Below are 72089 nucleotides of genomic sequence, written 5' to 3' on the forward strand. Positions count from 1 at the left end.
GAAAGCACAGGCGACATGGTAGTGTAGACGACGCGAACGCGTGGAGAGGAAAAAGCGCAAGCGACGCGATCGCGTGACATGTGCGATCTGCATAATCTGCAGAATCCACTGGGGGCAATTTTGGACCTTATTCCGGCCCAGTTTTCGGCCCGGAACAGCAGACTAGAGTCAGAGAATATGCAGAAACAACGGATTCATTCATTCAGTAGTTTTAGATCTAGTTTTTCACTCTCTTAGGTTTTTCTCTCTAGTTTTAGGATTTTAATTTTCAATTGATCTTAGCATTGGAACATTGAGAAGAGTTATTTCCTCATCAAGACACTATCATTCTAGTTTGTTCTCTTAACTTGGTTTTAATCTTCCATGTTCTTTGTTATGTTCAATTTTGTCATTCAGATACTTTTATGATTATTTAATGCAAGGATTATTTCTTTTTAATTCAATTTCAATATCAATAATCATGTCTTCTTTTAATTTCCTTTCATGTGCCATGGATTCTTTATTTACAATGCGTGAGTAATTCCCATATTTGATGGGAGTCGATTAAAAGGAACTCTTGAGTTGGAAGGATTGAAAGAAAATTTGTAATTGGGTTAAATGTTGGATTGCTATCTTGTCACCGACGCCAATCCCTTTGAACTAAGTGGGTTGCAACTTGTGAACAGATCTGGCATTCCCACTTGTTTGACTTTCCTTTATCTAGTAAAGGATAACCAAACAGAACAACCATTAATTATAAATTAATCTTACAATCACACCATCAATGATAGAGATTCCAACCAATCAATTCCCAGTCAAGGCTTTTATTTATATTATTTAAATTCCTCAATTTAATTCCCAATTTACCTAGCTCAACTTCTTGGAACATCTGATTAATAAAACAGCACACTTTTCTGCAACTCGTTGGGAGACGACCTGGGACTTAAAACTCCCAGTAATTTTAATTTAAACTCTCTGTGACATATTTCTAAATTGATAGGCAAATTTTCGGTGAGTTAAGAACTATACTCGCAACGTAACCATTTTAATAAATTTTTAATTCACCAGCTTCTGCTTCCCATCAATTTTTGGCGCCGTTGCCGGGGAGTTGCAATAGAGTGCTAATTTTATTAATTAGAATTTATTTATTTGCATTTTATTTAATTTTGCTACTATGAGCTGCATGTTTCTTCTGTCAAATGACACGTTCACTTCCTGATCCACGCTTGCTAATATTCGATCCTGAAATTGAAAGGACAATTTCACGAATAAAGCGAGAACAGCGTAGGTTAGTGATGAGCGGATATTTTATACGCTTTTTGAGGTTAATTTCATATAATTTTTAGTATGTTTTAGTTAGTTTTTAGTTTATTTTCATTAGTTTTTAGGAAAAATTCATATTTCTGGACTTTACTATGAGTTGTGTGTTTTTCTGTAATTTCAGGTATTTTTCTGGCTGAAATTGAGGGAGCTGAGCAAAAATCTGATTCAGGCTGAAAAAGGACTGCTGATGCTGTTGGATTCTGACCTCTCTGCACTCAAAGTGGATTTTCTGGAGCTACAGAACTCGAAATGGCGCGCTTCCAATTGCGTTGGAAAGTAGACATCCAAGGCTTTCCAGCAATATATAATAGTCCATACTTTTCTCAAGGATAGACGACGTAAACTGGCGTTCAACGCCAGTTCTCTGCCCAATTCTGGCGTCCAGCGCCAGAAAAGGATTAAAAGTTGGAGTTCAACGCCAGAAATGGATCCAAACCTGGCGTTGAATGCCCAAAACAGCCTTATACACGTGAAATGTTTAAATCTCAGCCCCAGCACACACCAAGTGGGCCCCAGAAGTGGATCGCTGCACCATCTGTCATAGTCTACTCACTTTTTGTAAACCTAGGCTACTAGTTTAGTATTTAAACAACTTTTAGAGACTTATTTTGTATCTCATGACATTTCAGATTTAAAACTTTGTACTCTTTGACGGCATCAGTCTCTAAACTCCATTGTTGGGGGTGAGGAGCTCTGCTGTGTCTCAATGAATTAATGCAAGTATTTCTGTTTTCTATTCAAACATGCGTGTTCCTATCTAAGATATCCATTCACGCCTAACTATGGAGAAGGTGATGATCAGTGACATTCATCACCTTCCTCAATCCATGAACGTGTGTCTGACAACCACCTCCGTTCTACATCAGATTGAATGAATATCTCTTAGATTCCTTAATCAGAATCTCCGTGGTATAAGCTAGATTGATGGCGGCATTCATGAGAATCCGGAAAGTCTAAACCTTGTCTGTGGTATTCTGAGTAGGATTCAGGGATTGAATGACTGTGACGAGCTTCAAACTCGCGAGTGCTGGGCGTAGTGACAGACGCAAAAGGAGGGTGAATCCTATTCCAGCATGATCGGGAACCTCAGATGATTAGCCGTGCTGTGACAGAGCATTTGGACCATTTTCACAAGAGGAGGGGATGTAACCATTGACAACGGTGATGCCCCAACACACAGCTTGCCATAGAAGGACGTGCGTGCGTGAATCAGAGAACAGAGAAAAGCAGAGATTCAGAAGACAAAGCATCTCCAAAACTCCAACATATTCTCCTTTACTGCATAACAAGTAACTTTTAACCCATGCTCTCTTGTTCATTCGCAATTCAACTGATAAATATAATTAACTTCCTGACTAAGAATTGCAAGGTAACCATAGATTGCTTCAAACCAACAATCTCCGTGGGATTCGACCCTTACTCACGTAAGGTATAACTTGGACGACCCAGTGCACTTGCTGGTTAGTGGTACGAGTTGTGAAAAGTGTGATTCACAATTCGTGCACCAAGTTTTTGGCGCCGTTGCCGGGGATTGTTCGTGTTTGGACAACTGACGGCTTATTTTGTTACTTAGATTAGGAAAAATTTCTCTTTTTAGTTTAGAGTCTCTTATTGTTGTCGTGTTAGAATTTTAGAATCCTTATTTTCCTTTTCTTAAAATCTTTTTCAAAAGAAAAAAATAATTTTTATATTAAATCTTGTGCCAAACTTTAAGTTTGGTGTTTTCTTATTGATTTTTCTGTGTTTTTCGAAAATTTTAGTTTGGGTTTCTAAAAATTTTAAGTTTGGTGTTCTTCCTTCATGTGCTTGTGTTCTTGTGAGTCTTCAAAGTGTTCTTGAGTTTTCCTTGTGTCGTGATCTTAAAATTTTAAGTTTGGTGTTCCTTGGTGTTTTCCCTCCAAAATTTTCGAAAATAAGGAGCATTAGATCTAAAAATTTTAAGTCTTGTGCTATTTTATTGTTTTTCTCTTTCCTCACTAAATTCAAAAATATCTTTTCTCTCTAATTTTAAAACAAATTTTCGAAAATCATTTTTTAAAAAAAACATTTCAGATTTTTTTTAATTTAAAATCTTTTCCAAATCATATCTTTTTCAAAACTTCCTTACCACTTTCTCTCCTCTCATTTTTTCGAAAATCTTCACCTATTTTTATTTATTTTATTTTAAATTATTTTATTTTCTAAATAAATAAATAAATAAATAAATAAATAAAAATAAAAATATTTTTTTCATCATCTCCCTTTCTCCATCATGGATCTAAGTGGAAATGAATAGTCCAGGAGGACTCTGGGGTCATATGCTAACCCCTCTACTACTTCATATGGGAGTAGTATCTGCATACCCTCTATTGGAGTCAGTAGCTTTGAGTTGAATCCTCAGCTCATTATCATGGTGCAGCAAAATTGCCAGTATTCTGGTCTTCCACAGGAAGAACCTACAGAGTTTCTGGCACAGTTTTTACAAATTGCTGACACAGTACATGATAAGAAAATAGATCAGGATGTCTACAGACTATTACGGTTCCCATTTGCTGTGAAAGATCAAGCTAAGAGGTGGTTAAATAACCAACCTAAGGCCAGCATAAGGACATGGAAACAGCTGACAGAAAAATTTCTGAATCAATATTTTTCCCCAAAACGGATGACACAGCTAAGGCTGGACATCCAAGGCTTTAAACAAGGAGATAATGAATCTCTTTATGATGCCTGGGAGAGATACAGAGAGATGCTCCGAAAAGGTCCCTCTGAAATGTTTTCAGAGTGGGTTCAGTTAGACATCTTCTATTATGGGCTTGCAGAAAGAGCTTAGATGTCTCTAGATTACTCAGCTGGTGGATCTATCCACATGAGAAAGACAATTGAAGAGGCTCAAGAGCTCATTGATACAGTTGCCAGGAATCAGCATCTGTACCTAAGCAGTGACCCTTCCATGAAAGAAGAGGTTAAAATAGTAACTGCTGAACTCAGTCCTGTGAAACAACCTGCTGAATTCAATCAGCAATTGGATTTTCTAACAAAGCAATTAGCTGAATTCAAGGATAAACTACAAGAGACAAGGATGGCTAATATAATTGTGGAAGAACAATTGAAGCAAACCAAGCAGCAGCTGTCAAGACAAATAACAGAAGAATGCAAGCAGTTCAATTAAGAAGTGGGAAAACATAACATACCCCACTTCAAGGCAGCAAAGAGCTAAGGAATGAGCAAACCACCCAAAATTCACCTGAGGACAGTAAGAGCCCAGGGAAAAGTAATTCTGGCGTTAAAACGCCAGAAATTTGGTGGAAGGCTGGCGCTGAACGCCCAGACCCTGCCCAAGACTGGCGTTCAACGCCAGTAACAAGCAAGGACTGGCGTTCAACGGCAGAAACAAGCAAGGATCTGGCATTGAACGCCCAAAATGGGCAAGATCTGGCGCTGAACCTACAGCAACTAATGTTGAAGAATATAAAGCCAAGATACCTTATCCTCAAAAACTCCGGAAAGAGGAGCAGGATAAGCAATTTGCTTGCTTTGCGGATTATCTCAGGACTCTTGAAATAAAGATTCCATTTGCAGAAGCACTTGAGCAAATACCTTCTTATGCCAAGTTCATGAAAGAGATCTTGAGTCATCAAAAGGATTGGAGAGAAACAGAAAGAGTTCTCCTCACTGAAGAATGCAGTGCAGTTATTCTGAAAAGCTTTCCTGAGAAGCTTAAAGACCCTGGGAGTTTTCTGATACCATGCATATTAGAAGGTCAATGCACCAAGAGAGCTTTATGCGATCTTGGGGCAAGCATCAACCTAATACCTGCATCCACTATCAGAAAGCTTGGCTTAACTGAAGAAGTTAAACCAACCCGGATATGTCTCCAACTTGCTGATGGCTCCACTAAATACCCATCAGGCGTGATTGAAGACATGATTGTCAGAGTTGGGCCATTCGCCTTTCCCACTGACTTTGTTGTGCTGGAAATGGAGGAGCATAAGAGTGCTACTCTAATTCTAGGAAGACCCTTCCTAGCAACTGGACGATCCCTCATTGACGTCCAACAGGGGGAAATAACCCTGAGAGTCAATGATGATGAGTTTAAGTTGAACGCTGTCAAAGCCATGCAGCATCCTGACACATCAAAAGACTGCATGAAAGTTGATCTTATTGACTCTTTGGTAGAAGAGATCAACATGGCTGAGAGTCTCGAATCAGAGTTGGAAAACATCTTTAAAGATGTTCAGCCTGATTTAGAGGATTCAGACGACATGAAAGAGCCTCTGAAAATTCTTCTGGAAGAAGAAAAACCTCCTAAACCCGAGCTCAAGCCATTACCACCATCCTTGAAATATGCATTTCTGGGAGAAGGTGACACTTTTCCAGTGATCATAAGCTCTGGCTTAAATTCACAGGAAGAGGAAGCACTTATTCAAGTGCTAAGGACACACAAGACAACTCTTGGGTGGTCCATAGGTGACCTTAAGGGCATAAGCCCAGCTAGATGCATGCACAAAATCTTATTGGAGGATAATGCTAAACCAGTGGTTCAACCACAGAGGCGGCTAAATCCAGCCATGAAAGAAGTGGTGCAGAAAGAGGTCACCAAACTACTAGAGGCTGGGATTATTTATCCTATTTCTGATAGCCCCTGGGTGAGCCCTGTCCAAGTCGTCCCAAAAAAGGGAGGCATGACAGTGATTCATAATGAAAAAAATGAACTGGTTCCTACAAGAACAGTTACAGGGTGGCGCATGTGTATTGACTACAGAAGACTCAATACAGCCACCAGAAAGGATCATTTTCCTTTACCATTCATAGACCAGATGCTAGAAAGACTAGCAGGTCATGATTATTACTGCTTCTTGGACGGCTATTCAGGCTATAACCAGATTGTAGTAGATCCTCAGGATCAAGAGAAAACAGCATTCACATGTCCATCTGGAGTGTCTGCTTATAGAAGGATGCCATTTGGGCTGTTTAATGCGCCTGCAACTTTCCAGAGATGTATGCTCTCTATTTTCTCTGATATGGTGGAAAAATTTCTGGAAGTTTTCATGGATGACTTCTCAGTATATGGAGACTCATTCAGCTCCTGTCTTGATCACCTAAAACTTGTTCTGAAAAGATGCCAAGAGACCAACCTAGTTTTAAACTGGGAAAAATGTCACTTCATGGTGACTGAAGGGATTGTTCTTGGGCATAAAATCTCAAACAAGGGAATAGAGGTGGATCAAGCAAAAATAGAGGTAATTGAAAAATTACCACCACCTGACAATGTTAAGGCAATCAGAAGCTTTCTAGGGCATGCAGGATTCTATAGGAGGTTTATAAAGGATTTTTCAAAAATCGCAAAACCTCTAAGCAATCTGCTAGCTGCTGACACACCATTTGTGTTTGACACAGAGTGCCTGCAGGCGTTTGAAACGCTGAAAGCTAAGCTGGTCACAGCACCAGTCATTTCTGCACCAGACTGGACATTACCATTTGAGCTAATGTGTGATGCCAGTGATCACGCCATTGGTGCAGTGTTGGGACAGAGGCATGACAAGCTTCTGCACGTCATTTATTATGCTAGTCGCGTTCTATATGATGCCCAGAAAAATTACACAACCACAGAAAAAGAATTACTTGCAGTGGTTTACGCCATTGACAAGTTCAGATCATACTTAGTAGGATCAAAAGTGATTGTGTATACTGATCATGCTGCTCTTAAATATCTACTCACAAAGCAAGATTCAAAACCTAGGCTCATCAGATGGGTGTTGCTTCTGCAAGAGTTTGATATAGAAATAAGAGACAGAAAAGGGACAGAGAACCAAGTTGCCGATCATCTATCCCGGATAGAGCCAGTAGAAGGGACGCCCCTCCCCTCTCTTGAGATCTCTGAGACTTTTCCGGATGAGCATTTATTTGCCATTCAGGAAACAGCATGGTTTGCCGATATTGCAAACTATAAAGCTGCAAGGTTCATACCCAAGGAGTACAACAGGATACAAAAGAAGAAATTAATTACTGATGCAAAGGACTACTTGTGGGATGAACCTTATCTCTTTAAGAGATGCGCAGACGAAATAATCCGTAGGTGTGTGCCTAGAGAAGAAGCACAGAGGATCCTGTGGCATTGCCATGGATCTCAATATGGAGGCCATTTCGGAGGTGAGCGAACAGCCACCAAGGTCCTCCAATGTGGCTTCTATTGGCCCACACTCTATAAAGATTCCTGAGAGTTTGTACGTAACTATGACAGTTGCCAAAGAGCTGGTAATTTGCCTCATGGTTACGCCATGCCTCAACAAGGAATCTTGGAAATTGAGTTGTTTGACGTATGGGGAATTGACTTCATGGGACCTTTCCCACCATCATACTCAAACACTTATATTCTGGTGGTAGTTGACTATGTATCAAAATGGGTTGAGGCCATTTCCACACCCACCAATGATACTAAAACAGTGCTGAAGTTCCTCCAGAAACATATCTTTAGCAGGTTTGGTGTCCCTAGAGTACTAATCAGTGATGGGGGCACTCACTTCTGCAATAAACAGCTTTACTCTGCCATGGTTCGGTATGGAATTCTACATAAGGTGGCTACTCCATATCATCCACAAACTAATGGGCAAGCTGAAGTCTCTAACAGAGAATTAAAGAGAATCCTAGAACGGACAGTAAGTACCCGTAGAAAGGATTGGGCACGGAGCTTGGATGATGCTCTGTGGGCTTACAGAACAGCATTCAAGACCCCTATAGGGACCTCTCTATACCAACTTGTGTATGGTAAGACATGTCATCTGCCCGTAGAACTGGAACATAAAGCCTATTGGGCAACCAGATTCCTAAACTTTGATGCCAAATTAGCAGGAGAAAAAAGATTGCTCCAGCTAAATGAGCTAGAGGAGTTTAGATTCACAGTTTTTGAAAATGCCAAGCTTTATAAAGAGAAATAAAAAAAGTGGCATGACAGAAAACTGTCATCTAGAATCTTTGAGCCAGGACAGAAGGTTCTGCTGTTCAACTCTAGACTCAGGCTATTCCCCGGGAAATTGAAATCCCGGTGGAGGGGACCATACGTGATTACAAGTGTATCACCATATGGTTATGTGGAGCTTCAAGATATTGATTCTGATAAGAGGTTCATTGTCAATGGACAGAGAATCAAGCACTATCCTGAAGGCAACGTTGAGCAAGAGTGCTCAAGGCTGAAGCTAGACTAAAAGCTCAGCAAGGTCCAGCTAAAGACAATAAAGAAGCGCTTGCTGGGAGGCAACCCAGCCATGGGGCATCAATCCTCCAAGAATTTTGCCCTATTTCTATTTTTATTTTTATTTGTTTATATAGAGTTCATTGATAACAAGGTAAAGAATCAATTGCATAAGTTCACAGGGTTACAGAAGGAATCTGCACGCAAAACAGAGAAAAAGAGCTCACTGGCAAGAAAATGCCAGTAAGAGCCTATTTTGGGCGTTCAGCGCCCAAAAGGGGCAGCCAGTCGGCGCTGAACGCCAGTAAGGATAGCAACCTGGCGTTCAACGCCAGAAAAGGGCAACAATTGGGCGTTGAACGCCCAGGAGATCAGCATTTGGGCGTTGAACGCCCAAAACAGGCAGTGTTTGGGCGTTCAAACGCCAGGATGATGGGGAGGAGGCAAAATTCATTTTTCTTCATATTTTTCATTCAAATCTTGATTTGAATACTTCAACTCATGATTTCTTGCAGAAACATGTTAAGAACCCTGATTTTTAAAATCCCTAATTTCTAAAAACCCCACCTTAAAAATATCAAATACATCTTAATCCATAAGCGCAAACCCTCTTTGCAAATTCAATCCAACTCTTTTCAAATCCTTTTAAAAACAAATCTATCTTTTCAACTCATCAATATCTTTTTCAAAATCTCCAATTTATCCTTTTCAAAAAAAATTAATTAAAATCTAGATCTATCTTTTCAAAAATCTTCTCTTATCATATCTTCTATCTTATCTTTTCCAAATCAATCTTTTTTATCATATCTTTATCTCTTTTTTCGAAAACCCACCCTCCCTCCCTTTAAATTTGGGTTCGGCCTCCCTCCCCTTCCATCAACAATTGCACCTAGCTCTCCTTCTATCCGCGATCACTAAGATCATGGCTCCTAAAGGAAAACAACCCACTCCAAGAGGCAAGAAAGAGAGCGTTCCAAAACCACTTTGGAATCAAGGGAAGTTCTTATCTAAAGAACATTCAGACCATTATAACAAAATAATGGGTCTGAGATCAGTGATCCCGGAAGTTAGATTCGATCTGAAAGAAGATGAATATCCGGAGATCCAGGAGCGAATTCGAATCAGGAACTGGAAAGTCCTAGCTAATCCTGAAACGAAAGTAGGAAGGAATATGGTCCAGGAGTTCTATGCTAATATGTGGCAGACTGACAAGCAGAAACTATCTGGAACTGCTTTCTATGAATATCGGACCATGGTCAGAGGAAAGATTGTTCACACCATCCCTGACAAGATCAGAGATCCTAAAGCTACCTCAGCTGAAAGATGATCCAGACTCCTTCAACAGAAGAATGATGAGAATAGACAAGGGCCTGGATAAGATTCTAGAGGACATATGTATCCCTGGAGCCAGGTGGACCACCAACACAAAGGGTGTCCCAAATCAACTCAAGAGAGAGGATCTCAAACCAGTCGCCAGAGGATGGCTGGACTTCATTGGGCATTCTCTGTTGCCCATTAGCAACCGTTCTGAAGTCACAGTTAAAAGAGCAGTGATGATCCATTGCATCATGATGGGAAAAGAAGTGGAAGTTCATCAGCTGATCTCAGCTGAATTCTACAAAATTGCTAACAAAAATTCTAAAGAGGCCAGGTTGGCTTATCCAAGCGTGATTTCTCTGCTCTGCAAGGACGCCGGGTAAGGATGGGAATAACTGAGTATATCTCAGTTGAGAAACCAATCACCAAAGCATCAATGGAAAAATAACAAGCCCAGGATGATCCCACCAAGAAGAAAACACAGGAATTTCTCCCAGAAATCCCTCAATCTGAATACTGAGAGTATCTTGAGACGTCTATCACCAAGATACGGGAAGCTATGGAGCAAATAATAAAAGAACAGAAGGAACACAGTCAAATGCTGACCTATATGTTTAAAGAACAAGAGGAGCAAGGGCGTGACTTAAGGGAATTAAAGTGCCAGAAGTTATCTCTTGAAGAATCAAGCACCCCACGGATCAGAGGAACACCCATTTCCCAGAACAAAGGTTGTTAAATTCCAATTTCTGCTTTAACTCTGTGATAGTGTCATTAGAGAAGTTCACCTTAGGAGTCATATAGTAGTAATTAGTATCTATTTTGATTTTATCTCCAATTAAGCCATAGTTTATTTTTCTCATCATCAACAAACATGAATAAAATAGTAGATCTTTTGAATAAGAGGCAATAAAATTTCGAGTTTTAATAAGAGAAATTCTAATTAGTTACATGTGGTGGCAATACTTTCTGTCTTCTGAATGAATGCTTGAACAGTGCATATGTCTTTTGAATTTGTTGTTTAAGACTGTTAGATATGTTGGCTCTTGAAAGAATGGTGAACATGAGACATGTTATTGATAATCTGAAAAATCACAAAAAAATGATTCTTGAAGCAAGAAAAAGCAGCAAAAAAAAAAAAAAGAAAAGCAGAAAAAGCCAATAGCCCTTAAAATCAAAAGGAAAGGGTAATAAAAAGTATCCCAAGGCTTTGAGCATCAGTGGATAGGAGGGCCTAAGGGAATAAAATCCTGGCCTAAGCGGCTAAATCAAGCTGTCCCTAACCATGTGCTTGTGGCGTGAAGGTGTCAAGTGAAAACTTGAGACTGAGCGGTTAAAGTCAAGGTCCAAAGTAGAAAGAAGAGTGTGCTCAAGAACTCTGGACACCTCTAATTGGGGACTTTAGCAAAGCTGAGTCACAATCCAAAGGGTTCACCCAATTATGTGTCTGTGGCATTTATGTATCCGGTGGTAATACTGGAAAACAAAGTGCTTAGGGCCACGGCCAAGACTCATGAAATAGCTGTGTTCAAGAATCATCATACTGAAATAGGAGAATCAATAACACTATCTGAATTCTAAGTTCCTATAGATGCCAATCACTCTGAGCTTCAATGGATAAAGTGAGATGCCAAAACTGTTCGGAAGCAAAAAGCTACTAGTCCCGCTCATCTAATTAGAATCTGAGGTTCACTCAAAACTCTGAGATATTATTGCTTTTCAACCTATTAGTCTTCTATTTTATTTGTCTAGTTGCTTGAGGACAAGCAACAGTTTAAGTTTGGTGTTGTGATGAGCGGATATTTTATACGCTTTTTGGGGTTAATTTCATATAATTTTTAGTATGTTTTAGTTAGTTTTTAGTTTATTTTCATTAGTTTTTAGGAAAAATTCATATTTCTGGACTTTACTATGAGTTGTGTGTTTTTCTGTAATTTCAGGTATTTTTCTGGCTGAAATTGAGGGAGCTGAGCAAAAATCTGATTCAGGCTGAAAAAGGACTGCTGATGCTGTTGGATTCTGACCTCCCTGCACTCAAAGTGGATTTTCTGGAGCTACAGAACTCGAAATGGCGCGCTTCCAATTGCGTTGGAAAGTAGACATCCAAGGCTTTCCAGCAATATATAATAGTCTATACTTTTCTCAAGGATAGACGACGTAAACTGGCGTTCAACGCCAGTTCTCTGCCCAATTCTGGCGTCCAGCGCCAGAAAAGGATTAAAAGTTGGAGTTCAACGCCAGAAATGGATCCAAACCTGGCGTTGAACACCCAAAATAGCCTTATGCACGTGAAATGTTTAAATCTCAGTCCCAGCACACACCAAGTGGGCCCCAGAAGTGGATCGCTGCACCATCTGTGATAGTCTACTCACTTTTTGTAAACCTAGGCTACTAGTTTAGTATTTAAACAACTTTTAGAGACTTATTTTGTATCTCATGACATTTCAGATTTAAAACTTTATACTCTTTGACGGCATGAGTCTCTAAACTCTGTTGTTGGGGGTGAGGAGCTCTGCTGTGTCTCAATGAATTAATGCAAGTATTTCTGTTTTCTATTCAAACATGCGTGTTCCTATCTAAGATATCCATTCGCGCCTAACTATGGAGAAGGTGATGATCAGTGACATTCATCACCTTCCTCAATCCATGAACGTGTGTCTGACAACCACCTCTGTTCTACATCAGATTGAATGAATATCTCTTAGATTCCTTAATCAGAATCTCTGTGGTATAAGCTAGATTGATGGCGGCATTCATGAGAATTCGGAAAGTCTAAACCTTGTCTGTGGTATTCCGAGTAGGATTCAGGGATTGAATGACTGTGAGGAGCTTCAAACTCACGAGTGCTGGGCGTAGTGACAGACGCAAAAGGAGGGTGAATCCTATTCCAGCATGATCGGGAACCTCAGATGATTAGCCGTACTGTGACAGAGCATTTGGACCATTTTCACAAGAGGAGGGGATGTAACCATTGACAACGGTGATGCCCCAACACACAGCTTGCCATAGAAGGACGTGCGTGCGTGAATCAGAGAACAGGGGAAAGCAGAGATTCAGAAGACAAAGCATCTCCAAAACTCCAACATATTCTCCATTACTGCATAACAAGTAACTTTTAACACATGCTCTCTTGTTCATTCGCAATTCAACTGATAAATATAATTAACTTCCTGACTAAGATTCGTGCACCAGTTAGCCTGCTCTGAAGACGTATCTGAAAGTGAATTTGAGGAAGAAACCAGCTCCCGTTCTACTGATTTGGTTGTTTTACGTGCAGAAAACATGGCAGCTAGAAGAGTTACCATTCAGGAGGAAGGAGCTCCTGATTTTACAATGCAACCATTTCAAGCGCATCATCCAGCGGTAGCTATGGATTTTGAAATAAAGACTGCACTGCTAAATTTGATGCCCAAGTTTCATGGCCTACCTGCTCAAGAGCCTATCAAGCACTTGAGAGATTTCCAAGCAGCCTGTTCTACTGTCAGGCGTGATGGCACTGATGAAACTTCAATTCTGCTGAAAGCTTTTCCGTTCTCTCTTGAGGGAAAAGCAAGAGAGTGGTACTACACTCAACCTTTAGCAAATGTATCCAACTGGGATACACTCAGAAAGGAGTTTCTGGAGAAATTCTTTCCATCTGAAGTTACTGATAAACTAAGGAAGGATATCTCTACAATTGTTCAGGATGACAATGAGACTCTCTTTGAATGCTGGGAGCGCTTCAATAATCTTCTGGAAGCATGCCCCCACCACATGATTGACAAGATCGTGCTACTCAGCTATGTCACACAAGGAATGAGGCCCCAGGATAAGACCACATTGGAAAGTGCCAGCAATGGGTCTATGAAGAAGTACAAGACCACTGATGAAGTTTGGCAATTGATCAGTGATTTAGCTGAATCTACTCGGAACCACAGACAGAAGAAAGGCCGTTCAAGGGCCATTGCAGAAGTATCTTCTGGCATAGAGACTGCTGCTCTAAATCAAAGCATCTGTGAGATGACCAACCTGCTGAAGCAGATGCAGTTGAATCAACAAGCTCAGCAAACTCAACCGCAGCAAAACCAACAACTAGTCCCACAAAGAATTTGCGGAATTTGTGCTGATTACAGTCATTACACTGATGAATGCCCGCAGCTCCAACAAGAAGACAACATGGTGGCATCCACTCACAACTTCTATGACCGCCCCAACCAAGGGTACAATCAAAGTGGAAATAATAACCATGGATGGCAGGACAATTCAAACCAGAATTGGAGGGACAACAATAATAGGGGAGGCATAGATAATCAGGGAAATCAGAGGTGGAATAATAACAACAACAAGCAGCAAAATCAACCTTACCGAGCACCTCACTTGAGGCAAAACCAAGGACCACCGAACAATCAGCAGCAAACCTCTCAATTTACTCATTCTTCTGTATCTTCTAATGAAGATTTATTACAAGCTTTTGAGAAAAGACAATTGGCCATAGAAAATACCATCGTGAACAATATTAACGCCAGTCTGAATGGTTTCACCTCTACTCTGCAAGCTTTTATGTCACAGCTTAGTTCAGCACAAAATTCCAGTAACCAACCTTCAAGCACCACTGGAATCCCCTCTCAACCATTACCCAATCCAAAAGGAGGCATTAATGCCATCACCCTGAGATCCGGAACCACACTGCAGGAGAGGAATCAGGAGGAACCAAGCTCACCAGAATACGCCTCAGCTAAAGAGGTGGTGGAAATCGAAGATGTTGAAGAGGAAGAGGATATACAGGACATAGTTGAAGAAGAGATAGCTCAACCACAGGAAGAAGCACAAAAAGGCACAGGCACCAAAGAAAACACTACTCCCATTCCATTTCCACAACTTGCAAGGAAGCCCAGGAAGCAGCTGGAACCTGATCCTAAAATGGTAGAAATATTCAAAAAGGTTGAGGTAACTGTTCCCCTTTTTGATGTTATTCAGCAGGTACCTAAATATGCAAAATTTCTAAAAGACTTATGTATCCATAAAGACAAAATTAATGAATTAGAAACTATTCCTTTAGGTAGTTCTATATCTGCTTTAATGGGAGGATTACCTGAAAATGTAGTGATCCAGGTCCTTGCATAGTTAGTTGTACTATTGGTGGTGTAGTAATTTATGATTGCATGTGTGATTTAGGAGCATGTGTCAGTATAATGCCTTTGTCTATATATGATGTTTTAAGGCTCCCTCCCTTAAAAAGGTCGGCAGCTCGTTTTGTGTTAGCAGATAAAAGCATTATTACAGTGGCTGGAGTTGCTGAAGATGTTTTGGTGAACATTAAAGGGCTCACATTTCCCACTGATTTTTATATCTTGGAGATGCCCCATAATGATTCAGATAATCCATCATCAATCCTACTTGGAAGACCATTCCTGAAGACATCACAATTCAAATTAGATGCTTTTTCAGGAACATACTCCTTTGAAATAGATGGCCGCATAGTAATGTTCAATCTGAATGGAGTCATTGACAACCCCCCAGAAGATCGTTCTATCTTTCAGTGTGATGTCATAGACGAAAGTGTGGCTGAAGTTCAAAAAGAAGAGTTTGAAGAGAGGCACACTGGACAAGGTCCAAGTGTGGGGACCCTCTTAACTGACAATGAGGACACTTCGCCATTTTCGCAAGCCCCAGATAATCCAGAGCCTGCCCATGATCAAAAGTTAGAATTGAAACCTCTCCCTCCACATCTCAAATATGCTTATCTTGAGGATGAGCAGAAGCTTCCGGTTATTATTGCTAGGGAACTGACTTCTCAACAAGAAGAGCAGTTACTTGATGTACTGAGGAAGCATAAGAAGGCAATTGGGTGGAGTTTGGCAGACATAGTGGGAATTAACCCTCAGGTATGCGAGCACAGAATATTTTTAGAAGAAGGAGCAAGACCTGTCCATCAACCACAAAGAAGATTGAATCCTACCATCTTGGAAGTTGTCAAAAAGGAAGTGACCAGATTATTGGAAGCCGGTATCATATACCCCATTTCAGACAGTGAATGGGTAAGCCCAGTACAAGTGGTGCCCAAGAAATCTGGAGTCACTACCGTGAAGAATGAGCATGGAGAGCTCATAGCAACTAGAGCTCAGAATGCTTGGAGAGTCTGCATTGATTACAGACGTCTCAACCAAGCTACCCGTAAGGATCACTACCCACTTCCATTCATTGATCAAATGCTGGATCGCCTGTCAGGTAAATCACATTATTGCTTTTTAGATGGTTACACAGGTTATTTCCAGATCCATATAGCTCCTGAGGATCAGGAAAAGACTATTTTTACATGTCCTTTTGGGACTTATGCTTATAAGAGAATGCCCTTTGGCTTGTGCAATGCACCAGCTACTTTCCAAAGGTGCATGATGAGCCTTTTCTCTGATCTTATTGAGGACTGTATGGAAGTTTTTATGGACGATTTTAGCGTTTATGGTGATTCTTTTAACCTTTGCTTAGATGGATTATCTAGAGTATTAGATAGATGTGTTGATACAAACCTTGTATTGAATTTCGAAAAATGCCACTTTATGGTAAAGCAAGGGATTGTATTAGGACATGTGGTATCTAATAATGGCATTTCTGTAGACCCAGCAAAGGTGAATGTTATTTCTAGTTTACCTTACCCCTCTTCTGTGAGGGAAGTCCGTTCGTTCCTTGGCCATGCAGGTTTCTACAGGAGATTTATTAAGGACTTTAGTAAGGTGGCACTTCCCTTATCCAGATTACTGCAGAAGGACATTGAGTTCGAGTTCAGTGAAGATTGCAAACAAGCATTTGATAAGCTGAAGACTGCTCTAACTCAAGCCCCCAATTGTAAGAGGACCCGACTGGAGCCAGCCGTTTGAAATCATGTGCGATGCTTCCAACCATGCAGTAGGAGCAGCGCTGGCTCAGCGTGAAGGTAAGGATCCTTTTGTTATTGCCTATGCGTCTAAGACTTTAGACACTGCCCAGTCCAATTATACTACTACTGAGAAAGAGCTACTTGCTATTGTTTTCGCTCTGGATAAATTCCGAGCTTATTTACTTGGTACTAGAGTAGTAGTGTATTCGGACCATGCAGCTCTAAAGTATTTATTAGCTAAAAAGGAATCCAAACCAAGACTTATACGTTGGATACTGCTGTTACAAGAATTTGATTTAGAAATAAAGGACAGGAGTGGTAATCAAAATTTAGTAGCGGACCACTTGAGTCGCCTTGAACATATTAAGGATGATTCTACTCCTATAGATGATAATTTTCCTTTTGACAACCTGCAAGCAGTATCTGAGGTAGTCCCTTGGTACGCACCTATTGCTAATTATTTAGTTAGCCACACATTTCCTCCACATTTCTCTAAACATCAAAGAGACAAGCTGAAAAGCGAGTCTAAATATTATATATGGGATGACCCATATTTATGGAGATGTGGCGCTGACCAGATAATTAGACGATGTGTACCTCAATCAGAATTCCAGTCCATTTTAGAGGCCTGTCACTCATCTGAGAGTGGAGGACACTTTGGCCCTTAAAGAACAGCTAGAAAGATCTTAGACTGCAGATTCTGGTTGCCTACTCTTTTTAGAGATGCTGCTGAGTTTTGTAAATCTTGTCACCCATGCCAGAAATTTGGTAACATATCCAGGAGGGATGAGATGCCTCAACAATATATGCTTTTCTGTGAAATTTTTGATGTATGGGGCATTGACTTCATGGGTCCATTTCTAAATTCTAGTGGATATTTTTATATATTGTTAGCTGTGGATTATGTTTCCAAATGGGTGGAAGCAATTCCTACCCGTACTGATGATGCTAACACTATTGTTTCCTTTGTGAGAAGCCATATTATATGCTGCTTTGGATCACCACGAGCGATCGTGAGCGATCAAGGCACCCATTTTTGTAACAGGAGACTAACAGGATTGATGAAGAAGGATGGGATAATCCATAAAGTTGCAACAGCTTACCATCCCTAAACCAATGGGCAAGCCGAGGTGTCAAACAGAGAAATTAAGCGTATCTTGCAGAAGATAGTAAAGTCTCATAGAAAAGACTGGAGCACCAGACTACAAGATGCACTGTGGGCATACAGAACATCATACAAGACACCCGTTGGGATGAGTCCCTTCCGCTTGGTTTATGGAAAAGCTTGCCATCTCCCAGTTGAAATAGAACACAGAGCCTTCTGGGCAGTTAAGGAGTACAACATGGGAATTGAGAGTGCTGGAGCTGAAAGAAAGTTGCAACTGCAGGAACTGGAGAACCTTCGCCTGGAAGATTATGAGAACTCCAGAATATACAAGGAAAAGATGAAAGCTATGCATGATCAAAACATCAAGAAGAGAGAGTTCCAACCTGGAGATTTTGTTCTCCTTTACAAATCTCGACTGAGGCTCATGCCCGGTAAGTTGAGATCAAAATGGGAAGGTCCATACAGAATAGAGAAGGCTGAACCGTACGGAGTTTATCACCTAAGCCATCCTTCAAGCTCTGAACTTATTAAGGTTAATGGACAACGCCTGAAGCTATACCATGGTGAGAAGGTGCAGAAAAATAAGGAGCTTGAGATCTTCCGCCTGGAAGATCCCCACATCGCAGCAGATTGAGCTATAGGAGCGTCCAACTTACGGACGTAAAAGCAAAGTGCTTGGTGGGAGACAACCCACCGCGGTATGATCGTTCTTTTCTTCACTTTTAGTTTTTCTTCTTTAATAACTCTTCTCTTTATTAGTACTTCCGTGCTCTTTCATATGCATGTTTTTATATTTCTTTTAAAAAAATTTTTTTTTCTTTCGCCGCGCGACGTGATCGCACCAGCGACGCGTCCGCGTGGCAGGGGGAGTAATGAAAAATAAAAAATAAACAGAAAGTTGCACAGGAGGAGCGCTGGAGTCGTGCCAATGGCACAAATTACTCCACGCAACCGCGTCGCTTGGACATCATGGTCTCCCACGCGACCGCGTGCCTCACGCGGCCGCGTGCCCTGCATTTTCGACGTAAAAGGGTGCACAATGCTATATTGTGCGAGAGTGGTGCTGGATTGGTGCTGGAAGCACAATCCTTGTCACGCGACCGCGTCGCCGACGCGGCCGCGTCAATTATTCTCTGACGCACACTCACGCGATCGCGTCCCCTTCCCTGACGCGTGCCCACGCGAACGCGTGCCCCAGGCGGCCGCGTCGCATGCTCTGCCCTGCTAAACCTCAATTGCCAAATTATCTTATCTTTCTTTCCTCCAAATCCTAATTTTTTCTTTTCCCTCCTTCTTTCTTCTTCCCCCCTTCCCCCTTCTATCTCACCTTTCACTCTCTATCTCTCTCACCCCCATTAACAAGGTTTTACCTTTTTCTTCCTTCTTCTCTTTTCTATCATTCTTATTATATTATGTATATATTATTATTTTCTTTTTCTTTTCTTTTTCTTTTCAAACTTCTATTTTTCTTTATCATTCTTTTCCCTTTTTACATGGTGTTAGAAAATTTTTGAGTCATTATCCCTCATTATATGCTTGTGACTTGTTACAATTCAATTGACAATTATTACTTTTAAGGGATTGCTTGCATGTTCAATTTCATACTTTTTATATCTTGTTTAACATGCACGCCATGTGTTTGTGAAAATACCCATATAGCATTATGTACTTCTCTATGTTACTATACTATTCAATGCTTGCTTTTCACAACTTTCCCTTATTATATTGTTAATTGAATTCAATTGTCAATACAAACGTGATAGTTTGTTACAAAGTAATGCTTGGTCTACGCTACTCATGTCTTTGCCTGCATGCCAATAAACCTCTTGCATTCCTTTGTCCTACATGCACTTGCTATATTTCCATTAATGAGCTTTTCACATGTAATCCGGACCATGTGTTAATGCCATTTATCTTTATCGTGCATTGACTATCACTTACAATACCCTCTCCCTTGCTCTATCTCTTGGAATTTAATTCCCTTTCTCTTCCCTTCTTTCAGGATGGCCACCAAGAAAGGAAAAGAGAAAGCTACTTCCAAACCACCAGCAAGAAGAGGAACTAAAAGAGCATTAGTGGCAGAGCCTTCTTCAACCACAGTCAAGCCCTCGACAAAAAGAGTTAAGAGGATAATAAAGGTTGATGACAAGGAGAAAGCCTTTCCAGCAAAGGACTCTGCGCGATTTCTCAATCGCTACTGTGAGCAGATGTTCCCTATCCTAGCAGAAAGGAACTATAACAATGAATACCTTCTTATCCTCCCGTCCAATATTGCCACCTTTGTTGAGCCGCAAATTGAGCGAAGACAATGGGGTTTCCTACGGAAACAGCCAAGGCAGGTCAATCTTTCTTGGGTAGTTGAGTTCTACTCCAACTTCTACATACCAACCCTGCAGTCTGTTTATGTCCGGCAGAAATAAGTCTCCATCACAGAAGAGGCCATTCAGCAAGTTCTGAGTCTTCCTCCTATTCCTGCAGGAATGGACGCTTTTCAAGAAGCCACTCTTCAGCGCCAGAGATACCAATTTGACTGGGACTCCGTTCTCGGAGTCATTGCATTACCTGGCAGCCGTTGGATCTACGGATACCACCGTACCCGCCCTAAGGGAATCTTGGCTTCCGCACTTACCTTGGAGGCTCGCGTATGGGCACAGATCATGTCCCATTACGTCTTTCCGAGCACTTATGAGTCCTCTTTCACTGCAGACATGGCTGTTCTACTATGGTGCATCCTTACAGACCAACCTCTGAATCTTTCAAGACACATGCGGAATGCTATGGAGCATGTACAAATCGCAGGCAACCTACCTTTTCCCGCCTTGGTCTCAGATCTTGTCTCAGCAGCCGGAGTCTCCTACAGAGCTGGGGACACCAAAGCCATGCTTCCACGGGATGATCAATATATCCCTCACGGGAAATACCTCAGACTTTCAGCAGCCACTACAAGCCAGCCTACTGAGCCAGTTGAAGATATTCCTTCTTCAACACCACAAGCATCTACAACTGAGAAATTGCTCCACCAGATAATCGAACGGTTGGATCGGCATGAACTGAAAGCTAAGGTGAGAGAGCGCCGTAACGAGCGCCGATTCAAACACCTCAAGGAGCTACTCAAGGGACGCTTCAGAGACTCAGACACCCCGGACTCCACTTCCTTTACTAGCACTGGGAGCCATGATGGTCCCGACTGTGGAGATATTGCTACCAGCCCACCCCTGTTCCTGACAGATGGCACCGAGGACGGTGCAAAGCCTTAAGTGTGGGGAGGTCGGTCAGTACCTGACTTCCGGAGGTAAATTCTCTTCTCTGGCACCAATAATTAGGATATTTTAGTTAGATTTTCTTTCTTTTATAAAATAGAATAAACTGCATAGGTTAGAATAGTTGCATGCATGTTCTACTTGATTGAAAAGACAATAAGATTCTTTTAAAAATCTATCTTTGGAACAAAATTTCACTAATTTTTCAAAATTTTTATGATAAATCTGCTTGAGTTGTATTTGGAACATGATGTTTGAGCTAAAGAACACACAACCTGTGAAAGATTTGAGCCTTTATGTATGGTTACATTATTTAACCATAATCATTTTATTCTTGTGTGTTTACTTCTCTATGATTGTAATCTATATTTTGTTTTATCTTATATGTCCAATATTTATTATATTTACATGCTTGCACATGATTGAGGCCATTATTTGTTTAAACTCACTTATCCAAATCAAGCCTACCCTTCTCAATTACCTTTGTTAATCACTTTGAGCCTTTAAAACCCCATTTGTTCTATATTTTACCACATTACTAACCTTAAGCTGAAAAATAATTGCATATCCCAAATTGAATCTTTGGTTAGCTTAAGATAGAATTGTGTATGCTAGTTAAGTATGGGAAATTGTGGGAACAAAAGTTGTTGAGGGAATGTGTCATGAAAATTTAAAGGGAATTTGGATACCTACTCATGTGAATATATGAGAATGAAAAATCTATGTGCAATAATAAGCTTTATTTATTTAATAAAAAAAATCAATAAATAAGGGGACAAAAATTACCTCAATGTTAAATTTAGAATTCAAATATCAATGTACATATGATAGAATCAAAATACAAAATTGAAACATGAGTATGGGTTGAAAAAAGGGAATTATGGGTAGCTAAGCATGAATTTAAAAGTATATAGAATATATGTATATTAGGTGAGAGCTTAGGTTAATTAAAGATTCAATTTATAAAGCTCACTTAGCCATATGTATATCCTTACCTGCACCTTGGCCCCATTACAACCCTGAAAAGACCTCATGATGTTTGCATTAGTATATTAACTGTTGTTGATTGGTTAAGAGAAAAACAAAAGTTAGAAAACATGACTAGAGAAGAATAGAGTGATTACCCTATACACTAGAGATTAGAGCGTACATACATTATCACTGAGGGTTCAGTGCTTGAATTTTCATGATTCCTGCTTTCATAAGCTATCTTCTTGCACTTTTATCGGTTTTATTGTATGATGATAGAATTAGTGGAATTTGATTTGTAACTGTTTTGAAAGGCTTATTTACTTTTGATCAAGTGGACAATAATCATATAGTTGCATTTATTTATATACGTAGGATTGCATTGCATTTCATGAGTTTCTGCATGTTCATACTTATTTCCTTGTCTCCTTCAATTTAGCATGAGGACATGATAATTTTTAATTGTGGGGAGATTGATAAACCACTATTTTATGGTTTATATTGTGTTTAACTGTGTGGTTTTGTCATGATCCTTGCCCACTTATTCATCAATTTAGCATGCATTTAGATTTCCTTCCTAAATTCAATACATGTTTGAAAATTGCTTCCTAGAGACTTTAATTATTCACTTTTAATTCTCCTTTATTCCATTCGATGCCATGATTTGTGTGTCAAGTGTTTCAGGCCCCATAGGGCATGAATGAGATGGAGATTGGAGAGGAAGCTAGCAAAAATGGAAGGAACACAAGAAATTGAGGAGATAACCAGCGAGAAGTGACGCGGTTGCATGGCTCACGCGACCGCGCGAAGGAGCGCAAATCGCAGCGACGCGGCCGCATGGCTTGCGCGGCCGCGCGGATTGGAAAGCACAGGCGACGCGGTAGCGTGGACGATGCAAACGCGTGGAGAGGAAAAAGCGCTAGCGACGCGTTCGCATGGACGACGCGATCGCGTGACATGTGCGATCTGCATAATCTGTAGAATCCGCTGGGGGCGATTTTGGACCTTATTCTGGCCCAGTTTTCGGCCCGAAACAGCAGACTAGAGTCAGAGAATATGCAGAAACAACGGATTCATTCATTCAGTAGTTTTAGATCTAGTTTTTCACTCTCTTAGGTTTTTCTCTCTAGTTTTAGGATTTTAATTTTCAATTGATCTTAGCATTGGAACATTGAGAAGAGTTATTTCCTCATCAAGACATCATCATTCTAGTTTGTTCTCTTAACTTGGTTTTAATCTTCCATGTTCTTTGTTATGTTCAATTTTGTCATTCAGATACTTTTATGATTATTTAATGCAAGGATTATTTCTTTTTAATTCAATTTCAATATCAATAATCATGTCTTCTTTTAATTTCCTTTCATGTGCCATGGATTCTTTATTTATAATGCGTGAGTAGTTCCCTTACTTGATGGGGAGTTGATTAAAAGGAACTCTTGAGTTGGAAGGATTGAAAGAAAATTTGTAATCGGGTTAAATGTTGGATTGCTATCCTGTCACCGACGCCAATCCCTTTGAACTAAGTGGGTTGCAACTTGTGAACAGATCTCTCATTCCCACTTGTTTGACTTTCCTTTACCTAGTAAAGGATAACCAAACGGAACAACCATTAATTATAAATTAATCTTACAATCACACCATCAATGATAGAGATTCCAACCAATCAATTCCCAGTCAAGGCTTTTATTTATATTATTTAAATTCCTCAATTTAATTCCCAATTTACCTAGCTCAACTTCTTGGAACATCTAATTAATAAAACAGCACACTTTTCTGCAACTCGTTGGGAGACGACCTGGGACTTAAAACTCCCAGTAATTTTAATTTAAACTCTTTGTGACATATTTCTAAATTGATAGACAGATTTTCGGTGAGTTAAGAACTATACTCGCAACGTAACCATTTTAATAAATTTTTAATTCACCAGCTTCTGCTTCCCATCAGCGCCCATTGCTTATTTTTTCATCCGCGCATACGCGTCACTGATGCGTACGCGTCGATTCAAAATTTTCCAATCTCAATTCTGGGCTGGGCATTGCGGACGTTGGAGGCAGCATTTGATGCAACATTGGACCTCCAACGTTAGGTTATGGCGCGTACGCGTACCGTGTTCTTCCGCGCAAATGGGTCAAAATTACTCATTTACGCGTACGCGTGATGGACACTTCCGTGCAGATGTCAAAAATTGCTTTTTCATGCGTACACGTCATGGACGTGCACGCGCCACTCAAAAATCTTTCAGCTCCAGAATTGATCATTTTCTCACAAAGTTGGGGTTAATGTTGGACCCCCAACGCCACCTCCAACGTGAACATCAGCCATGTTACAGATAAGTGCTCTGTTTCTCTTCCAACGTTTGAAGCAACGTTGGTGGTCAAACTTAGCCACCAATGTTGCTTTCCCTTCATCCTTTCCATGCTCCTTCTTCAACCTTCCTCCATGCTTTCCTTCACCTATCATCAACCAATGAATACATCAAAGCTTTGCTAAAATCATGAGAATTCTTATCATTCTTAGCATACAAGTAATCATAGCATAAATCCTCATGAAATTGCATCAAATTACTCATGGTTGAATGAATCTAGGCATACATGAATTTTTACCCAATTTGCTTACTTATAGCTCAAGAAAGTGTATAAAATCTATCAAAAACCAAGAAAAAGGCTAGTGAAACTAGCCTAAGATGCCCTGGCATCACAACACCAAACTTAAATCTTGCTTGTCCCTAAGCAAGTACTGAATTATTATGACGAAAGAATGAAACAGAAGGGAGTATTCACATCAGCAAAGCATTATTTCATAGTTGATGGGGTTTTATGCAGAAAATACAGTAGCTAACTTCTTATTGATCTTTAAGCATAGAATGTCTCCCTCAAGCATCAATTAACACAATGCTATGACCTCTTATTATTTACTTATCCTTGGTAATTACTTTTCTTCATTTTCTTTTCCTGTAAACTTTAGCTCAGTGTCATGTCTGTAGCAATTTCTCAACTTATTTGTGCTCAACACATTATTCACTATAGACACTTGGCTCACATTTCTTCTTAGAACATTGATGCCCAACACCTTTTTGGGTTACTAAATGTCTTGTAACTAGGTTGCTCTTGATAATGGACTTTTGGTTGATAATCCCGGGTTAGTTAACCCAAGTTATCAAGTGTTAAAGCACTCCATAGAACCTAATCATCCAAGCAGATCCTAGTACACAGACACCACAGGCATATGTCCTAAGGTCCAAGCTATTGGTGTCTAGCCTTATTATTGCTTTCTTTTGTTTTTGCTGCCACTTTGGCTTCTCTTTTTTTTTTTATATTTATTTTTCTTTTCTCCAAGGACTTTTATTTGCTATGATTCATAGACAGCATGCTAATTTTTACTTTAGAAAGAGAGCAATCTATCCTTTATTCATTATAAGTGAGCTACTACACAATCAAACATATATACCACCACTTACTTATTTCACTACTTGCTTAAAAAAGAACTATTCCACTTCTCGTTCAAACATTTCTTTTATTTAATTGAAAAGACTTAGGAAACAAGACAAGCATTTAACGAGTGATAGTGAAAGCACACACACTTAGGCTAGCATACTTATTGCAAAGATTAAAACATATGGAATGCAAGATGACTAAAACCATAAGTGAATATCAACTAAGACAAACATGTTCTTTCTTTATGGAATGGAATAACAAAGGAGCAAGTCCACCTTTTATTTTTTATCTTGTTTGTCTTTCTTCTTCTTCTTCTCGCTTGCTTGCTTACTACTTTCTCCCTTTATTTTGCCCTTTAGCTTTTGCCAAAATTCAGCTTTCTTCATTGTCTCCTCTACTCTGTTTTCAAGGCCTATTGCTTTATTTATTTCTCTGGCATTCTTTTCCTTGAAGTATTCATCGTAAATTGAAAAAGCTGGGTCCATGCTATGCAGATGTTCCCCAATGTAGTTGAGCTTGATTTGACTATTTATGTTATAGTCAGCTTGAACTCCATACTTTGCATCCTGAAGAGTCATGAACTCCTGGAAAGCTCTCATGTTATCAACTTGGAGTTGGCCCAGCTGGTTGAAAGATTCTTCAAATTGTGAATCTTGCTCTCTTTGCATGACTAGAGATCTTGACTCATAATCTCTCTATTGACTCATCATTCTCAGCTGAAGCTCCTCTTCTTTTTGTTGAGCTCTCATGTACTGTGAATAGAATTCTTCTTGCTTTTCTTGAACTCTCATGTACTGTTCAGAGAGCCTTTCAATTGTTTCTTGCATTCGCCCTATGTCCATGCTATTTTGTGGTTAGAATTGTTGCTCCTCTTCTTATTCTTCTTGTTGCTCTTCTCCTTCCTGTGGTTTTTCTCTCCTTCTCCTCCTTTGTAGTCTTTGACTTTGCTATGCCTCTATGACATTCGTCATTATTTCGAGGGTTATAGGCATGCCTGGATATAGCCATGTTGGGTGCGCATCCTCTAGTGGCACTCTGGCCTTCATGCATAACCTCACAATGGTGCTTGGGTAATAGAGCCAGGCTTTAGCAGAATTTTTCTCTGCAACCTTTTGGATGTCATTTGCAATGATTTCGTGGACTTTTATCTCCCCACCCACCATTATGCAGTGTAGCATGATAGCCCTTTGTTTGTTGACTTCCGAGGTGTTTACTGTGCCAAGAATTGATCTTTTTATCAGCTTATACCACCCTTTTGCTTCAGGGATGAGATCTCCCTTTTTCAAGTACTTGTGCCTCCCTTGATTATCCCTCTCCCAATCCGCATTCACCACACAGATATCACTAGCGATTTCATCATAATCTGGGTTTCCATTTACTCTTTCATGGTACCCTGGCTCATCAAAATGTGCTGACCTAAGTCCTAAGACCTTCATGATGGTCTTTGGACTAAAGTCCACTTCCACTCTTCGTACATAACTCTTGTAAGTTGGGGCTTCATTCATATTAAGCCTTGGGGTGTTAGCATAAAACTCCCTTATGATATTTGCATTAATCCGGGTGATTGGTGAGGTAAGCTCTTCCCATTTTCTCTTTCTAATTTTGGCTTTCATTTCTAGGCACCCGTCATTAGGTAGCTGGAAGGGGACTTCTGGATATATCTTCTTGTCATTCATCCACCCAAGTTGCATTTGATGGTACCATGATCTAAACTTCCATCGATCATGTTTGTTTTCACCTTCTTCAACCATGGGTTCCTTTCCTCTTCTTCTTTTAGAGCTTGAAGAAGAAGCCATGCTTCCCTTGATGGTTGGCCAAGTTGAGGTTAAGGGTTTATGACGAGAATGGGTGAGTGTGACGTACCCTAGGAGGGAAAGTGTTTGAAGTTAAATTGGTGTTAATGAAGCAAGTGAACAAGGATACTTTGTTGCACAAGGAACACAGCTTCTAGGCTTTGGTTTTAGAGAACAAAAGCGTTGAATATGTGAGTATAAGAAATGTGAGTTTTTGGTTCACATGCACGGTTCAAGTGAAGTTTTTTATAGTAAGCTTTAATGAAGAATGGATGGCTAGGATTCATTGGAACAAATGATGAATTAACGTTGTGCATCCAAGGTTAGATAAAGACAAAAGTTGCCTCTTCAGGAAGCATATCTCTTCGGTCTTCCAAGTGCTTCTTCCAAGGATGTTCAGACTCACCCTTTAAGCCATGTGATCCCTTTTTGTCTTTATGCTAGCCTTTCCTTTCCTTGTCTTGTCCCTTTCATGAAATAGTTCTCTGTGCACCTAGCTATCATAACAAGACAAAATGAGTGAGTACTAATGGTGGTGGTAAAAGAACAATTGATATTTTAAAATTAAAAACTTGGCTATCATTCCTCATGCTTGTTTAACCAACTGTGACTCTTTTTGGTGCCACCCTATATAGTCTTGGAGGACACCAAACTTAGTGTTTGGTCATATGGTTCAAAGTGTTACTTCCTCCAAATGTTGTCATTGAAATCTCAACGAAATTAGTGTCACTTTTTGGTTAAACCATCATGAGAAAAACTTTATTTTGCTATTTCTAAACATGACTAAAAATTATAACCATGGTTGCACTTTCATGACTTTCAAAGTTCAAGAAAATTTGACTCTCATGACTTGTTCTTGCAATATATAGAACACCAAACTTAATGTTTGGCCATAAATTCCAAGAAAGACTTGCCAAACGGGCATTATGATCATTATTTTTGAAAGGTATCCCAGTGTGCCTATAGGCACACCAAACTTAAAATTGGATCATATGCTTCTCAATGTCATGAAAATTGTCAAAGTGGTCTTGAATTCATGCTAGAGCAACACTCATTTATTCATATTGAAGTATTAAAAACAAGGAAAACTAAATCATGGGCTGCCTCCCATGAAGCACTTCTTTAGCGTCACTAGCTTGACGGTTGGTCTTTGTCATGGTGGATTGTAATGCCTTAGGTCTTCTCCCCTTACAGTGAAGCAGTCTCCACTTGATTCCTTAATGATTTCTATATGCTCTAGGGAGAGGACCTTTCTAATGGTGAACACTTGAGGTAATTGAGATGGAATGGTTGGAAAATGGGGTGGGATTGGTGGATGATGGGCTGATATCACTTTCTCTCCAGGGGAAAAACCCTCTGTAGGAATCTTTTTATTTCTCCATCCTCTTGTTAATTTCTTCACAACTCTTCCTTCTTCTTCCAGTGGTACTCCCATGAGTGTTATGTCATGAAGTCCATTGCTAGCTGCTCCTCTCAACTCTTGTGGCTTCGGCTCTTCCTTGAACTCCATTGGTTGCTTCTTCTCTTGAGCTTCTTGTTTATCCATTAAGGAAAGCTCCAGATGCTGCCCTTGTGGTTCATTTCTGTTCTCCTTCAGGGGGCTCTCAATGTGCTCTTCTTTTAATTCCTTGCTCTCTTGCTCAAATTTATGAACGGGTTTGAAGGCTTGGAAAGTGAGCTGCTCATCATGTATTCTCAATATCAATTCTCCTTGTTCTACATCAATGAGAGCTTTTCCAGTAGCTAGAAATAGTCTCCCCAGAATAATGGGATGGAGGTAGCTTTCCTCCATGTCCAGAACAACAAAGTCAGTGGGGAGAAAGTAGTTTTCTACTTGCACCAATACATTTTCAATTAGTCCTTCAGCCTTCTTCTGAGTTTTATCTGCCAATTTGACGATTACATCCGTAGATCTCAGCTCATTGATTTGTAACTTCTTCATAAGAGATAGAGGCATTACATTTATGCTAGCTCCTATGTCGCAGAATTCTCTGTCAATTTTTGTCTCCCTTATGGCCATGGAATATGAAAACTCCCTGGATTTTTTTTCTTCATGAGTATGTCTTTCTTGATGAGGGCACTGCATTCCTTGTTTATTGTCACTATTTGTCCCCATTTTAGGGTTCCTTTCTTGATCAACAGTTCTTTCATGCACCTGATGTATGTTGGCATCTGTTGAAGAATTTTGATGAAGGGGATGTTGACACTGAGTGTTGCAAAAATGTCTAGGAATCTTCAATATGACTTGTCTTCCTCATTTCCCTTGAGTTTCTATGGGAATGGTGCTTGTGGCACAAAGGGCTCGAGGTATTCTTTCTCTTTTTGTTCCCTCCTCTGTTCAGGGCTAGCCATTTCTTCTATCTCCCTTACATCCTTCCTTGATTTTCCTTCATCATGCTCTTAGTGTGTGCAGCATTCTTCCTTCAGCCTTTCTTCACTGCTTAGATTGATTGACTTGCATTCTTCCCACCTTACCTTCTTCATTTCCCCTCATGGATTTTTCTCTGTATCACTTAGGAAACTAGTAGTAGGCCTTGGAAATTGTTGTGAAAGATGTCCTACTTGAAGTTTGAGATTCTTAAGAACCTCCCCTCGACTTTTCATAATACCTCTCTCCTCTTCCCGGAATTTTTTTCAGGTCTTCACACTCTTTGCAAAGGTTTTCAAGCATAGCTTCCATCCTGGCTATTCTGTCCTCATCATATGGTGCTGATTGGTTAGAATTGGGGTATCGAGAGTGATTATTGTGGCTTTGGTATGATGTATGTGAATAAGTATTTTGTGTGGTCTGGTATACTTTTTAGTTGGAGTTTTGGTGAGTGGAGTGGTTGTATTGGGTTGAATTATGAGGTCTGTGATCTTGGCCTTAGTTTTGTTGGTTCCCCCACCCAAAGTTTGGGTGGTTTCTCCAACTTGGATTATAGGTTTTAGAGTATGGATCATTGGTTTTCCTAGGTGAGTTTCCAAGGTAATTAGCTTCCTCCCTGTTGGCTCCTTCTTCTGTCTCCAACTCCTCTTGAGGTGATGGTAGAGTGTGGATAGCTGCAACCTAATTCTTCTCCATATGCTTGGTCAATTCAGCGAGTTGCTTAGTGATCATCTTGTTCTGAGCCAGGATTGCATCCATTTGATTCAATTCCAAGACTCCCCTGTTGTTGGTTCTATCTGAGGCATAAAAATATTCATTGTCAGTCACTGTCTCTATAACATCAATGGCCTCTTCAATGATCTTCTTCTTGTTTAGGAAACCTCCAGATGAGTGATCTACAGCGTTCCTTGATTCACAATTCAGCCCTTCGTAGAAGATGTAAATTTGCACCCACTCATTAAACATGTCAGGGGGGCATTTGTTTGTCAAGTCCTTGAATCTTTCCCAGGCTTCATATAGAGTTTCACCATCCTGCTGTCTGAATGTATGCACTTCAGTTCTTAGCCTGTTTACTCTTTGTGGAAGGTAAAATCTTGTCAAGAATCTGCTCATTACATCTTCCCATGTGGTTAAGCTTTCCTTCGGAAATAACTATAGCCATTTTGATGCCTTGTCTCTGATGAGAAGACTTTTGTGTGGTTTAGAATTTCCTCAAATGAATTCTCGTTGCAAGTATAGTTCTACACCAACAAACAATCCTCCCAATAAAAAATTTGAGTTGTCACAAATAACAAACCCCAAATAAGAATTAACCGAAGTATTTAGACTCCGGGTCGTCTCACAAAGAGTTGCAATGAAATGTATGCTTATTGGGTATGAAGGATGTAAGGGGGGGTTTTGATTGATAAGAGGGACAATAAAATAAATGACAAGAAAAATAAAGAGAGCAACTAAAGAAAGCAATTAATAAAAAGAGACATTCATGGCAATGGATTAAGATCATAGGCTTTCTATCCTAGTCATGCATGATTAATTCATCTTATTTAGTTAACTCACACATCGGGAGAATGTCAAACAAGACTAATTAATCATATCACAAATATAAACAAGAATTTATCTCATTACGTCAACTCCAACAAATAGGGAGAAAGTCTAACGAGACTAGCTAATCTCAATCCAAAAGTCCTAACCAACTTACTAATTAAACTAGCAAAAGATTAGCGTCAATGGAAACAATATTCCATAAGTCCTAATCAACTCACTAATTAAATTAGCAAAAGATTAGCGTCAATGGAAACAATACTAGCTAACAACTCTAGATCACCAACATAAGTTGGGTTTTCATGACTCAAGATTACCTAATCACTCTTTCCAAGCCAAGAATGCTCAAAATCTACTCTAACATCCTTCCAAGCATTTTATCAAATACTTGGAAGGCATAAAAGGAAAGCATAATAAATGGCAAGAATAGTAAAATCTACCAACTACAATTGCAAGAAAAGTAAATCAATAACTCAAATCAACATTAAAGGAACATCAAACATCAAATCTCATTAAAGAAAAATCCAAATCCAACAAGAGTTCATAAACATAAAAGAGGACAAAATAAAGGAAATGAACAAGTAAAACTAAAAGAGCAAAAATGTAATACAAGAAATTAAGAGGGAAAACTAAATCAAAACAAGAATTAAAAGAGAAAATTGAGAGTGATTAACCTAAACTACCCTAAAATCTAGAGAGAGGAGAGAGCCTCTCTCTAGAATTCTACCCTAAAACATGATGAAAACTAAACTATGACTACTTGGTTCATTCCCCCTTCAATCCTTGGGTTCAATAGCATCAGAAATGGGTTGGATTGGGCCCAAAAGGAGCTGCAAAATCGCTGGGGGCGATCTCATTAATGTGGGCACGGACAGCATCGGCGCGTGCGCACAAAGTGTGCGTGCGCGCCCCTGAACGCGAAGCAACATATGGCAAAATTTATATCATTTCGAAGCCCCAGATGTTAGCTTTCCAACGCAACTAGAACCGCTTCATTTGGACCTCTGTAGCTCAAGTTATGGTCGATTGAGTGCAGAGAGGTCGGGCTTGACAGCTTTATGGTTCCTTCATTTCTTCATGAGTTCTCCCACTTTGCATGCTTTTCTCCTCACTTCTTCCATCCAATACTTGCCTTATGAACATGAAATCACTCAACAAATATATCAAGGCATCGAATGGAATTAAAGTGAATTAAAATCATCAATTTTAGGGCCTAAAAAGCATGTTTTCACATTTAAGGACAAATCAAGAGAGAATTGCAAAACCATGCTATTTCATTGAATAAATGTGAAAAAAGTTGATAAAATCCCCCAAAATAAGCACAAGATAAACCACGAAATTGGGGTTTATCAGTCTCTCAAAGAAAATGGAAACAGTAACAATCTATAGGTGTCAGGATGAACACTATTAGATTTAACCGTGTCACATATCCTTTAAAATTTAGTGAGATGCTCATTAGGATCCTCTTGTGCACTTTCACCAAAAGAACAGTTGTTCTGGACAAGAGTTATGAGCTGAGGCTTTAATTCAAAATTGTTAGCATGGATAGTTGGCCTCTGAATGCTGCTACCATAATTTCCTGGATTTGGATTGATGTATGATCCTAAAACTCTTCTCTCTTGTCCAGCAGGGTTAGCTCCACCCCTTCTGGCATGGTTGTTCACCTCTTCTTCATGATGGTTTTCCATATCATCTTCCATGGTTATATCAAAGTATTCCTCCTCTTCTTCTGCACCAACAACCCTCTTTCCTCTTGCTTTCCTTCTTAATCTCAGGAAGGTTCTTTCTGTTTCACTATCAAAGAAAGTTGAAGTTTTCTTTCTCCTACCTGTCATACAATGAATAAGTACAAGAAATAGCAAATGCAGAGTCTAATAAAATAGAGTATAGTTAGCTTGGTTAGAGCAATTCATCAAATAGTTAGTAAGTTAGCAAGTTAGTTTGCTGGAAAGTGAAGCAGTAAGATAAAATTCAAGAAAAACAACTAAAATTGCAGAAACTAAATGTACAACTGGAATTAAAATTCAATTAATGAAAAGAAAAAGTAAAGTGCTCAATCTAGTTATCCTTCAATTTGGTAATTGTCAATACAAAACCAATCCCCGGCAACGACACCATAAACTTGATACACGAAAACTGTCTCTCGACAAATTTCCTTCCGGCAAGTGCACCAGATTGTCGTCAAGTAAAAACTCACTGTAGAGTGAGGTTGAATCCCACGGGGATTGGTAGATCGAGCAATTATAACTGAAGAATTGTGCTAGTTGAGCGAAATCAGAATTTAATTGGAATTACAGAAAGTAGAAACAGCAGGAAACTTAAATTGCAGAAAATTTAAGGAATAGAGAATTAAATTACAGGGAATTAAAGTACAGAAGCTTAAATTGCAAGAAAGTAAATGGGAATGGGGATTTAGCATGAAATTAAAGAAACAGAATATAAAAGAATGGGTAGATTAGAGAATGGGGAATTCATTGGGTTCATGAGATGTATAATTCTCCGGATCAAATTTATTTTCATCTCTTCCGCAATCAATGCATTCATTGATCTCCTTGGCAATCTTAAGTGATTGGATCCAAATTCCTTGGCTCACCAATCTCTCTAAGCATGAACAATTGCCCAATTCCTTGATTTAAGTGCTCATGGAAAGAGATGAATTTTGGTCACTGACTATAACCACACAAATTCATAGATCAAAGTATTGGTAGGATTACATGTCACTATATCCATCCAAACCCCAACCTAATCCAATGTGAGAAAGCAATTCTAGGATGATCTCTTCATTGCTCTCCCACGGTTTCGAGGAGATCCAATTATGAATAGCTTCTTTCCCAAGATAACTATCCAATTAGATAAAGAACGAACACTTTCTAGTAGAATCAAGAGAAAAGAAAGAAGAAGAAGAATGAAAACTAGTATTGATCCATTGAATCTATACAGAGCTCCCTAACCCAATGAAAGAGGTTCAGTTGTTCATAGCTCTCAAATTGCAAAATAAAATTGACATATACATTATGAAAATCAAAGTGTAGTAAGTAAGAAAAACTCTCCAAAAAAATATCTCCCCCCTCCGAGGTCCCCATCTAACTTAAATTCTAAGCTATTTATACACTTCCTTCCATTGATCTTCAAGCCTTGAATTGGGCTTTTGGCCTTGATGGAATTGGGTTAAAGATGGCTCCAATTGGTTGTTCTTTTGTGTTGAGAAGAGATCTGTTTGAAATTTGGAACTCTGATGCTTCACGTTTGAGTCAACATTTGAGGGCCAACGTTGACTAAAACACCACTTTGAATCAGACCAGGAAAAACCAGAAAGCTTGCTATCATTGGCGTTTGACTTAACGTTGGAAGGCCAACGTTAGCTGATCCGCTCGTACGCGTACCGTGCACTTTCGCGCAAAATGCCAAAAATTCTCATCCACGCGTACGCGTACTGTGCGCATGTGCTTGGATGCAAAACTTTCATTTTCCAGATTTAAAACAAGGTAGGGGATGTTGGAGGTAGCATTGGACCTCCAACGTTCCCTCCAACGTTGGCATTTTGGCGCGTACGCGTACTGTGCGCTTAGGTGCCCATTGCTTTTTTTTTATCCGCGCGTACACGTCACTGACGCCTATGCGTCGATTCAAAATTTTCCAATCTCAATTACGGGCTGGGCATCGCGGACGTTGGAGGCAACATTTGATGCAACGTTGGACCTCCAACGTTAGGTTATGGCGCGTACGCGTACTGTGCGCTTCCGCGCAAATGGGTCAAAATTACTCATTTATGCGTACACGTGATGCACGCTTCCGCGCGGATGTCAAAAATTACTTTTTCATGCGTACGCGTCATGGACGCCCACGCGCCACTCAAAAATCTTTCAGCCCCAGAATTGATCATTTTCTCACAAAGTTGGGGTTAACGTTGGACTCCCAATGCCACCTCCAACGTGAACATCAGTCATGTTACAGAGAAGTGCTTTGTTTCTCTTCCAACGTTTGAGGCAACGTTGGTGGTCAAACTTGGCCACCAACGTTGCTTCCCCTTCATCCTTTCCATGCTTTCCTTAACCTATCATCAACCAATGAATACATCAAAGCTTTGCTAAAATCATGAGAATTCTTATCATTCTTAGCATACAAGTAATCATAGCATAAATCCTCATGAAATTGCATCAAATTACTCATGGTTGAATGAATCTAGGCATACATGAATTTTTACCCAATTTGCTTACTTATAGCTCAAGAAAGTGTATAAAATCTACCAAGAACCAAGAAAAAGGCTAGTGAAACTAGCCTAAGATGCCCTGGCATCATCTACACATTTGGTCAACACATGAGTATATATCCACTTCCCAATATTTTTAACAAAAACAACAGCTCTTACCTCAACCAATGTCCCCCCTGTTTCCCCACACTTGAATAACACACGCACTCTAGCCTAAGCTATTCAAGGATTCAAATAGAAACATTCATGGTTTTTTCACTTTTGGCTTGTGATGTGCTAAAATTAAGAATAAGTGGGTTAAGCGTGGGCTCAAAGTTGGTTGCAAAGGTTGTTATAAGGTAAGGTCATTTGGGTAAGTGGCTAAGTGAATTGATGGCCTCAATCATGTACATGCATTCATACATATAACAATGGACATATAGAGTTAAACAAATTAAGGATCACAATCATAGAGAGAGGACAATGCACACAAGAAGGAAAGTAAGTGGCTAGAAGATGTAGCCACGTAATTAGGCTCAAAACTCACTTACTTGTGTTCTTGGCTCAAAATCCATGTTCCAAATTTCATTCTTCAAACAAGCTTAGCATCAAAATTTTCAAAATTGTTAGTGTTGCCCTAAAATTCTAGTTTCCTAGGAAAGAGGTCATTACTCTAACCAAGTGGACTTATCAAGAGATAACTATCATGCAAAGGATGTCAAAAAGTGAAAAACCTAATCATGCAATCTATCCTAATTAACAAAAGAGATTCAAAATTTATTTGGGTGTTACCTATAGAGACCGGTTGGCCGGTTGACCTCCCCACACTTAGAAGTTGGTGGGAATGTTCTTGGGGATGGAAAAATTCGGATCCTCGGTGTCCGCCGGAGGGTTGAGGTATCTCCCGATTGGAACAACATTGCCGTCCATCGGGATCATGCTCCTCCGATCCTTAGTCTCTCGGGGGACAACGGCTGCGGCAACTAAGTCAGTCACTAAAGTGGGGAAGGGTAGGTTACCCTTAGCGTGGATGCGGCCCATAGCCTGGCGAATGAGACGGGGAATATGCACCGGTCTCTCTGTGAGAACACACCAAACCAACAGGGCTAACTCGGTAGTAATAGATGAGCCATGGGTGCTTGGGAGTACATAATGGGCTAGAATTTGGGCCCATGCTTGAGCCTCCATGGTTAGAAAATGTGCGGTGATGCCCTTGGGCCGGGGTCTCATCCTTTCCCGAATCCAGAATGACTCAGGTATGGCAATGACCCTGAGGACGGCATCCCAGTCAAACCCATATTCGTATCGTGCCGACAAAATCTCTTGATATGCATCAATCCCTTCCGCTGATGGTTCAGTCTTAAGCACACTTTGAATGGCCTCCTCTGTGATGGGAACTTGTCTTCGATGCACAAATACCGATGCAAGGGACGATGAGTGGTAATTGGTGTAAAACTCTACCACCCAGGACCAGTTTGCTTTGTGTGGCTTCCTTAATTAGAACTCCCATTGCCGCCGCTCGATGCGGGGCATCACAAGCGGAATGACATGAGCCGGAGGGGCTAGAAGAGGCTCCGTGTGATAGTTCTTTTCTTTGATCAAGGGGTAGATAAGTTCGCAGTATCGGTTGGAGAACTTCTTTAGATCCCTTGCCAGGTTGTCCTTTTCCAAAACATCAATGTTAGCAACGTTCCTTGTCTTATTGAGGAGGGGCTTGGCTCTAGGCGCTTGGTGTGCTTTGCTAGTGGACCATTGCGGTGCCTTCTTGGATGCCTTTTCTTGGTCTTTGTTGATAACCATCCTAGGAAAGAGTGGAAATATGGTGAAATTAAACTCAAAGAAGCACCAAGAAATAATAGTCATGCAAGTGATAAAGCATAAGAGAAGAAGTGTCTTAGAAACATGACAGCTGCAACATGTAACTAAGGCAATAATGAATGCCATGGCCAATCACTAGCATGTGATGTCGGAGTAGTATAGGCATGCAAGCAAGAAGCATGAGGAGAACACACTCTCAACATCAATGACAAGAGATAAGTGTCAAGGGATGAGTGATGTGGGCGGAAATTGGTGAGTTAAGAATGATTATAAAATATGCGTTGCAAGTATAGTTCTCAACCAACCAGAAATCCGCTTATCAATTTAGAAGGGTGTCACAGAAATTAAAATTAAAATACTGGGAGTATGAATCCCAGGTCGTCTCCCAACGAGTTGCAGAAAAGTGTGCTATTTTATTAATCAGATGTTTTCAAACAGGTTTGAGTTGAATAGCAGAAAATTAAATTAGAGAATTTATATAAATTTAAATAAAAGCCTTGACTGGGAGTTGATTAGCTGGAAGCCCTATTCTTGTTGGAGTACTCTCAAGATTAATTGACAATTGAGGGTTATTATATTTAGTTGCCCCTTACTAAGTAAGGGAAAGTTAAACAAGTTGGAATGCTGTTTCTATCCACATGTTCCAATCCGCTTTTGGGAGGATTGGTGTTAGTGACTAGAGAGCAATCCAACAATAAACCCAATTACAATCTTTCTCTTGAGCATCCCAACTCAAGGGTTCCTTTCAATCAACTCCCCATCAAGTTAGGGAACTACTCGCTCATTGTAAATGTAAAATTCATAACATAAGAAAGGGAATTAAAGGAAGACATGATAAATAATGATCAAAGGATTAATTGAAAATAAAAGTAATTCTTGTATTAATAAATGCTAAAATAATCCAATAGTAAAATTAAGTAAATTAAGGAACATGGAAGAGTAAGAGACAAGTAAAGAGAACGAACTAGAATGTCGAAGTCTTGATGAGGCAATAACTCTTCTCAATATCCCAATGCAAAAATAATGAAAAATAACGAATCCTAAAAACTATGAATGTGTAGAGAGAAAACCTAGAGGAGAGGAAAACTAGATCTGAAAAAAACTAAAACTATGCGGAATGAATGTTGTTCTTGGTTTTTGCATGTTCTTTGGCTCTAGTCTGCTTTTCTGGGCCAAAAACTAGGTCAAAATAAGGCCCAAAATCGCCCCCAGCGATTCTGCAGATTATGCAGATCGCGCATGTCACGCGGACGCGTCATTCATGCGGACGCGTCATTCGGCGTTCTGCCTTGCCACGTGATCGCGTCCTCTATGCGGCCGCGTCACTTGTGCTATTCCATGCCACGCGGTCGCATCATCCATGCGGCCGCGTCACTGCGATTTCCTCTTTCTTCGCGCGGTCGCGTCATCCGTGTGGCCGCGTCGCTTCTCGCTGGTCATCTCCTCAATTTTTTGTGTTCCTTCCATTTTTGCAAGCTTCCTTTCCAATCTCCAACTCATTCATGCCTTATAAACCCTGAAACACTTAACACACAGATCACGGCATCGAATGGAATAAAGGAGAAATAAAATACATAATTAAAAGTCTCTAGGAAGCAAGTTTTCAATCATGCAATAACTTTAGGAAGGAATTATAAATGCATGCTTATTTAATGAATAAGTGGGTAAAGATCATGATAAAACCACATAATTAAGCACAATATAAACCATAAAATAGTGGTTTATCAACCTCCCCACACTTAAACATTAGCATGTCCTCATGCTTAGTTGAAGGAGATAAAATGAATGAGTAAGAACATGTAAAACCTGTACAATGCAATGCAACCTATATATATGAATGCAACTATATGATTTTTGTCCACTTGATCAAAAGTAAGTAAGCTCTTCAAAACAATTACAAATCAAATTCCACTAACTCAATTCTTATACAGTAAGAACAGATAAAAATGCAAGAAGATAGCTCATGAAAGCAGGGAACATAGAAATTCAAGCATGGAACCCTCGCTGATGATGTATGTACACTCTAGTCTCTCTAGTGTATAGGGTCATCACTCTATCCTTCTCTAATCATGCTCTCTAAGTTTTGTTCTTCTCCTAACCAATCAACAACATTTAATATACCAATGCGAACATCATGAGGTCTTTTCAAGGTTGTAATAGGGCCAAGGTAAGGGTAAGGATGCATATATGGCTAAGTAAGCTTATAAATTGAATCTTTAATTAACCCAAGCTTTAACATAACCTATATATATTCCATGTAACTTTTAAAATTCATACCTAGCTACCCAGAAAATTCCTTTCACATTCCATACTCATGTTTCAACCTTTTATTTTGATTTTATTATACATGCATTGATCTTTGAATGCTTGACTTAGCATTGGGGTAATTTTGTCCCCTTATTTATTTTTTTGATTTTGATTTTGATTTTTTTTATTTTTTTTAAATAAACATAAACATAAACATAGCTTATCAATGCACATAGATTTTTAATTCTTACAGTTTCTTATGAGTAGGTATCTAAATTCCTAGTATATTATCATGACACATTCCCTTATTATCTTTTGCTTCCACAATTTCCCATACTTAAATAACACACACACTTCTATCTTAAGCTAACTAAAGATTCAATTTGGGATATATAATTGTTTTTCCGCTTAAGGCTAGTAATGTGGTAAAATATAGAACAAATGGGATTTAAAGGCTCAAAGTGGCTAACATAGGTAATTGAAAGGGTAGGCTTAATTTGGATAAGTAAGCTAAACAAATAATGGCCTCAATCATATGCAAACATATAAATATAATAAACATTGGACATATAGGATGAAACAAAATATAGATTACAATCATAGAGAAGTAAACACACAAGAATAAAATAATTATGGTTAAATAATGTAACCATTCATAAAGGCTCAAATCTCACAGGTTGTGTGTTCTTTAGCTCAAAAATCATGTTCCAAATACGACTTCAAGCAAATTTAACATAAAATTTTTAATTAAAATTAGTGAAATTTTGTTCCAAAGATAGGGTCTTAGAAGAAACTTATTGTCTTTTCAATCAAGCAAAACATGCATGCAACTAATCTATTACTATGTAATTTATCCTATTCTACAAAAGAAAAATCTAACTAAATATCTTAATTTATTGGTGCTAGGGAAGAGAAATTACCTCCGGAAGTCAGGTACTGACCGACCTCCCCACACTTAAGGCTTTGCACTGTCCTCGGTGCCATCTGTCAGGAACAAAGGTGGGTTGGTAGTAGTATCTCCATCGTCGGGGCCATCATGGCTCCCTGTGTTGGTAAAGGAAGTGGAGTCCGGGGTGTCTGAGTCCTTGAATTTTCCCATGATCAGCTCCTTGAGGTTTGTGAATCGGCGCTTGTTATGGCGCTATCTCATCTTAGCTTTCTGGTCATGCCGATCCTACTTTTCAAGTATCTGATGGAGCAGTTGGGCTGTTGTAGGTGCCTGTGGTGTTGAAGAAGGAATATCTTCAACTGGTTCAGTATGCTGGCTAATAGTGGCTGCTGGAAGTCTAAGGTACTTCCCGTTGGGGACGTACTGATCATCCCATGGAAGCATGGCTTTGGTGTCCCCAGCTTTGTAGGAGACTCCAGCAGCTGAGACAAGATCTGAGACCAGGGCTAGAAAAGGTAAGTTGCCAGCGATTTGTACGTGTCCCATGGCATTCTGGATATGTCTTGGTAGAATCAGAGGTTGGTCTGTAAGGATGCACCATAGTAGAACGGCCATGTCCGCAGTGAAGGAGGACTCGTGAGTGCTCGGAAAGACGTAATGGGACATAATCTGTGCCCATATGCGAGCCTCCAAGGTAAGTGCTGAAGCTGAAATTCCCTTAGGGCGGGTACGATGGTATCCGTAGATCCATCTGCTGCCAGGTAGTGTGATAACTCTGAGAACAGCGTCCCAGTCAAATTGGTACATCTGGCGCTTGAGTGCGGCTTCTTGAAAGGCATCCAGTCCTTTTTGAACAGGGGGAAGACTTAGAGCTTTTTGAATGGCTTCTTTAGTAATGGGAACTTGCTTCTGACAGACATAGACAGATTGCAGGGTCGGCAGGTGGAAGTTGGAGTAGAACTCGACTACCCAAGAAAGATTGACCTGCCTTGGCTGTCTCTGTAGGAAACCCCATTGTCTTCGGGCAATTTGCGGCTCAACAAAGGTAGCAATATTGGGCGGGAGGAGAAGAAGGTATTCGTTGTTGTAACTCCTTTCAGCCAGGATGGGGAACATCTGCTCACAGTAGCGATTGGGGAATCGTGCAGTGTCCTTTGCTGGGGAGGCTTTTTCCTTATCATCAACCTTTATGATCCTCTTAATCTTCTTTGTTGAGGGTTTTATCGCAGTTGAAGAGGGTTCTGCCACTAATGCTCTTTTTGTACCTCTTCTTGCGGGTTGTTTAGGGGTAGCTTTCTCCTTTCCTTTCTTTGTGGCCATCCTGAAAAAGGAAAGAGAAAGTAAATTAAATTTACAGGGGTAGAGCAAGGAAGAGGGTGGTGTAAGTGATAATCAATGCATAATAAAGAAGAATGACGTTAACTCATGGTTATGACCACAGGGAAAAAGTCATCAATGGAAATATAGCAAGTGCATATGGGGACAAATAAATGCAAGGGGTTTATTGGCATGCAGGCAAATGCATGAGTAGCATAGATCAAGCATTCAGTGTCCAATTAAAATATGTTATCACTCGTAACTAACCATCACGTTTGTATTGACAATTAAATTCAATGAATAAAATAGTAAAGGGAATTTGTGAAAAGCAAGCATTGAATATTAGAGTAGAAAAATGTAAAGAAGTTCATAATGCCATATGGGCTTTTCCACAAGTAATCCCTTAAAAAGCAATATATAATTGTCAAACAAATTTTCAACAATCCATGAGCATATAATGAAAAACAATGACTCAAATAAATTTATAACACCAAGTAAAAAGGAAAAAGAAAGGAAGAAAAAGAAGATATGAGTAATGAAAGTAAAAAGAAAAGGAAAGAAGATAACATATAAAAATAAGAAGAATAATAGAAAAGTAAGGAGGGAAGGAGAAAAAGAAAAACCTTGTTAATAGGGGTGAGAGAGAGTAAAAAGTGAGAAAGAAGGAAGAAGGAAGGAAGGGAAGAAAAAGAAATAAGGAGGGAAAAGAGAAAATATGATTTGGGGAGAAAAAGATAAGATGATTGGCAAATCAGGAAAACTGTGCAGCGCAAGTGATGCGGTCGCGCGACTTGCGTTGAAACTGATTGACGCGGTCGCATCGGTCATGCGATCGCGTGACCCGTTTTAGGCTAATGGCGCGAGGGTAGCCTCGCACTCGCACAACTCTCTGTTCAAAATCATACTAGTGCCAAATTTTGGGTGACGCGATCGCATCAGGGATGCGATTGCGTGAGTGGTCAATTATTGAGGTACGACGCGGACGCGTGGGGCACGCGATCCCGTGAGAGCCAGTCCAGCACCACTCTAGCACAACTTTCGGGTGTGCACCACTTTGACGTCGAAATCCTGGTCACGCGGCCATGTGGGGCACGCTCTCGCGTGGGAGGCCATTATTCCCATATGACGCGGTCACGTGGGACAATTTGTGCCATTGGCACGCCTCCAGCCACGCTCTCGCGTGACTCTCTATTCAATTTATTATTCTCTCCCACACCTACGACGCGGACGCGTCAATGAGGCGGTCGTGTCGCGTGAATTTTTTTTTTAAATAAAAATATGCAGATACAGATGCACAAAATGTACTAATAAAGAGAAGAGTTATTGAATAAGAAAACTAAAAATAAAGAAAAGAACGATCATACCATGGTGGGTTGTCTCCCACCTAGCACTTTGCTTTAACGTCCGTAAGTTGGACACTCCACTAGCTCAGTCTTCAGCTATGTGGGGATCTTCCAAGAGGAAGATCTCAAGCTCCTTGTTTTTCTTCAGCTTCTTGCCATGGTACAGCTTTAAACGATGTCCATTAACTTTGATAAGTTTAGAGCTTGAAGGATGGCGTAAGTGATAAACTCCGTATGGTTCTGCCTTCTCTACTCTGTATGGACCTTCCCATCTTGATCTCAACTTGCCTGGAATGAGCCTCAGTCGAGATTTATAAAGGAGGACTAAGTCCCCAGGTTGGAACTCTTTCCTCTTGATGTGCTGATCATGTACAGCCTTCATCTTCTCCTTGTATAGTCTTGAGTTCTCATAAGCTTCTAGGCGAAGGCTCTCCAGTTCCAGCAGTTGCAACTTCCTTTCGGCTCCGGCTTTTTCAATTCCCATGTTGCATTCCTTTACTGCCCAAAAGGCTTTATGCTCTACTTCAATAGGGAGATGACAAGCTTTTCCATAAGCTAAGCGGAAAGGACTCATCCCAATAGGTGTTTTGTATGCTGTTCTGTATGCCCAGAGTGCATCTTGTAGCCTGGTGCTCCAGTCTCTTCTATGAAGTTTGACTATCTTCTGCAAGATACGCTTTATCTCTCTATTTGACACCTCGGCTTGCCCATTAGTCTGAGGATGGTAGGCTGTTGCAACTTTATGAATTATCCCATGCTTCTTCATTAGTCCTGTTAGTCTCCTGTTAAAAAAATGGGTGCCTTGGTCGCTCACGATTGCTCGTGGTGATCAAAAGCGACAAATAATATGGTTTCTCACAAAGGAAACAACAGTGTTAGCATCATCATTGCGGGTAGGAATTGCTTCCACCCATTTGGAAACGTAATCCACAGCTAACAATATATAGAAATAACCATTAGAATTCGGAAATGGACCCATGAAGTCAATGCCCCAAACATAAAAAATTTCACAGAAAAGCATAATTTTTTGAGGCATCTTATCCCTCCTGGATATATTACCAAATTTCTGGCATGGAAAACAAGATCTACAAAATTCAGCAGCTTCCTTAAAAAGAGTAGGCCACCAGAATCCACAGTCTAAGATTTTTCTAGCAGTTCTTTGAGGGCCAAAATGTCCTCCACTCTCAGATGAGTGACAGGCCTCTAAGATGGACTGGAATTCTGATTGAGGCACACACCGTCTAATTACCTGGTCAACGCCACATCTCCATAAATATGGGTCATCCCATATATAATATTTAGACTCGGTTTTCAGCTTGTCTCTTTGATGCTTAGAAAAGTTCGGAGGGAAGGTGCGGCTAACTAAATAATTAGCTACAGGTGCATACCAAGGGACTATCTCAAATACTGCTTGCAGGTTATCAAATGGGAAATTATCAGCTATAGGAGTGGAGTCATCTGTAATATGTTCAAGGCGACTCAAGTGGTCTGCCACTAAATTTTGGTTACCACTCATGTCCTTAATTTCCAAATCAAATTCTTGTAATAGCAGTATCCAAGGTATAAGCCTTGGTTTGGACTCCTTTTTAGCTAATAAATACTTTAAAGCTACGTGGTCTGAATACACTACTACTTTAGTACCAAGTAAATAGGCTCAGAATTTATCCAGAGCAAAAACAATAGCAAGAAGCTCTTTCTCAGTATTAGTGTAATTCGATTGAGCGGCATCTAAAGTTTTAGACGCGTAAGCAATAACAAAAGGATCCTTACCTTCACGTTGAGCCAGTGCTGCTCCTACGGCATGGTTGGAAGCATCACACATTATTTCAAATGGTTGGCTCCAGTCTGGTCCTCTCACAATTGGAGCTTGAGTCAGTGCGGTCTTTAGCTTATCAAATGCTTGTTTGCAATTTTCACTGAACTCGAACTCAATATCTTTCTGCAGTAGTCTGGATAAGGGAAGTGCTACCTTACTGAAGTCCTTAATAAACCTCCTGTAAAAACCTGCATGGCCAAGGAAAGAACGGACCTCCCTCACAGAAGAGGGGTAAGGTAAACTAGAAATAACATCCACCTTTGCTGGATCTACAGAAATGCCAGTGTTAGACACAACATGTCCTGGTACAATCCCTTGTTTAACAATAAAGTGACATTTTTCAAAATTTAATACCAGGTTTGTACTGACACATCTATCTAATACTCTAGATAATCCATCTAAGCAAAGGCTAAAGGAATTGCCATAAACACTAAAATCATCCATAAAAACCTCCATACAGTCCTCAATAAGATCAGAGAAAAGACTCATCATGCACCTTTGAAATGTAGCTGGTGCATTGCACAAGCCAAAGGGCATTCTCTTGTAAGCATAAGTCCCAAAAGCACATGTAAAAATGGTCTTTTCCTGATCCTCAGGAGCTATATGAATCTGGAAATAACCTGTGTAACCATCTAAAAAACAATAATGTGATTTACCTGACAGGCGATCCAATATTTGATCAATGAATGGAAGAGGATAGTGATCCTTACGGGTTGCTTGGTTGAGGCGTCTGTAGTCAATGCAGACCCTCCAGGCGTTCTGAACTTTGGTTGCTATGAGCTCTCCATGCTCATTTTCACTGTAGTGACTTCAGACTTCTTTGGCACTACTTGTACTGGGCTTACCCATTCACTATCTGAGATGGGATAGATGATATCTGCCTTTAGTAGTCTGGTCACTTCCTTTTTGACAACCTCTAGGATAGTGGGGTTCAGTCTTCTCTGGAGTTGACGGACAGGTCTTGCTCCCTCTTCTAAAAATATCCTATGCTCACAGACTTGAGGATTTATGCCTACTATGTCTGCCAAACTCCACCCAATTGCCTTCTTGTGCCTCCTCAGCACACTAAGTAACTGCTCTTCTTGTTGAGAAGTAAGTTTCCTTGCAATGATAACTGGAAACCTCTGCCCACCTTCCAGGTAAGCATATTTGAGGTGTGGAGGAAGGGGTTTTAATTCTAACTTCTGATCATGGTCAGGCTCTGAGTTGTCTGGGGCTGGTAACAATGGTAGAGCACTGTCATTGTCCTCTGAGAATGTCCCCACACTTGGACCTTGTCCTGTGTGCTTCTCTTCAAATTCCTCCTGATGGACTTCAGCCACGGTTTCATCTATAATGTCACACTTGAGGATAGAGTGATCCTCCGGTGAGTGCTTCATAACTCCGTTCAGATTGAAAATCACTACTCAGCCATCTATTTCAAAAGAGTATGTTCCTGAAAAAGCATCTAATTTACACTTTGAGGTCTTCAGGAATGGCCTTCCGAGTAGGATTGATGATGGCTTATCTGAGGCATTCTGGGGCATCTCTAGGATATAAAAATCAATGGAAAATGTGAGCCCCTTAATGCCCACTAATACATCTTCAACAACTTCAGCCACTGTGATAATGCTTTTATCTGCTAACACAAAACGAGCTGCCGACCTTTTTAAGGGAGGGAGCCCCAAAATATCATATATAGACAAAGGCATTATACTTACACATGCTCCTAAATCACACATGCAATCAGAAATTATCACACCACCAATAGTACAATTAACTATACAAGGACCTGGGTCACTACACTTTTCAGGTAAACCTCCCATTAAAGCAGATATGGAACTTCCTAAAGGAATAATTTCTAATTCATTAATTTTGTCTTTATGTATACATAATTCTTTTAGAAACTTTGCATACTTAGGTACCTGTTGAATAACATCAAATAGAGGAACAGTTACCTCAACCTTTTTGAATATCTCTATCATTGTTGGATCAGGTTCCAGCTGCTTCCTGGGCTTCCTTGCAAGTTGTGGAAATGGAATAGGAGTGGTGTCTTCTGCAGTGTCTGCGCCTTTTGATGCTTCCTCCTGTGGTTGAACTTCTTCTTTTTCAGTTATGTCCTGTATGTCTTCTTCCTCTTCAACATCTTCTATTTCCACTACCTCTTCAGCTGAGGCGTGTTCTGGTGAGCTTGGCTCCTCCTGGTTCCTCTTCTGCAGTGTGGTTCCGAACCTTAGGGTGATGGCATTAATACCACCCTTGGGATTGGGTAATGGTTGAGAGGGAATTCCACTGGAGCTCAAAGGTTGATTATTGGAGTTATTTATTGAACCAATTTGTGAGACAAGAGCTTGCAAAGTAGCGTTCAGACCATTCAGAGTGGCATTAATGTTGTTTTCCATAGTCTGCTGTCTCCGATCAATAGAGTGTAGTAAGTCATCATTGGCAGATGAGGAAGGATAGGTAATTTGAGAGGTTTGCTGTTGGGTATTCTGTGGTCCTTGGGATTGCCTCAGGTGAGGTGCTCTGTAAGGCTGGTATGGGTTCTGCTGCCTGTTGTTGTTGTTATTCCACCTCTGATTTCCCTGATTATCTCTGCCTCCTCTGTTGTTGTTGTCCCTCCAATTTTGGTTAGCATTGTCTTGCCATCCATGGCTGTAGTTGCCACCTTGATTGTACCCTTGGTTGGGACGGTCATAGAAGTTATGAGTGGCTGCCACAGTGTTGTCTTCCTGCTGGAGCTGCAGACATTCGTCAGTATAATGGCTGTAATCAGCACAGATTCCGCAAACTCTTTATGGGACTAACTGTTGGTTTTGCTGTGCTGGAGAAGGTTGAGCTTGCTGAACTTGTTGTTGATTCAATTGCATCTGCTTCAGCAAGTTGGTCATTTCACAGATACTCTGAGTTAAAGTAGCAGTCTCTCTGCTAGAGGATACTTCTGCAATGGCTTTTGCACGGCCTTGTTTCTGCCTGTGATTCCTAGTAGATTCAGCTAAGTCGCTGATCAATTGCCATGCCTCATCAGTGGTCTTGTACTTTTTCATAGACCCATTGCTAGCACTTTCCAATGTGGTCTTATCTTGGGGCCTCATGCCCTGTGTGACATAACCGAGTAACACTATTTTGTCAATCATATGGTGGGGGCAAGCTTCCAGAAGATTATTGAAGCGCTCCCAGTATTCATAAAGAGTTTCAGAGTCATCCTGAACAATCATGGAAATGTCTTTCCTCAGTTTATCAGTAACTTCAGCTGGAAAGAACTTTTCCAAGAATTATCTTCTCAGTGTATCCCAGTTGGATACAATTGTTGCTGGTTGAGTGTAGTACCACTCTCTTACCTTCCCCTCAAGAGAAAACGGGAAAGCTTTCAGCAAAATTGAAGTTTCATCTGCACCATCACGCCTGACAGTAGAACAGGCTGCCTGAAAATCTCTCAGGTGCTTGATAGGCTCTTGAGCAGGTAAGCCATGAAACTTGGGCATCAAATTGAGCAGTGCGGTCTTTATTTCAAAGTCTGTAGCCACCGCTGGGTGATGCGCTTGAAATGGTTGCATTGTAAAATCAGGGGCTCCAGCCTCCTGGATAGTAACTCTCCTAGCTGCTGCCATGTTACCTGCACGTAAAATAACCAAATCGTAGAACGGGGGCTGGTTTCTTTCTCAAGTGACGTTTTAGATCTGCCCACAAAGAGGACTAACCGACGCCGAGCTTGCCTTATTCGTGAAATAGTTCTTTCAATCTCAGGATCGAATACTAGCAAGCTTGGGTCAGGAAGCGAACGCGTCATCCAACGAAAGAAACAAGCAGCTTGATGAGCGGATATTTTATACGCTTTTTGGGGTTAATTTCATATAGTTTTTAGTATGTTTTAGTTAGTTTCTAGTTTATTTTCATTATTTTTTAGGAAAAATTCATATTTCTGGACTTTACTATGAGTTGTGTGTTTTTCTGTAATTTCAGGTATTTTTCTGGCTGAAATTGAGGGAGCTGAGCAAAAATCTGATTCAGGCTGAAAAAGGACTGCTGATGCTGTTGGATTTTGACCTCCCTGCACTCAAAGTGGATTTTATGGAGCTACAGAACTCAAAATGGCGTGCTTCCAATTGCGTTGGAAAGTAGACATCCAGGGCTTTGCAGAAATATACAACAGTCCATACTTTGCTCAAGGATAGATGACGTAAACTGCCGTTCAACGCCAGTTCTCTGCCCAATTCTGGTGTCCAGCGCCAGAAAAGGATCAAAAGTTGGAGTTCAACGCCAGAAATGGATCCAAACCTGGCGTTGAACGCCCAAAATGGCCTTATGCACGTGAATTGCTTAAGTCTCAGCCCCAGCACACACCAAGTGGGCCCCAGAAGTGGATCTCTATACCATCTGCTATAGTTTACTCATTTTCTGTAAACCTAGGCTACTAATTTAGTATTTAAACAACTTTTAGAGACTTATTTTGTATCTCATGACATTTTAGATCTAAACTTTGTACCCTTTGACGGCATGAGTCTCTAAACTCCATTGTTGGGGGTGAGGAGCTTTGCTGTGTCTCGATGAATTAATGCAAGTATTTCTGTTTTCCATTCAAACACGCTTGTTCCTATCTAAGATGTTTATTCGCGCTTAACTGTGATGAAGGTGATGATCCGTGACACTCATCACCTTCCTCAAACCATGAACGTGTGCCTGACAACCACCTCCGTTCTATATCCGATTGAATGAGTATCTCTTAGATCTCTTAATTAGAATCTTCGTGGTATAAGCTAGAACTGATGGCGGCATTCATGAGAATCCGGAAAGTCTAAACCTTGTCTGTGGTATTCCGAGTAGGATTCAATGATCAAATGACTGTGATGAGCTTCAAACTCGCGAGTGCTGGGCGTTAGTGACAGACACAAAAGGACGAAGAATCCTATTCCAGTATGATCGAGAACCGACAGATGATTAGCCGTGCTGTGACAGAGCATGTGAGCATATTCTTCACTGAGAGGATGGGATGTAGCCATTGACGACGGTGATCCCCAACACACAGCTTGCCATAGAAGGACGTGCGTGCGTGAATCAGAGCACAGAGGAAAGCAAAAATTCAGAAGACAAAGCATCTCCAAAACTCCAACATATTCTCCATTACTGCATAACAAGTAACTTTTAACCCATGATCTCTTGTTCATTCGCAATTCAACTGATAAATATAATTGACTTCCTGACTAAGAATTGCAAGATAACCAAAGATTGCTTCAAACCAACAATCTCCGTGGGATTCGACCCTTACTCACGTAAGGTATTACTTGGACGACCCAGTGCACTTGCTGGTTAGTGGTACGAGTTGTGAAAAGTGTGATTCACAATTCGTGCACCAAGTTTTTGGCGCCGTTGCCGGGGATTGTTCGTGTTTGAACAACTGACGGTTTATTTTGTTTCTTAGATTAGGAAAATTTTTCTTTTTGGTTTAGAGTCTCTTTTTATTGTTCTTGGTTAAAAAAAAATATACTTCTTCAAAACAAGTGTTACATTCATAACTCATTTGGCTAGAGCGTTGGTCTGTGTTCTTGGTAATTGGGTTAGAATCTTTTATATTCTTTTCAAAATCTTCTTTTCCATAAATAATAATTTCTCTATTAAATTTTGTGCCAAACTTTAAGTTTGGTGTTTTCTTGTTGATTTCCCTTTGGTTTTCGAAAATTTTGGTTTGGTTTTCTAAAAATTTTAAGTTTGGTGTTCTTTCTTCATGTTCTTGTATTCTTGTGAGGCTTCAAAGTGTTCTTGAGTTTTCCTTGTGTCTTGATCTTAAAATTTTTAAGTTTGGTGTTCCTTGGTGTTTTCCCTCCAAAATTTTCAAAAACAAGGAGCATTAGATCTAAAAATTTTAAATCTTGTGCTATCTTATTATTTTTCTCTCTCCTCTTTAAATTCAAAAATATCTTTTCTCTCTATTTTAAAGCAAATTTTCGAAATTTGCCTTTAAAATTCAGATTTTTATTTCAAAATTTAAAACCTTTTTCAAAAATCATCATATCCTTTTCAAAACATCCTAACCACTTTCTCTCTCCTCATTTTTTTCGAAAATTCTCAACCATTTTTATTTATTTTATTTTAATTTATTTCATTTTCGAAATAAATAAATAAATAAATAAATAAATAAATAAATAAATAAATAAATAAATAAATAAATAAATAAAATTTTACATCATCTCCCTTTCTCCATCATGGATCTAAGTGGAAATGAACAGTCCAGGAGGACTCTGGGGTCATATACTAACCCCTCTACTGCTTCATACGGGAGTAGTATCTGCATACCCTCCATTGGAGTCAGTAGCTTTGAGTTGAATCCTCAGCTCATTATCATGGTGCAGCAAAATTGCCAGTATTTCGGTCTTCCACAGGAAGAACCTACAGAGTTTCTGGCACAGTTTTTACAAATTACTGACACAATACATGATAAGGAAATAGATCAGGATGTCTACAAACTATTACTGTTTCCATTTGCTGTGAAAGATCAAGCTAAGAGGTGGTTAAATAACCAACCTAAGGCCAGCATAAGGACATGGAAACAGGTGACAGAAAAATTCCTGAATCAATACTTCCCCCCAAAACGGATGACATAGCTAAGGCTGGACATCCAAGGCTTTAAACAAGGAGATAATGAATCTCTTTATGATGCCTGAGAGAGATACAGAGAGATGCTACGAAAATGCCCCTCTGAAATGTTTTCAGAGTGGGTTCAGTTAGACATCTTCTATTATGGGCTTGCAGAAGGAGCTCAGATGTCTCTTGATTACTCAGCTGGTGGATCTATCCACATGAGAAAGACAATTGAAGAGGCTCAAGAGCTCATTGATACAGTTGCCAAGAATCAGCATCTGTACCTATACAGTGACCCTTCCATGAAAGAAGAGGTTACGACAGCAACTGCTGAACTCAGTCCTGTAAAACAAGCTGCTGAATTCAATCAGCAGTTGGACTTTCTAACAAGGCAGCTAGCCGAATTTAAAGATAGGCTGCAAGAGACAAGAATGGCAAATATACATATGGAAGAACAGTTTAGGCAAACAAAGCAACAGCTATCAAGACAAATAACAGAAGAATGCCAAGCAGTTCAATTAAGAAGTGGGAAAACATTAAATAACCTACCTCAAGGCAGCAAAAAGTCAAGAAATGAGCAAACCACCCAAGATTCACCTGAGGACAGTAAGAGCCCAGGGAAAAATAATTCTGGCACTAAAACGCCAGAAAATTGGTGGAAGGCTGGCGCTGAACGCCCAGACCATGGCCAAAACTGGCGTTCAACGCCAGAAACAAAGCAGGATTGGCGTTCAACGCCAGAAATGGGCAAGGATCTGGCGTTGAACGCCCAAAATGGGCAGGATCTGGTGTTGAACGCCCAAAATGGGCATAATTCTGGCGTTCAGACGCTAGGAACAGACAAGGAGTTGGCATCTAACGTCACTCCAGTTTCTAACTCTGGCACTCAATTGCCAGTGAGGGATCAGACACACACAAATGCTGATAACAACCCCTCTAAAAAGGCTTCTTCAACCACTTCTGTAGGCAGTAAATCTACAGCAACTAAGGTTGAAGAATATAAAGCCAAGATACCTTATCCTCAAAAACTCCGGAAAGAGGAGTAGGATAAGCAATTTGCTCGCTTTGCAGATTATCTCAGGACTCCTGAAATAAAGATTCCATTTGCAGAAGCACTTGAGCAAATACCTTCTTATGCCAAGTTCATGAAAGAGATCTTGAGTCATAAAAAGGATTGGAGAGAAACAGAAAGAGTTCTCCTCGCTGAAGAATGCAGTGCAGTCATTCTGAAGAGCTTTCCTGAAAAGCTTAAAGACCCTGGGAGTTTTCTGATACCATGCATATTAGAAGGTAATTGCACCAAGACAGCTTTATGCGATCTTGGGGCAAGCATCAACCTAATACCTGCATCCACTATCAGAAAGCTTGGCTTAACTGAAGAAGTTAAACCAACCCGGATATGTCTCCAACTTGCTGATGGTTCCACTAAATACCCATCAGGCGTGATTGAAGACATGATTGTCAGAGTTAGGCCATTTGCCTTTCCCAATGACTTTGTTGTGCTGGAAATAGAGGAGCACAAGAGTGCTACTCTCATTCTAGGAAGACCCTTCCTAGCAACTGGACGATCCTTTATTGGAGGATAATGCCAAACCAGTGGTTCAACCACAGAGGCGGCTAAATCCAGCCATGAAAGAAGTGGTGCAGAAAGAGGTCACCAAATTACTAGAGGCTGAGATTATTTATCCTATTTCTGATAGCCCCTGGGTGAGCCCTGTCCAAGTCGTCCCAAAAAAGGGAGGCATGACAGTGATTCATATTGAAAAAAATGAACTGGTTCCTACAAGAACAGTTATAGGGTGGCGCATGTGTATTGACTACAAAAGGCTTAATACAGCCACCAGAAAGGATCATTTTCCTTTACCATTCATAGACCAGATGCTAGAAAGACTAGCAGGTCATGATTATTACTGCTTTTTGGATGGCTACTCAGGCTATAACCAGATTATAGTAGATCCCCAGGATCAAGAGAAAACAGCATTCACATGTCCATCTGGAGTGTTTGCTTATAGAAGAATGTCATTTGGGCTATGTAATGCGCCTGCAACCTTCCAGAGATGCATGCTCTCTATTTTCTTTGATATGGTGGAAAAATTTCTGAAAGTCTTCATGGATGACTTCTCAGTATATGGAGACTCATTCAGCTCCTGTCTTGATCACCTGAAACTTGTTCTGAAAAGATGCCAAGAGACCAACCTAGTTTTAAACTGGCAAAAATGTCACTTCATGGTGACTGAGGGGATTGTCCTTGGGCATAAAATCTCAAACAAGGGAATAGAGGTAGATCAAGCAAAAATAGAGGTAATTGAAAAATTACCACCACCTGCCAATGTTAAGGCAATCAGAAGCTTTCTGGGGCATGTAGGATTCTATAGGAGATTTATAAAGGATTTTTCAAAAATCGCAAAACCTCTAAGCAATCTGCTAGCTGCTGACACGCCATTTGTGTTTGACACAGAGTGCCTGCAGGCGTTTGAAATGCTAAAAGCTAAGCTGGTCACAGCACCAGTCATTTCTGCACCAGACTGGACGTTACCATTTGAGCTAATGTGTGATGCCAGTGATCACGCCATTGGTGCAGTATTGGGACAGAGGCATGACAAGCTTCTGCATGTCATTTATTATGCTAGTCACGTTTTAAATAATGCCCAAAAAAATTACACAACCACAGAAAAAGAATTACTTGCAGTGGTTTACGCCATTGACAAGTTCAGATCATACTTAGTAGGATCAAAAGTGATTGTGTATACTGATCATGCTGCTCTTAAATATTTACTCACAAAGCAGGATTCAAAACCCAGGCTCATCAGATGGGTGTTACTTCTGCAAGAGTTTGATATAGAAATAAGAGACAGAAAAGGGACAGAGAACCAAGTAGCTGATCATCTGTCCCGGATAGAGCCAGTAGAAGGGACGCCCTCCCCCTCTCTTGAGATCTTTGAGACCTTTCCGGATGAGCATTTATTTGCCATTCAGGAAACACCATGGTTTGCCGATATTGCAAACTATAAAGCTGCAAGGTTCATACCCAAGGAGTACAACAGGATACAAAAGAAGAAATTAATTACTGATGCAAAGTACTACTTGTGGGATGAACCTTATCTCTTTAAGAGATGTGCAGACGGAATAATCCGTAGGTGTGTTGGTGCACAAATTGTGAATCACACTTTTCACAACTCGTACCACTAACCAGCAAGTGCAATGGGTCGTCCAAGTAATACCTCACGTGAGTAAGGGTCGAATCCCACGGAGATTGTTGGTTTGAATCAATCTATGGTTATCTTGTAAATCTTAGTCAGGAAGTCAATTATGTTTATCAGTTGAATTGCAATTAAACAAGAGAGCATGGATTAAAGGTTACTTGTTGTGCAGTAATGGAGAATATGTTGGAGTTTTGGAGATGCTTTGTCTTCTGAATCTCTGCTTTCCTCTGTCTTCTTGTTCACGCACGCACGTTCTCCTATGGCAAGCTGTGTGTTGGTAGATCACCGTCGTCAATGGCTACCTTCCATCCTTCCAGTGAAAACTACGCTCACGGGCTCTGTCACAGCACGGCTAATAACCGGTTGGTTCTCGATCCGGTTGGAATAGAATCCCTTGATTCCTTTGCGTTTGTCACTAACGCCCAGCCTTCAGGAGTTTGAAGCTCGTCACAGTCATTCAATCCTTGAATCCTACTCAGAATACCACAGACAAGGTTTAGACTTTCCGGATTCTCATGAATGCCGCCATCAATTCTAGCTTATACCACGAAGATTCTGATTAAGAGATCTAAGAGATACTCATTCAATCTGATATAGAACGGAGGTGGTTGTCAGGCACATGTTCATGGGTTGAGAATGGTGATGAGTGTCACGGATCATCACCTTCATCACAGTTAAGCGCGAATGAACATCTTAGATAGGAACAAGCGTGTTTGAATAGAAAACAGAAATACTTGCATTAATTCATCGAGACACAGCAGAGCTCCTCACCCCCAACAATGGAGTTTAGAGACTCATGTCATCAAAGAGTACAAAGTTTTGATAAAAAATGTCATGAGATGTAAAATAAGTCTCTAAAAGTTGTTTAAATACTAAACTAGTAGCCTAGGTTTACAGAAAATAAGTAAACTCTGATAGATGGTGCAGAGATCCACTTCTGGGGCCCACTTGGTGTGTGCTGGGGCTGAAATTTAAGCAATTCACGTGCAGAGGCCATTTGTGGAGTTGAACGCCAGTTTTTGTGCCAGTTTGGGCGTTCAACTCCAGCTTTTGATCCTTTTCTCGCGCTAGACGCCAGAATTGGGCAGAGAACTGGCGTTGAACGCCAGTTTACGTCGTCTATCCTTGTGCAAAGTATAGACTATTATATATTGTTGGAAAGCCCTGGATGTCTACTTTCCAACGCAATTGGAAGCATGCCATTTCGAGTTCTGTAGCTCCAGAAAATGCACTTTGAGTGCAGGGAGGTCAGAATCCAACAGCATCAGCAGTCCTTTTTCAGCCTGAATCAGATTTTTGCTCAGCTCCTTCAATTTCAGCCAGAAAAATACCTGAAATTACAGAAAAAGACACAACTCATAGTAAAGTCCAGAAATATGAATTTTTCCTAAAAACTAATGAAAATAAACTAAAAACTAACTAAAACATACTAAAAATTATATGAAATTAACCCCAAAAAACGTATAAAATATCCGCTCATCACAACACCAAACTTAAACTGTTGCTTGTCCTTAAGCAACTAGACAAATAAAATAGAAGACTAATGGGTTGAGAAGCAATAATATCTCAGAGTTTTTGAGTGAAGCTCTGATTTTAATTAGATGAGCGGAACTAGCAGCTTTTTGCTTCCGAACAGTTTGGGCATCTCACTTTATCCATTGAAGCCCAGAGTGATTGGCATCTATAAGAACTTAGAATTCAGATAATGTTATTGATTCTCCTATTTCAGTGTGATGATTCATGAACACAGCTATTTTATGAGTCTTGGCCGTGGCCCTAAGCACTTTGTTTTCCAGTATTACCACCGGATACATAAATGCCACAGACACATAATTGGGTGAACCTTTTCAGATTGTGGCTCAGCTTTGCTAAAGCCCCCAATTAGAGGTGTCCAGGGTTCTTAAGCACACTCTTCTTTTTGCTTTGGACCTTGACTTTAACCGCTCAGTCTCAAGTTTTCACTTGACACCTTCACGCGACAAGCACATGGTTAGGGACAGCTTGGTTTAGCCGCTTAGACCAGGATTTTATTCCTTTAGGCCCTCCTATCCACTGATGCTCAAAGCCTTGGGATCCTTTTTATTTGCCCTTGCCTTTTGGTTTTAAGGGTTATTGGCTTTTTGCTCTTGCCTGTTGGTTTTAAGAGCTTTTGGCTTTTTCTTCTTGCTTTTTCTTTTTCTTTCTAATTTTTTTTCGCCTATTTTATTATATATATATATATTTTTTTTTTCTGCAAGCTTTGTTCTTTGCTGCTTTTTCTTGCTTCAAGAATCATTTTTTATGATTTTTCAGATTATCAATAACATGTCTCATGTTCATCATTCTTTCAAGAGCCAACATATTTAACAGTCTTAAACAACAAATTCAAAAGACATATGCACTGTTCAAGCATTCATTCAGAAGACAGAAAGCATTGCCACCACATGTTACTAATTAGAATTTTTCTTATTAAAAACTCGAAATTTTATTGCCTCTTATTCAAAAGATCTACTATTTTATTCATGTTTGCTGATGATGAGAAAAATAGACTATAACTTAATTGGGGATAAAATCAAAATAGACACTAATTACTACTAATGATCATGTAATGAAGACACAAACATAGATAAGCACTTAACATAGAGAAAACGAAAAACAGAGAAAGTAAGAACAAGGAACGAGTCCACCTTAGTGATGATGGCATTTCCTTCTTGAGGAACCAATGATGTTCTTGAGCTCTTTTATGTCTCTTCCTTGCCTTTGTGACTTGATTCCTAGTGATTTTTGGTATTTCTATCCTCAGTTGCTTCCAATAATTATGTGGAGGGAAGTGCATCCCCTGAGGTATCTCAGGGATCTCTTGATTTGCAGCCACATGTTCTACCACTGAGCTATAGATCCTTCACATAATTGTTTTACCACACCAAACTTAGAATGTTGCTCGACCTCGAGCAAAAGAAGAAGGAATAGATGAAGAAGAAGATGTGAAAAAAAACTAGGATTATGAGGAGGGAAGGTGGGGATTCTGTGGGGTCCACAGATCTTGAAATGATCCTGTGAGGTCCACAGATCTTGAGGTGTCAAGGCATTTACATCCCTGCACCAATTTAGGCATGCAAAATGCCCTTGCACACAACTCTGGGTGTTCAGCGCTAGGTTGGTGCCCATTTTGGGCGTTCAACCCCCATTTACTAGCCATTTCTGGCGTTGAACGCCAGAACCATGCTTGTTCTGGGCGTTCAGTGCCAGGATGTTGCCCATTTTGGGCGTTCAGCGCCAGAACCATGCTCTGTTCTGGCGTTGAACGCCAGACAGGTGCTTCCTCCAGGGTGTGATTTTTCTTCTGCTGTTTTTGATTCCGTTTTCAATTTTTAATATTTATTTTGTGACTCCACATGATCATGAACCTAATAAAACATGAAAAACCATGAAAGTAAATAAAAGTTGGGTTGCCTCCCAACAAGCGCTTCTTTAATGTCCTTAGCTGGACCTTGCTGAGCTTTTAATCTAGCTTCAACCTTGAGCACTCTTGCTCAACATTGCCTTCAAGATAGTGCTTGATTCTCTGTCCATTAACAATGAACTTCTTGTCAGAGTCAATATCTTGAAGCTCTACATAACCATATGGTGATACGCTCGTAATCATGTATGGTCCCCTCCACCGGGATTTCAATTTCCCGGGGAATAGCCTGAGTCTAGAGTTGAACAGCAGAACCTTCTGTCCTGGTTCAAAGATTCTAGATGACAGCTTTCTGTCATGCCACTTTTTTTATTTCTCTTTATAAAGCTTGGCATTTTCGAAAGCTGTGAATCTGAACTCCTCTAGCTCATTTAGCTGGAGCAATCTTTTTTCTCCTGCTAATTTGGCATCAAAGTTTAGGAATCTGGTTGCCCAGTAGGCCTTATGTTCCAGTTCCACGGGCAGGTGACATGCCTTACCATACACGAGTTGGTATGGAGAGGTCCCTATAGGGGTCTTGAATGCTGTTCTGTAAGCCCACAGAGCATCATCCAAGCTCCGTGCCCAATCCTTTCTACGGGTATTTACTGTCTGTTCCAAGATTCTCTTTAATTCTCTGTTAGAGACTTCAGCTTGCCCATTAGTTTGTGGATGATATGGAGTAGCCACCTTGTGGCGAATCCCATACCGAACCATGGCAGAGTAAAGCTGTTTATTGCAGAAGTGAGTGCCCCCATCACTGATTAGTATTCTAGGGACACCGAACCTGCTAAAGATATGTTTCTGGAGGAACTTCAGCACCGTTTTAGTATCATTGGTGGGTGTGGCAATGGCCTCAACCCATTTTGATACATAATCAACTACCACCAGAATATAAGTGTTTGAGTATGATGGTGGGAAAGGTCCCATGAAGTCAATTCCCCATACATCAAACAACTCAATCTCCAAGATTCCTTGTTGAGGCATGGCGTAACCATGAGGCAGATTGCCAGCTCTTTGGCAACTGTCACAGTTACGTACAAACTCTCGGGAATCTTAATAGAGTGTGGGCCAATAGAAGCCATATTGAGGACCTTGGTGGCTATTCGCTCACCTCCGAAATGGCCTCCATATTGAGATCCATGGCAATGCCACAGGATCCTCTGTGCTTCTTCTCTAGGCACACACCTACGGATAATTCCGTCTACACATCTCTTAAAGAGATAAGGTTCATCCCACAAGTAGTACTTTGCATCAGTAATTAATTTTTTCTTCTGTATCCTGTTGTACTCCTTGGGTATGAACCTTGCAGCTTTATAGTTTGCAATATCGGCAAACCATGGTGTTTCCTGAATGGCAAACAAGTGCTCATCCAGAAACATCTTAGAGATCTCAAGAGAGGGGAGGGGCGTCCCTTCTACTGGCTCTATCCGTGATAGATGATCAGCCACTTGGTTCTCTGTCCCTTTTCTGTCTCTTATTTCTATATCAAACTCTTGCAGAAGCAACACCCATCTAATGAGCCTGGGTTTTGAATCCTGCTTTGTGAGAAGATATTTAAGAGCAGCATGATCAGTATACACAATCACTTTTGATCCTACTAAGTATGATCTGAACTTGTCAATGGCGTAAACCACTGCAAGTAATTCTTTTTCTGTGGTTGTGTAGTTTTTTTGGGCATCATTTAGAATGCGACTAGCATAATAAATGACATGCAGAAGCTTGTCATGCCTCTGTCCCAATACTGCACCAATGGCGTGATCACTGGCATCACACATTAGCTCAAATGGTAACGTCCAGTCTGGTACAGAAATGACTGGTGCTGTGACCAGCTTAGCTTTCAGCGTTTCAAACGCCTGCAGGCACTCTGTGTTAAACACAAATGGCGTGTCAGCAGCTAGCAGATTGCTTAGAGGTTTTGCGATTTTTGAAAAATCCTTTATAAACCTCCTATAGAATCCTGCATGCCCCAGAAAGCTTCTGATTGCCTTAACATTGGCAGGTGGTGGTAATTTTTCAATTACCTCTATTTTTGCTTGATCCACCTCTATTCCCTTGTTTGAGATTTTATGACCAAGAACAATTCCTTCAGTCACCATGAAGTGACACTTTTCCCAGTTTAAAACTAGGTTGGTCTCTTGGCATCTTTTCAGAACAAGTTTCAGGTGATCAAGACAGGAGCTGAATGAGTCTCCATATACTGAGAAGTCATCCATGAAGACTTCCAGAAATTTTTCCACCATATCAGAGAAAATAGAGAGCATGCATCTCTGGAAGGTTGCAGGCGCATTACATAGCCCAAATGGCATCCTTCTATAAGCAAACACTCCAGATGGACATGTGAATGCTGTTTTCTCTTGATCCTGGGGATCTACTGTAATCTGGTTATAGCCTGATTAGCCATCCAAAAAGCAGTAATAATCATGACCTGCTAGTCTTTCTAGCAACTGGTCTATGAATGGTAAAGGAAAATGATCCTTTCTGGTGGCTGTATTGAGCCTTCTGTAGTCAATACACATGCGCCACCCTGTAACTGTTCTTGTAGGAACCAGTTCATTTTTTTCATTATGAATCACTGTCATGCCTCCCTTTTTTGGGACGACTTGAATAGGGCTCACCCAGGGGCTATCAGAAATAGGATAAAAAATCCCAGCCTCCAGTAATTTGGTGACCTCTTTCTGCACTACTTCTTTCATGGCTGGATTTAGCCGCCTCTGTGGTTGAACCCCTGGTTTGGCATTATCCTCCAATAGGATTTTGTGCATGCATCTAGCTGGGCTTATGCCCTTAAGGTCACCTATGGACCACCCAAGAGCTGTCTTGTGTGTCCTTAGCACTTGAATAAGTGCTTCCTCTTCCTGTGAATTTAAAGCAGAGCTTATGATCACTGGAAAAGTATCACCTTCTCCCAGAAATGCATATTTCAAGGATGGTGGTAATGGCTTGAGCTCGGGTTTAGGAGGTTTTTCCTCTTCCAGAAGAAATTTCAGAGGCTCTTTCATGTCCTCTGAGTCCTCAAAATCAGGCTGAACATCCTTAAAGATATGTTCCAACTCTTATTCGAGACTTTCAGCCATTTTGATCTCTTCTACCAAAGAGTCAATAAGATCAACTTTCATGCAGTCTGTTGATGTGTCTGGATGCTGCATGGCTTTGACAGCGTTCAACTTGAACTCATCATCATTGACTCTCAGGGTTATTTCCCCCTGTTGGACGTCAATGAGGGATCGTCCAGTTGCTAGGAAGGGTCTTCCTAGAATGAGAGTAGCACTCTTGTGCTCCTCCATTTCCAGCACAACAAAGTCAGTGGGAAAGGCGAATGGCCCAACTCTGACAATCATGTCTTTAATCACGCCTGATGGGTATTTAGTGGAACCATCAGCAAGTTGGAGACATATCCGGGTTGGTTTAACTTCTTCAGTTAAGCCAAGCTTCCTGATAGTGGATGCAGGTATTAGGTTGATGCTTGCCCCAAGATCGCATAAAGCTGTCTTGGTGCAATTACCTTCTAATATGCATGGTATCAGAAAACTCCCAGGGTCTTTAAGCTTTTCAGGAAAACTCTTCAGAATGACTGCACTGCATTCTTCAGTGAGGAGAACTCTTTTTGTTTCTCTCCAATCCTTTTTATGACTCAAGATCTCTTTCATGAACTTGGCATACGAAGGTATTTGCTCAAGTGCTTCTGCAAATGGAATCTTTATTTCAAGAGTCCTGAGATAATCTGCAAAGCGAGCAAATTGCTTATCCTGCTCCTCTTTCCAGAGTTTTTGAGGATAAGGTATCTTGGCTTTATATTCTTCAACCTTAGTTGCTGCAGGTTTATTGCCTACAGAAGTGGTTGAAGAAGCCTTTTTAGAGGGGTTGTTATCAGCATTTGTGTGTGTCGATCCCTCACTGGCAGTTGAGTGCCAGAGTTAGAAGCTGGAGTGAAATTGAACGCCAGCTCCTTGTCTGCTCCTGGCGTCTGAACACCAGAACTGTGCCCATTTTGGGCGTTCAGCGCCAGATCTTGCCCATTTTGGGCGTTCAACACCAGATCCTTGTCCATTTCTGGCGTTGAACGCCAGTTTTGCCTTGTTTCTGGCGTTGAACGCCAGTTTTGGGCATGGTCTGGGCGTTCAGCGCCAGCCTTCCACCAATTTTCTGGCATTTTAGCGCCAGAATTATTTTTCCCTGGGCTCTTACTGTCCTCAGGTGAATTTTGGGTGGTTTGCTCATTTCTTAACTTTTTGCTGCCTTGAGGTGGGGTATTTAATGTTTTCCCACTTCTTAGTTGAACTGCTTGGCATTCTTCTGCTATTTGCCTTGACAGCTGCTGCTTTGTTTGCTTAAACTGTTCGTCCATATGTATATTAGCCATCCTTGTCTCTTGTAACCTGTCTTTAAATTTGGCTAGCTGCTTTGTTAGAAAGTCCAATTGCTGATTGAATTCAGCAGCTTGTTTTACAGGACTGAGTTCAGCAGTTACTGTTTTAACCTCTTCATTCATGGAAGGGTTGTTGCTTAGGTACAGATGTTGATTCCTGGCAACTGTATCAATGAGCTCTTAAGCCTCTTCAATTGTCTTTCTCATGTGGATAGATCCACCAGCTGAGTAATCTAGAGACAACTGAGCTCCTTCTGCAAGCCCATAGTAGAAGATGTCTAACTGAACCCACTCTGAAAACATTTCAGAGGGGCATTTTTGTAGCATCTCTCTGTATCTCTCCCAGACATCATAAAGAGATTCATTATCTCCTTGTTTAAAGCCTTGGATGTCCAGCCTTAGCTGTGTCATCCGTTTTGGGAGAAAGTATTGATTCAGGAATTTTTCTGTCAGCTGTTTCCATGTCCTTATGCTGGCCTTAGGTTGGTTATTTAACCACCTCTTAGCTTGATCTTTCACAGCAAATGGAAACAGTAATAGTCTGTAGACATCCTGATCTATTTCCTTATCATGTACTGTGTCAGCAATTTGTAAAAACTGTGCCAGAAACTCTGTAAATTCTTCCTGTGGAAGACCGAAATACTGGCAATTTTGCTGCACCATGATAATGAGCTGAGGATTCAACTCAAAGCTACTGACTCCAATGGAGGGTATGCAGATGCTACTCCCATATGAAGCAGTAGAGGGGTTAGCATATGACCCCAGAGTCCTCCTGGACTGTTCATTTCCACTTAGATCCATGATGGAGAAAGGGAGATGATGTAAAATAAAAAAATATTTTTATTTATTTATTTATTTATTCAATTATTTCGAAAATAAAATAAATTAAAATAAAATAAATAAAAATAGGTGAAGATTTTCGAAAAAATGTGGAGAGAGAAAGTGGTTAGGAAGTTTTGAAAAAGGTTTTAAATTTTGAAATAAAAATCTGAATTTTAGAAATAGATTTCGAAAATTTGCTTTTAAAACAAAGAGAAAAGATATTTTTGAATTTAAAGAGGAGAGAGAAAACAATAAGATAGCACAAGATTTAAAATTTTTAGATCTGATGCTCCTTGTTTTCGAAAATTTTTAAGGGAAAAACACTAAGGAACACCAAACTTAAAAATTTTAAGATCAAGACACAAGGAAAACTCAAGAACACTTTGAAGATTCACAAGAAAACAAGAACACGAAGAAAGAACACCAAACTTAAAATTTTTAGAAAACCAAACTAAAATTTTCGAAAAACACAGAGAAATCAACAAGAAAACACCAAACTTAAAGTTTGGCACAAAATTTAATAGAGAAATTATTATTTATGAAAAAGAAGATTTTGAAAAGAATATAAAAGATTCTAACCCAATTACCAAGAACACAGACCAACGCTCTAGCCAAATGAGTTATGAATGTAACACTTGTTTTGAAGAAGTATATTTTTTTTTTTTTTGAAAAATCAACAAGAAAACACCAAACTTAAAGTTTGGCACAGAATTTAACTAATTGAGCTATAAATTTAAAGTGTTTTAACAAGGGATAAATAATAAAAGACTCTAAACCAAAAAAAGAAAAAAATTTTTTAATCTAAGCAACAAAATAAACCGTTAGTTGTCCAAACACGAACAATCCCCGGCAACGGCGCCAAAAACTTGGTGCACAAATTGTGAATCACACTTTTCACAACTCGTACCACTAACCAGCAAGTGCACTGGGTCGTCCAAGTAATACCTCACGTGAGTAAGGGTCGAATCCCACGGAGATTGTTGGTTTGAAGCAATCTATGGTTATCTTGTAAATCTTAGTCAGGAAGTCAATTATGTTTATCAGTTGAATTGCAATTAAACAAGAGAGCATGGATTAAAGGTTACTTGTTGTGCAGTAATGGAGAATATGTTGGAGTTTTGGAGATGCTTTGTCTTCTGAATCTCTGCTTTCCTCTGTCTTCTTGTTCACACACGCACGTCCTCCTATGGCAAGCTGTGTGTTGGTGGATCACCGTCGTCAATGGCTACTTTCCATCTTTCCAGTGAAAACTACGCTCACGCACTCTGTCACAGCACGGCTAATCACCGGTTGGTTCTCGATCCGGTTGGAATAAAATCCCTTGATTCCTTTGCGTTTGTCACTAACGCCCAGCCTTCAGGAGTTTGAAGCTCGTCACAGTCATTCAATCCTTGAATCCTACTCGGAATACCACAGACAAGGTTTAGAGTTTCCGGATTCTCATGAATGCCGCCATCAATTCTAGCTTATACCACGAAGATTCTGATTAAGAGATCTAAGAGATACTCATTCAATCTGATATAGAACGGAGGTGGTTGTCAGGCACACGTTCATGGGTTGAGAATGGTGATGAGTGTCACAGATCATCACCTTCATCACAGTTAAGCGCGAATGAACATCTTAGATAGGAACAAGCGTGTTTGAATAGAAAACAGAAATACTTGCATTAATTCATTGAGACACAGCAGAGCTCCTCACCCCCAACAATGGAGTTTAGAGACTCATGCCGTCAAAGAGTAAAAAGTTTTGATCTAAAATGTCATGAGATGTAAAATAAGTCTCTAAAAGTTGTTTAAATACTAAACTAGTAGCCTAGGTTTACAGAAAATGAGTAAACTCTGATAGATGGTGCAGAGATCCACTTCTGGGGCCCACTTGGTATGTGCTGGGGCTGAGATTTAAGCAATTCACGTGCAGAGGCCATTTGTGGAGTTGAACGCCAGTTTTTGTGCTAGTTTGGGCGTTCAACTCCAGCTTTTGATCCTTTTCTGGCGCTGGACGCAGAATTGGGCAGAGAACTGGCGTTGAACGCCAGTTTACGTCATCTATCCTTGTGCAAAGTATAAACTATTATATATTGCTGGAAAGCCCTGGATGTCGACTTTCCAACGCAATTGGAAGCATGCCATTTCGAGTTCTGTAGCTCCAGAAAATCCACTTTGAGTGCAAGGAGGTCAGAATCCAACAACATCAGCAGTCCTTTTTCAGCCTGAATCAGATTTTTGCTCAGCTCCTTCAATTTCAGCCAGAAAAATACCTGAAATTACAGAAAAAGACACAACTCATAGTAAAGTCCAGAAATATGAATTTTTCCTAAAAACTAATGAAAATAAACTAAAAACTAACTAAAACATACTAAAAATTATATGAAATTAACCCCAAAAAGCGTATAAAATATCCGCTCATCATGTGTGCCTAGAGAAGAAGCACAGAGGATCCTGTGGCATTGCCATGGATCTCAATATAGAGGCCATTTCGAAGGTGAGCGAACAGCCACCAAGGTCCTCCAATGTGGCTTCTATTGGCCCACACTCTATAAAGATTCCCGAGAGTTTGTACGTAACTGTGACAGTTGCCAAAGAGCTGGTAATCTGCCTCATGGTTACGCCATGCCTCAACAAGGAATCTTGGAAATTGAGTTATTTGACGTATGGGGAATTGACTTCATGGGACCTTTCCCACTATTATACTCAAACACTTATATTCTGGTGGCAGTTGACTATGTATCAAAATGGGTTGAGGCCATTGCCACACCCACCAATGATACTAAAACAGTGCTGAAGTTCCTCCAGAAACATATTTTTAGCAGGTTTGGTGTCCCTAGAGTACTAATCAGTGATGGGGGCACTCACTTCTGCAATAAACAGCTTTACTCTGCCATGGTTCGGTATGGAATTCGCCACAAGGTGGCTACTCCATATCATCCACAAACTAATGGGCAAGCTGAAGTCTCTAACAAAGAATTAAAGAGAATCCTAGAACGGACAGTAAATACCCGTAGAAAGGATTGGGCACGGAGCTTGGATGATGCTCTGTGGGCTTACAGAACAGTATTCAAGACCCCTATAGGGACCTCTCCATACCAACTGGTGTATGGTAAGGCATGTCACCTGCCCGTGGAACTCGAACATAAGGCCTACTGGGCAACCAGATTCCTAAACTTTGATGCCAAATTAGCAGGAGAAAAAAGATTGCTCCAGCTAAATGAGCTAGAGGAGTTCAGATTCACAGCTTTCGAAAATGCCAAGCTTTATAAAGAGAAATAAAAAAAGTGGCATGACAGAAAGCTGTCATCTAGAATCTTTGAACCAGGACAGAAGGTTCTGCTGTTCAACTCTAGACTCAGGCTATTCCCCAGGAAATTGAAATCCCGGTGGAGGGGACCATACGTGATTACAAGCGTATCACCATATGGTTATGTAGAGCTTCAAGATATTGACTCTGACAAAAAGTTCATTGTTAATGGACAGAGAATCAAGCACTATCTTGAAGGCAATGTTGAGCAAGAGTGCTCAAAGTTGAAGCTAGATTAAAAGCTCAGCAAGGTCCAGCTAAGGACATTAAAGAAGCGCTTGTTGGGAGGCAACCCAATTTTTATTTATTTTCATGGTTTTTCATGTTTTATTAGGTTCATGATCATGTGGAGTCACAAAATAAATATTAAAAATTGAAAACGGAATAAAAAACAGCAGAAGAAAAATCACACCCTGGAAGAAGCACCTGTATGGCGTTCAACGCCAGAACAGAGCATGGTTCTGGCGCTGAACGCCCAAAATGGGCAACATCCTGGCGCTGAACGCCCAGAACAAGCATGGTTCTGGCGTTCAACGCCAGAAATGGCTAGTAAATGGGCGTTGAACACCCAAAATGGGCACCAACCTGGCGCTGAACGCCCAGAGTTGTGTGCAAGGGCATTTTGCATGCCTAAATTGGTGCAGGGATGTAAATGCCTTGACACCTCAAGATCTGTGGACCTCACAGGATCATTTCAAGATCTGTGGACCCCACAGGATCCCCACCTTCCCTCCTCATAATCCTAGTTTTTTTTCCACATCTTCTTCTTCATCTATTCCTTCTTCTTTTGCTCGAGGGCGAGCAACATTCTAAGTTTGGTGTGGTAAAACAATTATGTGAAGGATCTATAGCTCAGTGGTAGAACATGTGGCTGCAAATCAAGAGATCCCTGAGATACCTCAGGGGATGCACTTCCCTCCACATAATTATTGGAAGCAACTGAGGATAGAAATACCAAAAATCACTAGGAATCAAGCCACAAAGGCAAGGAAGAGACATAAAAGAGCTCAAGAACATCATTGGTTCCTCAAGAAGGAAATGCCATCATCAATAAGGTGGACTCGTTCCTTGTTCTTACTTTCTCTGTTTTTCGTTTTCTCTATGTTAAGTGCTTATCTATGTTTGTGTCTTCATTACATGATCATTAGTAGTAATTAGTGTCTATTTTGATTTTATCCCCAATTAAATTATAGTCTATTTTTCTCATCATCAGCAAACATGAATAAAATAGTAGATCTTTTGAATAAGAGGCAATAAAATTTCGAGTTTTTAATAAGAAAAATTCTAATTAGTAACATGTGGTGGCAATGCTTTCTGTCTTCTGAATGAATGCTTGAACAGTGCATATGTCTTTTGAATTTGTTGTTTAAGACTGTTAAATATGTTGGCTCTTGAAAGAATGATGAACATTAGACATGTTATTGATAATCTGAAAAATCATAAAAATGATTCTTGAAGCAAGAAAAAGCAGCAAAGAACAAAGCTTGCAGAAAAAAAAAAATATATATATAATAAAATAGGCGAAAAAAAAATATAGAAAGAAAAAGAAAAAGCAAGCAGAAAAAGCCAAAAGCTCTTAAAACCAAGAGGCAAGAGCAAAAAGCCAATAACCTTTAAAACCAAAAGGCAAGGGCAAATAAAAAGGATCCCAAGGCTTTGAGCATCAGTGGATAGGAGGGCCTAAAGGAATAAAATCCTGGTCTAAGCGGCTAAACCAAGCTGTCCCTAACCATGTGCTTGTGGCGTGTAGGTGTCAAGTGAGAACTTGAGACTGAGCGGTTAAAGTCAAGGTCCAAAGCAAAAAGAAGAGTGTGCTTAAGAACCCTGGACACCTCTAATTGGGGACTTTAGCAAAGCTGAGTCACAATCCAAAGGGTTCACCCAATTATGTGTCTGTGGCATTTATGTATCCGGTGGTAATACTGGAAAACAAAGTACTTAGGGCCACGACCAAGACTCATGAAATAGCTGTGTTCAAGAATCATCATACTAAAATAGGAGAATCAATAACACTATCTAAATTCTAAGTTCTTATAGATGCCAATCACTCTGAGCTTCAATGGATAAAGTGAGATGCCAAAACTGTTCGGAAGAAAAAAGCTACTAGTCCCGCTCATCTAATTGGAATCTGAGCTTCACTCAAAAACTCTGAGATATTATTGCTTCTCAACCCATTAGTCTTCTATTTTATTTGTCTAGTTGCTTGAGGACAAGCAACAGTTTAAGTTTGGTGTTGTGATGAGCGGATATTTTATACGCTTTTTGGGGTTAATTTCATATAGTTTTTAGTATGATTTAGTTAGTTTTTAGTTTATTTTCATTAGATTTTAGGAAAAATTCATATTTCTGGACTTTACTATGAGTTGTGTGTTTTTCTGTAATTTCAGGTATTTTTCTGGCTGAAATTGAGGGAGCTGAGCAAAAATCTGATTCAGGCTGAAAAAGGACTGCTGATGCTGTTGGATTCTGACCTCCCTGCACTCAAAGTGGAGTTTCTGGAGCTACAGAACTCGAAATGGCGTGCTTCCAATTGCGTTGGAAAGTGGACATCCCGGGCTTTCCAACAATATATAATAGTCCATACTTTGCTCAAGGATAGACAACGTAAACTGGCGTTCAACGCCAGTTCTCTGCCCAATTCTGGTGTCCAGCGCCAGAAAAGGATCAAAAGTTGGAGTTCAACGCCAGAAATGGATCCAAACCTGGCGTTGAACGTCCACAATGGCCTTATGCACGTGAATTGCTTAAGTCTCAGCCCCAGCACACACCAAGTGGGCCCCAGAAGTGGATCTCTATACCATCTGCTATAGTTTACTCATTTTCTGTAAACCTAGGCTACTAGTTTAGTATTTAAACAACTTTTAGAGACTTATTTTGTATCTCATGACATTTTAGATCTAAACTTTGTACCCTTTGACGACATGAGTCTCTAAACTCCATTGTTGGGGGTGAGGAGCTCTGCTGTGTCTCGATGAATTAATGCAAGTATTTCTGTTTTCCATTCAAACACGCTTGTTCCTATCTAAGATGTTCATTCGTGCTTAACTGTGATGAAGGTGATGATCCGTGACACTCATCACCTTCCTCAAACCATGAACGTGTGCCTGACAATCACCTCCGTTCTATATCCGATTGAATGAGTATCTCTTAGATCTCTTAATTAGAATCTTCGTGGTATAAGTTAGAACTGATGGCGGCATTCATGAGAATCCAGAAAGTCTAAACCTTGTTTGTGGTATTCCGAGTAGGATTCAATGATCGAATGACTGTGACGAGCTTCAAACTCGCGAGTGCTGGGCGTTAGTGACAGACGCAAAAGGACGAAGAATCCTATTCCAGTATGATCGAGAACCGACAGATGATTAGCCGTGCTGTGACAGAGCATGTGAGCATATTCTTCACTGAGAGGATGGGATGTAGCTATTGACGACGGTGATCCCCAACACACAGCTTGCCATAGAAGGACGTGCGTGCGTGAATCAGAGCACAGAGGAAAGCAGAAATTCAGAAGACAAAGCATCTCCAAAACTCCAACATATTCTCCATTACTGCATAACAAGTAACTTTTAACCCATGATCTCTTGTTCATTCGCAATTCAACTGATAAATATAATTGACTTCCTGACTAAGAATTGCAAGATAACCATAGATTGCTTCAAACCAACAATCTCCATGGATTCGACCCTTACTCACGTAAGGTATTACTTGGACGACCCAGTGCACTTGCTTGTTGGGGGTAACCCTTGGTTGAAATTGCTCCCTTGTGAATGGTATCCTTGATTAGGGCGATGATGAGCGGATAATTTATACCCTTTTTGGCATTGTTTTTACATAGTTTTTAGTATGTTTTATTCACTTTTTATTATATTTTTATTAGTTTTTATTCAAAAATCACATTTCTGGACTTTACTATGAGTTTTTGTGTTTTTCTGTAATTTTAGGTATTTTCTGGCTGAAATTGAGGGACCTGAGCATAAATCTGATTCAGAGGCTGAAAAAGGACTGCAGATGCTGTTGAATTCTGACCTCCCTGCACTCAAAGTGGATTTTCTGGAGCTACAAAAGCCCAATTGGCGCGCTCTCAATTATGTTAGAAAGTAGACATCCTGGGCTTTCCAGTAATATTTAATAGTCCATACTTTGCCTGAGAATTGATGGCCCAAACTGGCGTTCAAAGTCAGCCTAAAACATCTTGGCGTAAAACGCCCAAACTGGCACCAAAGCTGGTGTTTAACTCTAGGAAAAGCCTAAGCACAAAAAAGCTTCAATGCTCAGCCCAAGCACACACCAAGTGGGTCCCGGAAGTAGATTTCTGCACTATCTGCACTTAGTTACTCATTTTCTGTAACCCTAGGTTACTAGTTTAATATAAAAACTACTTTTAGAGATTCATTTTAGTAACTGATGACATTTTTATATTTCATATTGTACCTTTTACGGCATAAGTCTCTAAACCCCATTAGTGGGGGTGAGGAGCTCTGCTGTGTTTCAATGGATTAATGCAATTACTACTGTTTTCTATTCTAAGATACTCACTCGTACTTCAATATGGAGAATATGATGATCCGTGACACTCATCATTATCCTCAACCCTATGAACGCGTGCCTGACAACCACTTCATTCTATTTGAGCTCAACGTAGTCATTGGGCGACAGCTTGAGTGCGTATCTCTTGGGTTTCTAATCCACGGACCGAATCCGGAGGTTAGAACCTTCGTGGTATAGGCTAGAATCATTGGTAGCATTCCTGAGATCCGGAAAGTCTAAACCTTGTCTGTGGTATTCCGAGTAGGATCTGAAAGGGGATGGCTGTGACGAGCTTCAAACTTGCGAATGTTGGGCGCTGATAAACCACTATTTTATGGTTTATCTTGTGCTCAATTGAGTGGTTTTTATCTACTCTTTACCCACTTATTCATACTATTTGCATGGTTTTACATTTGCCTTCCTAATTATGTGCTTTAATTAAAAACATATTTCTTTGGACTTATCTTTGCTAATATTAATCCTCTCTTATTACCATTAGATGCCTTGATATGTGTGTTAAGTACTTTCAAGAGATTACAGGGCAGGAATGGCACAGAGGATGGAAAGAAAGCATGCAAAAGTGGAAGGAATACAAGAAGTTGAAGGAACTGCAAAGCTGTCAGCCTAACCCTCTCACACTCCAACGGCTATAACTTTAGCTACAGAGGTCCAAACGATGCGGTTCTAGTTGCGTTGGAAAGCTAACGTCTGGGGCTTCGATTTGATATATAACATGTTATAGTTACTCTGACTCTAGGCGACGCGACCGCTTGCTCCATGCGGCTGCATTGTAGTGACGAAAAACCAGCGTCGCAGAATTCGCAACCAGCAAATTCTGGGCTGTTTCTGACCCAGTTTGCGGCCCAGAAAATACAGATTAGAGGCTATAAAGTGGGGAAATGCATCCATTCATAAATAAGCTTTCACATTCACAATTTTTGGAGTAGATGTAGTTTTAAGAGAGAGGTTCTCTCCTCTCTCTTAGGATTAGGATTAGGATTTCTCTTAGTTTTAGGAGTGACTCTCGATCCCAGGTTCAATGTTCTTTTTATTTATTTTCTCAATTTAATTTATGAACATCTATGCCAGATTTAATTTCTTTTGTTAATGCAATTCGAGGTATTTTCAGATTTAAGATTGCTTTGCTTTATTTATATTGATGCTTTTAGTT

The 72089-nt window shown here is 40.2% G+C and overlaps 2 non-coding genes across 2 annotated transcripts; one reads left to right on the forward strand and one right to left on the reverse strand.

Moving 5' to 3' along the window:
• Nucleotides 1-13435: 13435 nt before the first annotated feature.
• On the reverse strand, nucleotides 13436-13543 carry LOC148571454 (small nucleolar RNA R71). Its single transcript, XR_015908288.1, has one exon. It is a non-coding gene; the product is annotated as a small nucleolar RNA R71 (small nucleolar RNA).
• Nucleotides 13544-30529: 16986 nt separating this feature from the next.
• LOC148571455 (small nucleolar RNA R71) lies at nucleotides 30530-30637 on the forward strand. Its single transcript, XR_015880484.1, has one exon. It is a non-coding gene; the product is annotated as a small nucleolar RNA R71 (small nucleolar RNA).
• The last annotated feature ends 41452 nt before the right edge of the window (nucleotides 30638-72089 follow it).

Source organism: Arachis ipaensis, chromosome B3 (assembly GCF_059453495.1).
Source record: "Arachis ipaensis isolate K30076 ecotype BB chromosome B3, ASM5945349v1, whole genome shotgun sequence".
In the NCBI taxonomy this organism is placed as follows: domain Eukaryota; kingdom Viridiplantae; phylum Streptophyta; class Magnoliopsida; order Fabales; family Fabaceae; genus Arachis; species Arachis ipaensis.